Source organism: Rousettus aegyptiacus, unplaced genomic scaffold, assembly GCF_014176215.1.
Source record: "Rousettus aegyptiacus isolate mRouAeg1 unplaced genomic scaffold, mRouAeg1.p scaffold_m13_p_4, whole genome shotgun sequence".
In the NCBI taxonomy this organism is placed as follows: domain Eukaryota; kingdom Metazoa; phylum Chordata; class Mammalia; order Chiroptera; family Pteropodidae; genus Rousettus; species Rousettus aegyptiacus.
The window spans coordinates 41026925-41099013 of NW_023416307.1; the positions used below are offsets into that span (position 1 = coordinate 41026925).

The 72089-nt window shown below is 38.6% G+C and overlaps 2 protein-coding genes across 2 annotated transcripts; both read right to left on the reverse strand.

The window, feature by feature from the left end:
* Positions 1-21385: 21385 nt before the first annotated feature.
* On the reverse strand, positions 21386-33777 carry LOC107518234 (60S ribosomal protein L24-like). The gene is given in 5 exon segments (XM_036219647.1): positions 21386-21642; positions 21645-21866; positions 22021-22037; positions 32541-32713; positions 33772-33777. Coding segments are annotated over 5 exon segments (675 nt in total).
* Positions 33778-41102: 7325 nt separating this feature from the next.
* Positions 41103-41990, reverse strand: LOC107518240 (transmembrane epididymal protein 1A-like). Its single transcript, XM_016159707.2, has one exon. It carries the CDS (start codon positions 41988-41990, stop codon positions 41103-41105), a length of 888 nt encoding a protein of 295 aa, XP_016015193.1.
* Positions 41991-72089: the final 30099 nt, after the last annotated feature.

Here is a 72089-nt window from a genome sequence, read left to right on the forward strand (position 1 = left end):
ATTCCTTGTGCTGCAGATTGCATCCCTGTGACTTATTTATTTTATAACTGGAAGTTTGTACCTTTTATTCCCCTTCACCTTTTCACCCATTCCCCTATACTCCTCCCCTCTGAAAACCATCAGTATTTTGTCTGTAACTTTAAGTTTGTTTCTGTTTTCTTTCATTTGTTCATCTGTTGTTGTTTTTTTAAGATTCCATATACAAGGGAAATCATATGGTATTTGTCTTTCTCTGTTTGACTTATTTCACTTAGTATAATACCCTCCACATTTTTGCAAAAGGCAAGATTTTAATTTTTTTAATGGCTGAGTAATATTCCATTGTGTGTGTGCATGTGTGTGTGTGTGTGTAACATCTTTATTCATTCATCTATTAATGGACGCTTAGAGGGCTTTCATATCTTGGCTATTGTAAATAATGCTGCAATGAACATAGAGGTACATATTATCTTTTCAAATTAGAGCTTTTGTTGTCTCTGGATAAATTCCCAGAAGTTGAACAGTTGGGTCATTGGTGGTTCTATTTGCATTTTTTTTTTTTTTTGAGGAAACTCCATACTGTTTTCCATAATGGCTGCACTAGTTTACGCTCACACTAACAGTGCACGAGGGTTCCCTTTTCTTTACATTCTCACCAATACTCATTGTTTGCTGATTTATTGACGATAGTCATCTGACAGGTGTGAGATAATATCTCATTGTGATTTTTTAATTTGCATTTCCCTGATGATTAGTGTTGTTGAACATCTTTTTGTATGTCTTTTGAGAAATCTCTTTTCAGGTCCATTCTTTAATTAGATTTTTTTTTTAATGTCAAGTTGTATGAGTTATATATATATATCTATATTTATATCTGTATCAACACATAGATATATAGATTTTAACCCCTTATTGACTATGTTATTTGCCAATATAATCTCCCATTCAGCAAGTTGTCTTTTCATTTTGTGGATGGTTTCCTTCACTGTGCAAATGTTTTTTGGTTTGATGTAGTCTCACTTGTTTATTTTTGCTTTTGTTGCCCTTGGCTAAGGAGATATATACAAAAAAATATTGTTAAGACCTATGTCAAAGAGTTTACTGCCTATGTTTTCTTCTAGGAATTTCATGGTTTTAGGTCTCACATTTAAGGCTTTAATCCATTTCGAGTTTGTTTTTGTACATGGTGCAAAAAAGTAGTTTAGATTTATTTTTTGCATATATCTATCCAGTTTTTCCAACACCATTTATTGAAAATACTGTCATTTCCCCCATTGTATGTACTTGCTTCTCTAGTTGTGGATTAACTGACCATATAAACATGGGTTTATTCCTGGACTCTGTATCCCACTCCATTGATTTGTGCGTCTGTTTTTGTGCTAGTATCATATTGTTTTGATTACTATAGCTTTGTAGTATAGTTTGAAATCAGGGAGCATGATACCTCCAACTTTGTTCCTCTTTCTCAAGATTGCTTTAGAAATTTGGGGTCTTTTGTGGTTCCACATATTATTCTAGTTCTCTGTAAATGTCATTGGTATTTTGCTAGAGATTGCATTAGATGCGTAGATTGCTTTAGGTAGTATGGGGATTTGAACAATATTGATCCTTCCAATCCATTTCCTCCCATTTGTTTGTGTAGTCTTTCACTTCTTTCATCAATGTCTTATAGTTTTCAGAGTACAGATCTTTTATCTCATTGGTTAAATTTATTTTAGGTATTTTATTATTATTTTTGATGCAATAGGAAGTATTTGTTTTTTTAATTTCTCTTTCTGATAAATCATATTACTGTACAGAAATGCAATAGATATCTGAATATTAATTTTGTATTCTGAAACTTCACTGAATTCATTTATTAGTTCTAATAGTTTTTTAGTAAAGTCTTTAGGATTTTCTATGTATAGTATGTCATTTGCAAATAGTGACTTCTTCCTTTCCAATTTGGATGCCTTTTATTTCTTTTTCTTGTCTGATTGCTGTGACTAGGACTTCCAATACTGTGTTGAATAGAAGCGATGAGAATGGACAACCTTATCTTAAAGGGAAAGATTTCAGCTTTTCACTGTTGAGTATGATATTAGCTATGGGTTTGTCATATATAGTCTTTATTATGTTGAGGCATGTTCCTTTTATATCCACTTTGTTGAGAGTTTTTATTATAAATTAACATCAAATTCATTTGCCAAATCCTTTTTTCTGCATCTATTGAGATGATCATATGATTTTTATACTTAGTTTTCTTAACGTGGGGTATTACATTGATTGATTTACAGATATTGAACCATCTTCGTATCTGTGGAGTAAATTCCACTTGATCGTGGTATACGATCATTTTAATGTATTGTTAAATTTGGCTTCTTTATATTTTTTTTGAGAATTTTAGCTTTTATATTCATCAAGAACATCGGCCTCTAATTTTCTTTTTCTTTCTTTCTTTCTTTCTTTCTTTCTTTCTTTCTTTCTTTCTTTCTTTCTTTCTTTCTTTCTTCCTTCCTTCCTTCCTTCCTTCCTTCCTTCCTTCCTTCCTTCCTTCCTTCCTTCCTTCCTTCCTTCCTTCCTTCCTTCCTTCCTTCCTTCCTCTTTCGTGTCTTTGTCTTGTTTTAGTATCAGGGTAATGCTGACTTCGTAGAATGAGTTTGGAAGCATTCCTTCCATTTGAATTTTTTTGGAATAGTTCGGGAAGGATCAGAATTAATTCTTTAAATGTTTGATAAAATTCACCTGTGAAGCCATCTAGTCTTGGATTTTTGTTTGTTGGGAGATTTTTTGATTATTGAGTCAATTTCATTACTGAATCAGTCTATTCAGATTTTCTGTTTCTTCCTGGTTCAGTCTTGGAAGGTTGTATGTTTCTAGAAATTTATCCATTTCTTCTAGATTGTCCAATTTGTTAGTGAAAAACCTGTTTGTAATATTTTTTTATGATTCTTTGTATTTCTGAGGCATCAATTGTAATTTCTGCTCTTTCATTTCTGCTTATATTTATTTGGGCTTTCTCTGTTTTTTTTTTTTTTTCTTGATAAATCTGGCTAAAAGTTTATCAATTTTGTTTATCATTTCAAAGAACCAGTTCTTGGTTTTATTGATCTTTTTAACTTGTTTTTTTTTTTTTAAGTCTCTGTTCCTGTTATTTCTGCTCTGATCTTTATTATTTCCTTCCTTCTACTGACTTTGAATTTTGTTTGTCTTTTTTCTAGTTCCTTTAGGTGTAAAGTAGATTATTTATTTGGGATTTTTCTTGTTTTTGAGGTAGACCTATATTGATAAGAACTTCCCTTTCAAAACTGCTTTTGCTGCATCCAACAGATTTTGGAGAGTTGAATTTTTATTTTCATTTATCTTAAGGTAATTTTTGATCTCCTCTTTGTTTTTTTCTTTGACCCATTGGTTGTTTAGTAGTGTATCGTTTAGTCTCCACATGTTTTTGTTTTTTCCAGTTTTCTTCTTGTAATTTATTTCTAATTTCATACTATTGTAGCTGGAAAAGATACTTGATATGATTTCAATCTTCCTGAATTTATTGAGACTTGTTTTTCGGCCTAACATGTGATCTATCTTGGAGAATGTTCCATGTGCACTTGACAAGGATGTGTATTCTGCAGTTTTTGAATGAAAATGTTCTGTAAATATCTTTTAATTCCATTTGGTCTAATGTGTCATTTAAGGCCAATATTCCTTATTAATTTTCTGTCTGGATGATCTGTTCATTGATATAAGCCAATATATTGAAGTGTTGCCGTATTGCTGTATTGGCAGTACTATTATTGTATTGCTGTCAATTTTTTCCTTTATATCTGTCAACATTTGCTTAATGTATTACATGTTCTTATGTTGGGTGTGTAAATATTTATGAAAGTTATATCCACTTCTTGGATAGATGCCTTTATCATTAAGTAATGCCCTTCTTTGTCTTTTTTACAGTCTTTATTTTAAAGTCTATTTTGTCTGCTACAAGTGTTGTTACCACAACTTTTTTGTTTGTTTGTTTCTATTTGCATGAATTATCTCTTTTTAATCTCCTCACTTTCAGTCTGCATATGTGTATTTTGATCTGAAGTAAGTCTCTTGTAGGCAGCATATAGATGAATCTTTTTCTTTTTATCCACTCAACCACATGTGTCTTTTGATTGGAACATTTAGACCATTTATAATTAAAGTAATTATTGATAGGTATGTACTTATTGCCATTTTGTTGTTTTCTGTTTTTGTTTGTTTGTTTGTTTGTTTTTAGTTCTTTTCTGTTCCTTTCCTCTTTTCTTAGTTTCTTTCCTAGTACTTTGCTAATTTTCTTTGGTGCTATGTTTGGGTTCCTTTCTCTTTATTTTTATTTACTATGTATTTTTTCAGGTTTTGGTTACCATATGGTTCATGTATATATGGCATTTAATTTTGAATATATTTTTAAAATGCTATATTTTTATTACCCCCTCCAAACCTTATGTTTTTCATGTCATATTTTAGATCTTTTTGTTTTGCATATCCTCTAACTACTCATTGTATTTATATTTGATTCTACTACTTTTGTATTTTAACCTTCGTATGTGTATTTTGATTAGCTTTTAATTGGCTTATCTACTGCCTTTACTATATATTTGCCTTTACCTGTGAGATTTTTTTCTTTCACATATTTTTCAATTTCTGGTTATTGCGTCTATTTTTTTACTTAAAGAAGGCCTTTAACATTTCTTGTAAAGCTGGTTTACTGGTGATGAACTTCTTTAGTTTTTGCTTATTTGGGAAACTATCTCCCTTTCAATTCTGAATGATGTAGCAGGCAGAGTATTTTAGGTTGTAGCTTTCTTCATTTCTGGCCTGTAAATTTTCTACTGAGAAATCAGCTGACAGCTTTATGGAGTTTCCCTTGTATGTGACTAGGTGTTTTCTTTTACTGCCTTCAAGATTCTTTCTTTGTTTTTAATTTTTGCAATTTTAATTACAATACGTTGTGGTGTGGGTCTCTTTAGATTAATCTTATTTTGAACTTTCTGTGCTTTCTGGACCTGGATATCTGTTTTCATTCCCTAGGTTAGGAAAGTTTTGAGCCATTATTTTGTCAAATAATTTTCCTGCCTCTTTCTCTCTTTCTTCTACTTCTGAGATTTCTGTAATTCAAATGTTAGCATACTTGATGTTGTCCCAGAGGTCCCTTATACTACCCTTGTTTTTTAAAGTATTGTTTTTCCTGTTCTGATTGGGTGATTCTCATTATTTTGCCTTTCAAATCGCTAATCCATTCTTCTGTATTCTCTAATCTGTTGATTTCCTCTAGTGTATTTTTCATATCAATTATTGTATTGTTCAGCTCAGATTGGTTCTTTATTATATATTTTACTCAGATTGGTTCTTTATCATCTATTTTAACTCTGCTGAATTTTTTAATTGAGTTCCTCTATTCTTCTCCCAAGTTCAGGAAGCTCCCTATGACCTTCACTTTGGGTTCTTTATCAGGCAAATTATTCATTTCCATTTCATTAGAGTTGTTTTTCCTCTTTTTTAAAAAAAAAATTATTTAAAGACTTTTTATCTATAACATATTTTTTTGTCTTCTCTTTTTGTCTGACTTTTTATGTTTGTTTTTATAAATTATGTAAAACAGCTATCTCTCTTGATCTTGAAGAAGTAGCCTTGTATAGGAGCGATGTCTGTGTAGACTGTGTATGTTGGGTGATTTTGGCAGGCTGGTTGGAGCCAAAGCTGGCAAGTGTGGCATCTGGGGCAACCAAGTGGCTGGCTGGTCACGGTTGCAGTGAACGCTGGCTGAGGTGGCTGAAGCCTGAGGGACACCCTGGGGGACCAGCTGGCTGGAGCTGCAATGGGCACTGGCTGGAGTGGTCCAGGGAGAGCTGTGGAGGTGGCTAGCGTGCTTAGACTGAGCTCTTGGCCCTGCTATCTAGGTGGAGGGGAGTTGTAAACAATGATGCTCACCTGCACCTCCAATCCCAGAGAGTTCCTGCAGATTCTAGAAAGTTCCCACAGTCCCCTACCTGTTTGGCAGGCTCCTTTGGGTTAGTAAATGGATTTTTTTAATGTATAGTCTAGGTGCCCTTTAAATAGATGTTTTATTGCTATGCCCCAGAGCAAGTGAACTTGCCTGTGTAGACCCCTCAGGGTTATCCGTCTCTAAGGTCACCCCAAAAGGATAGAATTTTCTCAGTTACTGCCTCTCCACCTCTCCTAGCCTTCTGTATGTGGTCTCTCATTTCTTGTGCAGGAGCTGTTCACTCAGCACTCAGTTGTTCCTCAGGAGGAATTACTCTCTATATGGATGTATATTTGGTGTGTCCATGAGAGGAGGTAAGTTTGGGGTCTTTTTATGCTGTCATCTAAGACACACTTCCCACATCCCTTAAAATCATTATTGCATATTTTTTTTCTCTTGTGCTGAATTCCAGAAGAACCTCTCAGCTCGATTTTCCAGTTTAGTAATCTTTATAAACTAATTATTTTGTTATAGCTCATCTGCTTAATTTCTTATTTCTATTATTGCATCTTTTATTTTTAAAAGTTCTTGGTTCTTTTCATCACAGTTTGCCTACTCTTGTTTCTTGGATGCCAGACTCTCATTTATTCCTCTGAGGATTTGGATTATGTTCAAATCTTGCTTAATTATACTTTGCCTCTCTACGTTCTTTTTGATTGTCTGCTCTACTTTGTTCATGGTATTGGCCTTACTCGAAAGTTTGCTGATCGTTGACAGTGCTCATTGTTGTAGTTGAGAGGACTGCCATGTTAGAATCATGTTAGACTCTAGTGTTTATTTGTTCAACTTTCTTAGGGAAAGAGTAAGATGGGAGTGAGAGCGGGGAAGGGGAAATGTGGGCAGTTGGGAATAGGATATGGCAGAGGCTGGTCTTGTGGTATAGGTGCTTCAGTTTATGGTATGCAAGGAACTCCACCTTTTCTCTCTGAGCCAATCCCATATTCACTGTGTTGTCTGGAGGGAGATGTTCCGGTTGCCTCTAACTGGCTGGGTGTTTGTACTATGTGAGTGGGGCTGGTTCATAAAGACCAAATACTGATCCTATTGATGGTTCTCTTTTGAATTTCTCTGGTTCTGTCCATCTCTCAGGTAGTCCTTCCTCTGGGCATGGTGCTCTCCCAGCCACATTTTGGGACTATTTTCTTTCTGTAGTCCAATCTCATCATTTCATCAGCATTTTATCTTTAGGAATTCTCCACAGATTCTTATCCACCAAGATACTCCTTCATAATTTTGAGCTGCAGATTAAAAAAAATCTTTTCTTGTTTGTTAGGATTGTATCTTATTTATAATCTACCATCTGTGAATCTCAAGCTTAGAGAGTGAGCTTACGGGTAGCCTTGTAGATTTGGGAGTTTTTTGAGTAAAATAAAACTTGAAGCATGGAAGCGTAAAAGATATTCAGAGAGAGCTGTGCACAGAGAGGGGAAAAGCCAGCCAGGGATAGAATTTAGAAAATTACTTATACTTCAGGGATTGGAATAAAATGAGGAGCCGATGGAAAGAGTAGCCAGAGAGATAGCAGGAGACTCAGAGAAGGGCAGAGGAGAGAGGAAGGGTAAAGAGTGTGAGAGGTGATAGGATCAGCCCTGAGACAAGGCCATGAGAACAACATTGAGGCTGCTGGTGGCTTCTGAGAGCAGGATTTCTTGCTGCCTCTTTTGTGCTCCCACAGCTCTTTGTTGATGACCCTGAGCTCTGATTTTAGGCAACTTTAGAATTGGTGAATGCTAGGACCAATTTCTACTAGTGCCTGGAAATGGAGACTCAGAAAGGGCAAGTAACTTGCTTACCAATACATAGCTAGAAAGTGGCAGGACTTTGTAAGAGCATGAGTAAAGTTGCATGAAGCACTGGACCATTTAGATTGTGGTAAAATAGGCAGGATGTGAGCATAGATCCTGAGATGGTTCCTTATGCCTTTGACTAGCCACATTCACCCTTCACAGATAACCAAACCCTTCATAGGGTTTAGTAGATATACTGGAAGATTTTTGAAGAGCAACACTTTGCTTATACAACTCTCTAATGACATGATTGGGTAGGGTTGGGAGTGGACGTGAGTGGTCACAGGTCCAGAATGATGCTCTTCTAAGACAAAGAAGCAAGAGGGAAGGAGCCAGATCCAGACCCAGAGCGAAATAGTAGGACAGTGATGCTGCAGGAGAGGGGGAGAATAGCAACAGCCCATAACTTCTGAGGTTCTTCCTATGAGAGGCTGGTTAAGGTCTTTGGGGCTTTCTGAGACAATGACATCTCTAGGAGGAGCTTTAGGAGGAAGTCTGGGGCTGCTCCAATCTCTGGGATCGACAGGCTGTCAACTCTGGCTCTAGGGACAGACATTCCTCCTACAACTGTCTCCTTTCTCTGATTTCTGCCTGACATCCCTGGGGTTTGTACTGCCCTCACCTCACTTCTGAAACAAATACTTCCTTAACCCTGCCAGCGACTCCAGATTTCTATGAGTCTGATGCAAGGTGGCTCATTTGCCTGAGACTTGACTTGTGGGTGTCTGGGATGCATTGTGTGGGTCCTGTTCTCTCAATAACATGTTGGATGGAGGGCCCAGGGCCATCCTAGACATGGCGGCATCTAGGCAGCCAGCCAGGGGAGCACGGCACCTGGGTTTCGCTGAAGGCCTTTTCCCACATAGAAGGGAAATGTGGCTTCTGTTATTTTTTCTCTCAAAACTCTGATCATCATGAGGTAATGTTTGTGAGAATTAAGAGAAGAAAAGCAGGATTCAATAGTGTAAATACTACGAGAGTTTAGTGATCAACAAAGAAAGAGGGAAATGTACTAATACACTTAGAAGGGTTATCCCATGGTACTGCGATTGTGGGAGATTTGTCTTCTCTCTACTTTTTCATATGTTCTAGGTTTTCTACAATATTACTTTTAAAAGAAAATAGGTTTATTTATTAAATTTATGGGTAGTTGACATGCAATATTATAGTAGTTTCATGTGTATAGCATAGTGATTCAACATTTAACTACCTTACAATGTGATCACTACACTAAGTCTGGTAACCATACATAGTTTCACAATATTGTTGACTATATTCCCTGTCACCTTTTTCGCCCATCTACTCACCCTCTTTCTTACTAGCAGCCATTAGTGCGATCTGTTTCTATGAGTCTGTTTTTTTTTTTTATCTTACACATAAGTGAAATCATATAATATTTGTCATGTCCATTGATAGATGATTGGATAAAGAAGAAGAGTTATTTATATATACGATGGAATATTACTAAGCCATAAAAAACCTTGCCATTTGTGCTAATATGGATGGATCTAGAGGGTATAAGTCAGACAAAGAAAATGTTTATTTTTAAAAAATTTTTATCTGAAACTTGAAACTGATAATAAAAATGTTAATATATAATTAAAAATTGGAAGGAAAAAACTCAGAAGTTCACTATACTTCTTTTTGGGCAGAATGCCATCTGACTCCAAATATGAAATTGCCCCCCATCAGTCTCCCTTGCCCTATTTATTCTTATTCATGCTACTTATGACGACCTGATATTTTATGCTTATTGAATTATCTCTTGTCTGCTTACCCACTAGCATGTAAGCAGCACAAGGACAAGTGCTCTTCCAGTTCTGTTCATCTCCGAGCCCAGAGCAGAACAGGCATTGAAAAGGTATGAGCACAGTATGTGTTTGTTGAATGAATAAATACTCAGCTTGTGAGGGATTTTAGTTTTCTTGTTCATACATTTCTGAGTTTCTGGCTGTCTTCCAATGAACTTTTATTACTTTTATGATGAGTAAAAAAAATAATGAATATTATTTTTTTCTCCCATGGAAATAGCACAATGAAATGACATCTCGATTATAATATTTGAGAGTGACGTTCCTTTACAATGAAGTTGACATTCTTTTAAGTCTGAAATATACATGAGAAATCCGCTGGTGTGAGTCATATGTCTGTGTGGCCAGATTTCTGCTGAGCTGGGCAAGAACACACATGTGTAAAGACAACCGCACATTGTCCACTGGGCCGCCAAAGGTAAGGTAAACAGGACGACCTGTGTAAATTCGCTTCCCAGAAGGCTAGCTGGAAGCCTGTCCTCTCTGCATCTCACCTTCTCTTCTCACCTGTTCACCTTTGTGTCTTTGGTCAGTAGGTGCAGAGGTGTGCTTGCCAACAGGATCCCTGAAAGTCTGCCTGAATTAGATCTCCACGTTGGGCTTCTCCCCTGCCAAGATAAGCTGGGGCTGGTCTGGTTTCAGCTGTTGAAGAATGAGGCATCTTTTGTCTTCCAACATCTGGAGTCCTTGGCTCCAGAATGTGTCTGCCAGGCCCTTCCCGCTTTCCGTTCCTTCCCTCGCTCTCTTTCTCTAGCTTAACCACTTACCCTCCAGTCCCCAGGGCCTATTTTCTATGCTTAAGAACACTGCTTCTCTAATAGATGTTGTTTAGTGACATCTTTAAACTACAGCTCAACTTGTATGCAATACTGGAAAAACGTTCTATGCTTTTTGAAGCATTTCAATCCCTGATAACAGCATTTCTGACCATATAATCCATTGTGGAATTGCAGCAGCTTCACTAGTGAGGATTTCAATTTGGGATCCTTTCTTCATATTTATGACAGGCTTCTCCTCCCTTCTTTTTGCCTCTCCAGACTTCTAAATATATTTATTCATCTTACAGAGCAGGTTCTTGCCAGTAGAATCGGCGGCTCCCCAATTGTACCACGGAATATGTATTTCTACAGAGCTTGCTTTAGCTGTCTTTCATTTCATCTACGTAATGGCTCAGTTGACAATTTATTTGCACCTTCTCTCCTCATTCTGGAAGAAGTCTGTAGGCTTTCTGAAAATTTCGGTGAACTCCAGGGGCTGAAATTCCCAGGTTCCCTCTCAGCTCCAAGTCCCTGCATCTTTGGTAATGCTGAGATGATTTGCACCCCACTTTTTACGGTGACTCCCTTCTGCTCCCACCATCCCAGACACAGTCCTTTTTTTTTGTTTTCCCTAGAATCAATCACACAAAACATTTATTTGAGAAGCAGACTTTTTTGAAAAGGCTGGGTGTTTTTATATCACAGCAAGACAAACAAATTTAGTATTAGTTATTAAATATCCCTGCCTGCCACTAGTTCTCAGAGCTAAAACATTATCAGTAACCCACATCTACCTCTGTGTTCCCACTATATTCCATATCTCTTTAGCTGCTCGACTGCTGGAAATTCTGCTCAGATTCTTTCTCTCCCCAGGCTCAGGCTTCTGCTAGGAAGTTTGGTACCCATCTCTTTCTCCGGAGTCTGCTGCTAGTTATGCCATCCTTGCCCCCTTTCTCCACAGGGTGGAAGTAGATAGAGACAATTTTGTTTTTAAAGAAGTTCTTCACCCTTTTACAATTAACCTAGAAAACAAAAACAATACGCAAAAGGACAGAGAAAAGCAAAGACATCGGCAATCCTCACAATCATACAATCGTGGATGAGAGCTACTATTACGAACTCTCTGTTTGTCTCAAGTTTAATACTCCAGCCTCAGCTACAGGTGCACACAGCCTTTTCCACCCAAGGGATCCAATTCTGTGTCTGCTCCCATCTGCAGCTTTAAATGGATCTCCAGTTTGCAGATTGGATTAATTATGACCTTGGTTTATGATATTTTCATCATTGATCCATGATTGTTTCTTTATTTCATTTACCTATTGATATATCTATGAACCTGCTACTAGTTTTAATAACTAGAGCATTATCAATAACTTACATCGACCTCTGTGTTCCCACCATATTTTATTCTGCTGCCTTCTTTACTCCACCCCTGAGGAGTTCATTTTCTTGAATTTTGTGTTTATTATTGCCTTACTTTTAAAAGTAGCTTTATCCCAAATTTTGAGAAAGGTCAAGAATAGACAATCTACTTTTTAAGAATAAGAAAGGGAGGCTTTCCCTTTCTTACCAGTGTGTAATGAAGCTGGGAAAATTTGGTTAACCATCCAATCCATGTTCATCTCCTCCCACTCCCCCATCCATTCAAGGTCAGCTTAAGCTTTTGAACCGAGGTCATGTTCTTCTTGGAGTGGCCCCCAACGATGACTGAGGGTGATAATGGTGTGTATAGGGCCTGTTTGTTTCTGCCCAGTGAGGACTCTTATAAAAGAAAACCTTGGACATTTTTGTTCTAGAGACCCTGTGGGGCTGGCAGAAACTGCTATGTCTGCATTGTGATGGCTGTCCATCCTCAACCCATTCCCTGCCCTTTCTTTCATAACACTACTTGCTGATGAATCTTGTGCACTCCCAACTGTGTGTCAGCTTCTGCTTCTCAGAGAACTTCATCCACAGTCTGCATGGCATACTCCCTCTGCTCTCTGAGGGCACCTGTCTATATAGCAGGTACTTCATAGGTGATTGTAGTCTTACTAACTAGCTGAATGCCTAGCTCAGCTGTCAGGACTGTGCTCTGTGCCTTGGGCAGGGGCTCTTGTATTCTGCGTGTGTCCTCTGAGAGTATGGTTTGCAGGCCACTGGGTGGGAAACCGTTAAACAAGAGAAGCCCAGGAATCACAGCCAGAGGTTATGTTTGCAGTTTGCATTTCTTAGAGACAGCTTTAGGCTGTGGACTTTGGCCACCAGGTGGGGCCTCTGCAGTGTGGACTCCATCCGGGCCTGGCTCCTACCCTACCAGATGCTTCTCTGCTTCTCTGAGGGGTAGATGAAGAAAGAGAAACTTCTGGATTAAGTGCCAAGGGCTGGGAGGAAGAGGTCACGAAAAAGAGCCCCAGCACCTCCAAAACAGGAGCAGCGTTCCAGGGAGCAGCTGATGCTACAGAGAGACTTATAGCAGGAGACGCACTTCAGAGGCAGAGGGACTCTGTGGTCTGGCTGATGAGTATAGGGGAAGGGGCTGCAGTTGCTGAAATTGTTGCTGCGCACTCATGAGGTCATTAAGATTAAAAGCGTTAGGGCGAGGAGGGGTCATTTTATCGGAGGTCTTAATTTTTTTTTTTTAAACTGGAGTATAATTAACATATAACATTATATTAGATTCAGGTGTACAACATAATGATTCGACATTTGTATATATTGTGAAATGATCACCACAATAAGTCTAGTTAACATCTGTCACCATACATAGCCACAAAAGTTTTTTCTTGTGATGAGAACTTTTAAGATCTACTCTCTTAGTAATCTTCAAATATGCAATACAATATTAACTGGAGTTGCCATGCTGTATGTTATATCCCCATGATTTATTTATTTTATAACATAAGGAGAAGAGGCAAGGAATCAAACTACCTTCCTCAGCCTCTCTGAGCAAAGCATAGCTATACCATGAGAAGGACTGAGGGTCTCTACCAATAACCCTTACCCCTATTTACAGCTATCTACGCAATTATTGTTATTTGTTCTGTTTGGGATCATGTGAAACTGCTATTTTTGCAGGTCAAAAAACAACAACAACAGTGAAATATCGGCAAGTGTATTTGGTTCCATTTAATATATAGAGTTGAATTTAAGTTAGAAGTATTTATATTCCCAGGCTGGGTTATCTATTTATAAACCTTCCCCTAGCCTTTATTCCTGGAGCACCTCCTACAGGACAGACATAAAATGGAGGTCTTACCATACATTGATTCTATTCTCACAGCAACCCAAAGTGTCTATACAATTATAATACATATTTTTCAGATGAAGAAAGGGAGGCACAGTCAAGTAGCATGCCTAGGAGAAGACGTAGGATGTAGACCTCCATATGTCTGACCTACAAACCCATGTTCTTGACCCCTGCACAGATCACCCTCCTAAAGTCCTCTGGGAAGCCTCCAAGGGTTGAAGTGGGGTTGGAGACGGATATTTGAGTTTAAAGAACAATTCAGAACGCTGGAGTGTCCCCTATGTGAACATCAAGCTCAGATACAGGCTTTATGTGGTCTAAAGCTTACAGTTTGTGAGACCCTCTTTAGGAAAAATAATTTTTAAAAATCTTAATTTTTGCAGATTTTGCATAAACATAGGTTCATGTGAACATTCTGCTAAGGCCTCTTCCCTGGCCTTAGAGGGACTTGCACAAGGGAAGGGTGTTAAAGCTTAAGCTTCATTATTTGATGCCCAGGGTGCTGGGCAGGTGGCTGCCTTCATAGAACAGACATGAGTGAAGAAGGCTCTGGTTTGGCACAGACAAAGTTAGTTCAAGACGTCGCAAGTTCTACCCAGGACCCAGGGAGATTGTATAAATAAAGACTCTAGGTGGCCAGCACCTTTTCCACAGAGCAGATTCTGAAAAGGTGGTCCAGGGTCTGCAGGGTGTGCGCGGTGTGAGGTGTGTGTGTGTGTGTGTGTGTGTGTGTGTGTGTGTGTGTGTGTGTGTGAGAAAAGCCTTACACTCCTCCGTTCGGCCTATCTTTGGCTGTGAGCCCCGAAACTTCCACTTACAGCCACTAGGGAGAGTTGTTCCTTTGGGAACTCTTAGTGAAGAGCCTCGCCCTTCTGGTCTTCCTTGTGTGGCACCCAAGGTCCCTGGGCTACTCCCCGCTGTTATCCTCAGGCCCGGGTCTGCTGATGAGACATCATCTGCATCCTGTGGACTTCCCTTTCAAGGAACAACTCACAGGAGTATGGGGTCCAGCAGTTGGAGGGTACATATGGATTCTACCAGGGTTATACTGTCAAAGATTCAGAAACAGCCGAAGTAAAACCAATCAATCACTGAAGCAGTAATTACTTTTTTCACAATTTTTTGTATAAATCACTTTTTTAGGTTTTTTTTTAAAGTAGTAATTAGTGAAAAAATATTGTGTACACACCAAAAAAATTGTGAACTGTGAGCACTCATACCAAAACATAAAATGAGGCTCGGAGGAGCACTTTTGTAAAGCAGCTTCTGAGAAGGCAGTGCTTCAGTAATTAAGCTAAATTAATGACTAAGCTGGTTTTGTCTGCTCAAGAAGCCATCGAGGTTGGTCTCCATTCGCTTTTGATTCTAATAATACTAAGGAGAAAAGTTTTCTTCCCTCAGGAGCCACTGATTGACCCTTTAGAAAATGCTGTAAGTAAAAACCAGTTAAATTCTTAAACCAGGAAAACAGAATATTTAATTCACATTTAACTCAAGTTTAAGAACAGGGAGCATTAAACTGTTGTGTAGATACGTCTGGATTCTCTGCTGTAATTTGGAGAGGAAGACTGCCAGGCTCCCAGGAGGGCCGGGCCCTGTGAGTGATCACTCTCCGCACAGCTGTGAACTCCTGGGAACCAGCACTGGTCTTTGTTCGTTTGATAACCTCTGACCTAGCACATCGAGGTCTTGATCAGTGTTTCCAGGATGAACACATGAACAGAGAAAGCAGGAGACTGAAACGGGAAGGAAGGAAATAATGAGATAAAGACAGACTGACGAGAGCTTACTCAAAAGAACTTTGCCTATCCTTTGTAGGACTTTAGAAATAGAGAAGGGGGGTGGAATATAAAGATGAAAGTTGGCATTCTTGTTCTCAGGTAACTACTACTCACTTTCTTGTGACAAAGAAAGATATGCGAGTACCTATGGTATTGGGCAAAGTATAATGGTTTTGCTGGAGTAGGGGCCTAGCCTCCAGCTGCCAAGGCCTCAGGCTATGAGGCATACTCCTTCAGAGGCTCCAAGTATCAAGGTGTATGTTAAAAATGTTCAGAACCCTACTTGACCCTTGGTCCTTTGTAGGTGACAGGTTAGAGTGCTTGTTTATATCTCTTGTTGACATTAAAAACCTAAAGAGTCTTTTATTTTACCAGCAAAATGGGTTTATTTGGAAATAGTAGAGGAATTGCAGTTTAGGACAAGCAAACTATGGCAAACCACAGGCAAGTCTGAAGAACAAAGGAGAGGGCCTTGCTTTTGTACATGAAAAAGAGTCAGTTGGGAAGGGCTGCCTGAAGAGATCAAGGTGGTTGGTAATGGCTTCTCATCAGCTGAGTGTGGCAATCTCTCATCCACTGGACTGCAACCAGGAGCCCAACCAGAAGGCAACCAGTTAAAGAGGTTCAGGAGACCATTTAGGTATTTTGCCGGACAAGGTGAGATTCTTCCTTCCTCTTGCTGTGGTATGTCCTCCTGTTTGGAGTCTGGGTGACAGTGCGTAAAAGCTCCCCCTTTGGGGCTTCCTGACTCCATTTTAAATGAGGTTTCCTTTATTTATTTTTTAACAATCTCTGTATCCCTAGCATCTTGAACTTCCACGATGATGATGTAAGTATGCCTTGATGGAATTATTTTTAATTCACTGTTCTAGGATCTTGGGTGAAAAGTAAATGTTCTTTAGCTCTGGGAAATTTCCTCCAGTATGTTTCTGTTCCCCGTTCTTAAGACTACTACTCAGATGTCAGAGTCTTGGATTGATTCTCTACAGCTCTTATCTTTCCTCTTACATTGTCTATTTTGCCTTTTAAATCTATTTTCTCACCACTGATCCTTCTATTAAATTTTTTTCAGTGATCATATTTTTAATTTCTAAGAGTGCTATCTTGTTTGCTAAATTTTCTGATTTTAGAGTATTCTGTTCTTTTCTATACTTGTAATAGCGTCTCAAATTTCTCTGAAGATATTATATGTTTATTTTTAAATTTTCTCTTATTCCCGGAGTTATCCTTGTTTTCTCTAAGGTCATTGTTCCTATTGTATTTTTTCTCTCAACTTTTAATTAAAAAATATTCAAACACATATAAATTAAAAGGATAGTGCATCAACTACTCAGATACCCTTTTACTAATCATCAATCCTTATCATTTTGCACATTAACTTTTTGTCTTTCTAGTTTATTGTTTTTCCTGAGTCCATTGAAAGTAATTGCAGATGCGACATTTCACTACGTTTCACTTCAGGATATATTTTCTTTAAGAATAAGAACATCCCCCTATATGCTACAAGACCATTATCATATTCCAAACACTTAGTATTAATTCAATAATAGTTTCTAATATTTAGTTCATATTTAAATTCTCCCATTTGTGTTCAAACGTACTTTAATAGCATTTTGAGGCGGTTTAGGATAGTAGGGGGATTCAAGAGGCACATATTACAGTTATTATGTTTCCTTATTCTCTTTTAACCGAGAACGGTTCCCCCTTACTCCTTTTTTTGGTAGTTTCTCATTGTGCTGACTTTTTGAAGAGCTCGGTCTAGCTATCTAATAGAATGTTCTACACTCTGGATTTATCTGATTATATTGTAAATAGGTTAAATGTTTTTGGCAAGTACACCCCCTAGGTAATTTTATGCCCTTAAGACTGCATCTCATTAGGAGGAGATACTTCTTTCCTTATGATTAGATTCAGCTTATACATCCTGGGCAGTAATATTATAAAAGGGACATTGTCTGCCTTTCAGGGCATCACATTCAGAGGTACACAATGCTCACCTGCCCATCATAGGTGATAGTGATTTGGATTACCCAGTCAAGGTGTTGTCTTCTTTATCACCTCATTTTCCCCTTGTAATTAGTAAGCCATCTTTGTGGACAAATTTTAAGACCGTGTAAATATCCTGGTCCTTATACAATTTTCCTCCATTTAGATTTAGAACCCATTTTCCTGAACCATCATTACTATAATGGTTGTAAAATAATGATTTTCAAAATTAACCACTCCCTCTACATTTGTCAGAACTTTCTGGCTCTATGAGATGTCCTAGGTTCATCTTATACTTTTCATGTCTTTGTCCTGGAATCAGCTCTTTCTCTAAGGAGCTCTGGTTCCTTTTAGTGGTTGCTTTTACTGTTGGAGGATACTTTCATTGGGTGAACTGTAGTTGTAGGTTAGCAGTTTTCCCCCCTTTAGTATTTTAAAGATGTTCTATTGCATTCTGGTTTGCATTATATCTGATAAGAAGTTAATGTTTTATCATTGTTTAATTTTTTTTTTATTCAGAGTTTTATTTTTTCTCTGCTTTTAATATTTTTCTATTTACCTTTGGTTTTTAGCACTTGAGCTTTTTTAATGTATGGTGTTATTTTTTCATTATATCTAAAGCGTTTGAAATGTTTCAGCCATTATTTCTTCAAATATATTTTTTCATGCTATAACATCTCACCTCTCCTTTTGGGACTTCAATTATGTAAATATTAGACTGCTTAATATTGTCCTACAGGTCACCAAGGCTCTGTTCATTTTTTTGCCATCTTTTTTATTTTCTCTTTGTAATTCACTTTGGATAGTTCTATTGACCTGCTTTTGAGTTCACCAATCTTTTTTTCCTGTAGTGTCTAATCTGCCCTTAAACCATTCAGTAAAACTTTAATTTCTGATACTGTATTTTTCAATTCTAAAATTTTCATTTGATCCTTTTTATTAGTTTCCATTTATCTACTGAATTTCCCCATTCATTAACTCACTCCGTTCAGTTTTTTCCCTTTCGATCCTTAAACATTTTCATAATGGCTGTTTTAAAGTCTGTGTCTGTTAATTCCAACATCGCTATCATGTCTGGGTTTGTTTCCCTTAACTGTATTTCCCCCCACTGATTTCGAATCGCATTTTACTACTACTTCACCAGTCAGTTGAGTTTTGATTGTAGGCTATACATAATACACGCTATGTTGTTGGAATTAGATAGTTTCCTTTAAAGGTTGTTGAGGTTTGTTTTAATGAGCAAGCTATTTACTGGTGAATCGCTTTGATTTGTTTTCTTCAAGGATTGTTTTAAGCTTTGTTAGGACTGGTCTAGAATATTTCTTACTTTTGGGCTAGAATAGCTCTATTCCTAAGATGTGACCTTTCTGAGGCTTCAAATGAATTTCAAATTGTTCAGCCACAATGGTTGATTCGAACTGCTATGTCTCTAAGTACTGTGAGACCTCTGGAATCTGTGCAGCTCCCAGCTCCTCAATAGCTGTCCTCCGCTAGGTTTTGCTTATCTGTCCATGCTCAGTTGAGTATTCAGTCAAAGACTCAAGGGGACCCCCTATCCAGGTTTGAAGCCCTTTTTCTGTGTAGCTCTCATTATCAGTACCCTGCCTCACAAATTTCAGCTGCCACAGCAGGCCTAAAATCCAATTTCTGCCTTCTCAGCTCAATAAAGTCACTGTTCTCTGCTTGGGCTCTACCTCTGTGTACTGTGGTCTATAAAGAGTCTTCAGGAGGAAAGCCAAATAATCACGGAGCTCACATTGGTACTTCTTTTCTTAGGAATCACAGTTCTGAAACTATCTGTTGTCCCAATATCTTAAAAAAGTTTTCTTATACATTTTGTCTAGTTTTATGATTATTTATAGCAGGAGAGCTAGTCCAGTTCTAGTTACTCTATCATGGCCCAAATGGTTGGAAAATTTAAATGCCAAATACAATTTCTTAAAAAGCTACCACATTCTTCGATTTTTAAAAAATTCTTCTTTGAAGTTGTCCAATTTATCCAAATTGCAAACTATATTGATATAACGTTGTTTACAATATTCTCTTATTATCTCTTAAAGTTTGTAGGATCTGTAGTGATTTCCCCCTTCTTATTTCGGACATGGGTATTTTGTGTGTTTGTGTTCTTTCTCTTTTTTCTTGATCAGTCTTACCAGGGGTTTACTAATCTCTTCGTTGAACCAATCTTTCCTTGGCTTTGTTAATTTTCTCTTTTACTGTTTTATTGATTTCTGTTCTTATTTTCTATTTTCTCTCTTATTTAGCTGTCTTTTTATTAGTTTTTTGAGATAAAAACTTAGATTATTAGGTTTTTTAGCCCTAGCTCTTCATGGCAACCAGAATCAATTATCATCCTCTGCTAGTAATCTTTGCTTACTGGTCCACTGGCATAGGATTTCTAAGAGTCCAGGTAGTAAGTGTAGCTTGAAGTTCAGTAGACCCCTTATGTCAGATGTTTCCTCCTTCTTCCACCGCTACAGAAGCCAGGTCTTCTAATACATCCCAGCGCAAGACTGTAGGTACAGGAAACACAAAGTCTGAAAGTGGGACACCAGGAGCAATGGCGAAAGGGGTCAATTCTATTTCCAACTCTTGGTTCCTGGACCCATGTCAAACATCTACTGAGGAAACAACACTATCTATCACTCATTGGTCAGTGCTTAAACCTCATCTTAGAGGATGCACCTTAAGTCCACAGGGTGTTGTCCTTATGCTGGTGCCTTAAATGAGAGTTTAACAGTCTATTCTAATGTTCTCTTAGCCTATTTGCTTTCGGGTGCTGAAGAACACAGTGAGATCAGTAGATCCCGTGATCACATGTCTTTCACGCTTCCTTTGCCATAAGATGGGTTTCTTGTTCTGAAGTAATGACATGTGATACATCGTGATAGTAGGTAAGGAATTTTGTGAGCTTGAAGACTGTGGTACTGGTGGAAGAACTATGAGCACGGAAGGAAATCAGAGAAAGCATGTTTCCTTTTGGAAGCAAACGACAGTAAGATAGAAACCAGTGTGACTGTTCTGTGGCTCCTGGGGCCTTGTCTCAAGTTCTCTGTGTCATTCATTTGCTTGGAGGACCTTCTCTTCAGGACCTTGGAGAAGAGGGCCTGCTGGGGCCTTATGGCTAGGCCCTCAGGCTCACTCAGTTGGGCAGGGCTGCTGCATATGGCTGCATAGGTTATATACTGCACATCACCAGCGAGTGCCATTTGCAAAACTATGACACGCGTGGTGCCACCTGGAGTTGTGCAGTGCAGAGATCCTGTACAAGAGCATCACACTTCAGCACTGGTCACTGTCAAACATGTGCTGGGAAACAGTGTCACAATTTGATGCTAAGTGAACCCCTACTGTTAGCTTAATCTGAATGTAGATCTTAAAATCTGCTCTTCCCTTGAATTTTCCAGAGGTCCAGCTTCCACTGCTCACTGCCAAAAGCCTCTAGGCCTTCTTGCAATCCTCCACCTATTTTCTTCCTCCTTGCAGTGGGCGAAGTGGCGATTAATGCTGAGGCCTCAATTTACCTAACAGTCAAATTTATGAGCAAGTGATACTGGGCTGGCGGATGTTTAAGGCACAGCTGTCGTTGTGGTTGTAGTGACAACAAAGAGCTCCAGGAATGTTCACAGCACCTTTCCATGAAGGCACTCACAGTGGTTTTGCTTTATTCTCCACAACATCCCTGGGAAGTTAGAAGAGGATAATGGGACACATTCCTCCATTTTACCTCAGGAGAAACTGAGGCCAGAGGGGAAAAGTGGCTTTCCCAATATATGGACTGAAGGTTTGTGTCCGCTCCAAAATTCACACATTGAAATCCTAACCCCTAATGTGACGGTATTAGGTTGTGAAGGTGGAGCTCTCCTGCCCTCTTTCTGCCACGTGAGGACACAAAGAGAAGACAGCAGGAATAGGGCCTTCACCTAGAACCCAGCCATACTGGCACCCTGGTCTCAGGCTCTTCCAGACTCCATAGGTGTGAGGAATAAAAGCTGGGGCTGTTTTGTTTTGTTTTGTTTTGTTTTGTTTTGTTATAGCAAGATTTTTATTTAAACTTTCTCATCAGCCAACTTAGCGTTTTCTACCAACTCGGGGAGCAGAAACCTTCACAGGCTTCGCAATTGTTTGTTCAGGTGCTGCCTCTGTGAAAATCTTGGCAGCAGCCATTGCTGTCTTCTTAGATGCTTGCTTAGCCTTTTTAGCTTCTTTGGCAGCCCTGATAGCTTGTTCTCGTTGAGCCTTCCCAACTTCGGGCTTCTGATTCCTCTTGGCCATTATATCAGCAAGAGATGCATCAGCGACAGCCCTCTGAAATTTGACTGCATGGCAGGTTTTTTCTTTTGAATTTCTTCTGACTGTTCCTTTTTGTACTTACTTCTATAAAGGACAGTCCAGTTTATCTGTGGAGGATTCCTCTTGGAAAGGAATGCTGACTTGCTTTTTGTCTTAAGAAATTGGAAAACCTTCCTGCTGGTGCTGGTGTGGCACCTCCCATATCTGGGGTAGATCCTGTACCCACTGAAAGTACACAGCTTGACCTTTGTGGCTGCAGCTGCCGAGAAAAGAACGAATGCTGCTCAAGTCACCTAGTCTATGATGTTTTGTTATAGCAACCAGAATGGACTGAGATGCCAGGATCACACAGCGACTTGGCAGCAGAGCCACTGCCTCAGTGCATCACTTACTCAGACAGTTACTACTTCTACCTGCAGGCCCCACACACCTAGATCCCACGAGGGGAATTATCAGTTAGGGTCCAATCAGGAGACAGAAACCACACAGTGACTTGAACAGGGAATGTTTAATATAAAGAATTGGGGTAAAGGAAGGTTGACGAGTGACTGGTGGAGTAGACTTGAACACAGATAGGAGCAGCGGACAGAGGGAGCAGCTCCAACCCCTAGAGCACCCAAAGAAGGAACAAATCTGTGAAAGAGTCTTCCTTCACAGAGCTGCGATCCAGACCTCACTGAAGAAGGTGTGGCCGAGGATCCCTGGATGGTGAGGTCTACTGAGGTGCGGTGCCAGCAGGACTCATTGAGAGACAGTTTCCTCGGGTGCAAGAATTGGGCAGAGGAACTACTTACTCATGGAGAGTTACCGGTGCTGCTGGCTGCTGTGTGCTACAAAAACTGTATGCAGCTGGTCCGGGTGCTGCAGAAGTCTCATGCTGCAGGAGGCTGTCCAGGGAAGCATCCGGAACCTGAAAGTTGAGCCCCTTCCTTTTCCAGCCTCCTTCCAGTACCCACCACTGAGAGACTTAACATTCAGCCCCCTGGCAAAGGAGAAATATTTTAGGGTCCAACTCAATTATCATAGAGCAATAGACTTGGAATTGAGAGGCAATAACTTGATAAGTGGCACTTGGAACACAGAACTTGGAGTCCCTCAATCAAAAGTATTTTAATTTCATTTGGTAGCTCTCAGCACCAAAGCAGGTTTCCAGAATGGAAAATCTCCAGGCACAGGAAAGAAGAAAAGAGACCAAGGAATTCAGGAAGACGGATCAGCAGGGTAAAAATATATCCACCTCCCCCACACCACCTCATTTCCCAGGGAGTACTCTTGGAGAAGGGAGGAACCCATAATAATTTTTGTACTTTTTAATTGAAGGACAATTTACAAGCAATTAAGTGCACTTATCCTAAGGGTACTGCTTGACAAAGTTTTGCATATGTATAAATCCATATGCTCATCCCCCAGATAAAGAGAGAACATTACCAGCACCCTAGAAGGGTCCCTAATTCCTTTCCCAGTCAACACAGAAATTTCCACTATTCTAACTTCAGTCATCATAGATTGGTTTCCCTGTGTTTGAATTTCATATATATGGAGTTATATAGTATCTACTCATTGGTGATTTTTTTAAAAAAGAAAAATAATTATCTCTGTGAGATTCATTTATGTTGTAGTGAGTGATAAAACCAGAACAATGTTTAAGCAAAACAAACAAACAACTCCCTCCCCCCACCAAAACAAAACAAAACAAAACACAGAAACAGAAATAAATATCGGCCATGATATCTACTGGACTGTTTCCTATGAAGACACGTCTGGTTACCGAGCATATCTACATACCTAGTCTTCATAATGCAGATTTATGAATATATCCTCAGATCATCAGGCCACCACTACTTTACTGGCTGTGTGTGATGCTCCATTGTGTGGGCCCAACAAGCTCAGATAAGTAGTAGATAAACCTCTGAACTGAGAGGTACCACCCAGTGGGTGGACCAGGGCAGGATTTGAGTCATTTGAGTAACTGCTGAGTTTCAGAGTCTTCACAGCATGGAAAGGAGGACCTGAGGGAGCAGATCCAGCCTCTCAATGGACAGGGCTGAGCTGGAGCAGAGGGGGCTCCAGCTATATCACTTGTAAATATATTCTCCCATTCAAAGGGTCACCTTTTTGTTTTGTTGATGGTTTCCTTCACTGTGCAGAAACTTTCGGTTTGTTGTGATTTCATATGTTTGTTTTTGTTTTTGTTTCCCATGCTTGAAGGGATGTGTCCAAAAAGATATTACTTAGACTAATGTCAAATAGTTTACTTTCTATGTTTTCTTCAAGGACTTTTATGGTTCTATGCCTCACATTTAAGTCTTTAACCCATTTTGAGTTTATTTTTGTATATGGTGTAAGAGACTTAGCACATACTTGTGAGTCTATGATTCCAGTATCCTAGGTAAGAGCCTGAGGATAAGTAGTTGTGACTCAGAGATGAACAGGTGACAGGCCCTCATTTTAGTACCACGCCCTGCCAGATCGCGGGTGTGTAGAGGTGGGTGAGTGAGGTGGGGCTGGGATTAATCAGCTGGTCCTTTCTGCTCTGTCCAGGGATTCAGCACCTAGAGATGCAGAGAGACTCAGCAGGTGATGCAGGGAATTTTGGTTTTAAGCAAGGGATTTATTCATTCATCTATTGATGAACACCTAGGTTGTTTCCATATCTTTTATATCTTAGCTATTATAAATAATGCTTCAATGAACATAAGAGATGCACATACTTGTTCAAATTAGTGTTTTCATTTTCTTTGCATAAATACCCAGAAGTGGAATCGTTGGGCTATATGGTACATCCATTTTAAGTTTTGTGAAGAGTCTCCATACTATTTTCCACAGGGGTTGCACCAGTTTGCAGTCCTACCAATGATGCACAAGTGTTCCCTTTTCCCCACATCCTCTCCAACACATGTTGTTTGTTAATAGCCATGATTTTTTGATAATAGCCATTCTGACTGGGGTGAGGTGGTATCTCATTGTGGTTTTGATTTGCATTTCCCTGATGATTAGTGATGTTGAACATCGTTTCATATGTCTGTTGACCATATGTTTGTCTTTTTTGGACAAATGCCTTTTCATGCCTCAGCCCATTTTTCAATCAGACTGTTTATTTATTTTTTTGTTATTGAGCTGTATGAGTTTCTTTGGCTATCAACTTCTTATCAGCTATATCACTTGTAAATATATTCTCCCATTTAGAGGGTCACCTTTTTGTTTTGCTGATGGTTTCCTTCACTGTGCAGAAACTTTCGGTTTGTTGTGATTTCATATGTTTGTTTTTGTTTTTGTTTCCCATGCTTGAAGGGATGTGTCCAAAAAGATATTACTTAGACTTATGTCAAATAGTTTACTTCCTATGTTTTCTTCAAGGACTTTTATGGTTCTATGCCTCACATTTAAGTCTTTAACCCATTTTGAGTTTATTTTTGTATATGGTGTAAGAGAGTGGTCCAATTTCATTTTTTTTCTTGCATGTATCTATCCAGCTTTCCAAGCACCATTTGTTGAAGAGACTGTCATTACTCCATTGTATATTTTTTACCTCCTTTGTCATAGATTAGTTAATCATATAAATGAGGGTTTATTATATATATGTGTGTTGTATATATTATAGATAATTAAATGAGGATTTATTATATTTATATACATACAATGGACTATTATGCAGCAATAAAAAAAGAATGAAAATTTGCCATTTACGATAATCTGGATGGATTTATAGGGTATTATACTAAGTGAAGTAAGTCAGGGAGAGAAAGACAAATACTGTATAGTTTCACTTACATGTGGAATCTAAAAAGCAAAGCAAAACAAAACAAAAACAGATTCATAGAAACAGACCAAAGGCTGGTTACCAGAAAGGATGGGGTGGGGGGAGGGGTGAAATGGGGAAGGGGAATATAGTCAATAATATTATAAGTTTGCAGTGGCAGATGTTACTAGAATTAGTGGGGTGATCACATCATAAGGTATAAAAATGTAGAATCACTATATTGTACACCTGAGATTAATATAACCAATATAAGATTGTATACCAACTATATTTATATACTTAAAAAAAAAAAAGGAAAGACTTTATTGGAAGGAGACTGGCAGATTTCACAAAGCCTTCAGGATAGGAAGAGTAGGAGACCTCAGGAGGATTTTAGGACTAGAAAGGCAATGACCAAGTTTCTTTCTCTTGTTTGGTGTACGTGCACGCTCCTTCTCTCTGGCTCTGCAAGGTCTCTCTTGTTTGCTTCTCTGTGCCTGTGTCTTCACTTTCTTCCTTCTCTCAGCTTTCTCTACTTTACCATGTACCAAATAAAATTTGTTTTTTTTCAGCTTTATTCTCTGAGACTTCCAGGTGAAGGGCCAGTGGAGTCTGCTCAGTCTCAAGAGAGGGGAACCAGCTGATAAACATCTGTCCCCATGCTTTGGGTCCTCTGGGGTCCAGACAGTGAGGATGCTGGCAACTTGGTGCATCATGGCCTCCAAGGTTGTGGGGGTGGGGTCTCTAAGAGGAGAGCATGGTCAGGAGAAGTGATGGGCGACTTTAGTGCCCAGGTAAAGAAGAGCAGGAGGGTCTGACACCGAGAAAATCATCCTCTGGAGTTCCCCATTCATAAAAACATCTGTCATTGGCTGTGCTCTAATAAGAGCCTGATGGCTTAATCTGGCTTTAAAATGGGATGCTAGTCACTGTAGGGAAAGAATCAGTAGCTGCGATATCTTGCTGATGGTATCTGGGTGGCAGGACAATTGGAAACCTGCTGAGGTTCCACTACTGGGGAAGGAGTGTTAGGCAATGAGACAGGAAAGCCTCAAGGGGTCAATACTGAGTCCCCCAAGGTAGGAGAGGGGCAGAGGCTTTGGAGTCATAAGGACCAGGAATGAATTAGCTCTGTCTTTTCTCAGGCTATGTGTAACATTGGGCAAGTCACTTAATCCTTCTGATGCCAGTTTCCTCATCCATAAATTGAGATAATTACACTTATCCTGCTATTAGAAATAAATGATTGCATGGTTCACAGTGCTTTAGAAGCTAGCCATTGTCATTGCTTATACACACCACACACACACCTGCGTGCGAACATGCATGCACTCGCATGCACTGAAAAACAGGAGAGAGAAGGCGTGAGTCTCCCTGATTGCCTGGAAGGTGCTGTTTTAGGCTTTAGACAGTTCAGGCTTGGTATTGGGGGACCCGGGGGCCTTTCAAGGGCCTTACAATAATGTTTAAGATCTCAAGTTAAATGATTGGCTCAAATTGCAAAACGTAAACTCCACAACCGAAATTGACAAAGGTTAAGTCCTCTGCAACTCAACTAACTCAAAAATGATATCTTAAATTGTCTTGAAATATAAACTCTATAAGAGTTGTACAAGTCATAGTATGTTGGTATCAGAATGCCTAGCTTTGTATTTTGGCTCCACCACTTACTAGCTGTGTGGGTTGGGCAAGTCACTGAACCTCTCTGTATCTGTTCCTGATCTGTAAAATAGGGCTAATAATAGCACTTACTTCAGAGGATCTTGTAAAATACAACACCTGGTGAATTGTGTTGTATGGTGCCTGGCACGTAGCAGGTTTGGCTATTAGTTTATTTACCGTAGTATGAGAGTGCATTTTAATATGCTTGATATAATTAAGGTAGGGCCTCTAAAGTAAAGGCCTGAGCCACACAAAGTTTTTAAAACAGCCCTGATTATGTTTGCGTAATTATATTTTTATTTAATCAGGTGTAACTTAGATTGTAAAGCACAGATGTGTGACTGTAACTTTATAAAAATTAATGATTCTCTGCATGGCAATACTACTCCCAAGGGTACCAGGGGTATTTTGGAAATTCGTTTTGTTTTTGTTTTTATGTCACAGTGAATAGGGGTTATTGCTGGCATTTAGTGGGGCGAGACTAGAGTGACAAAGATTTCTCTTCTGTCCCTCAGGGCTTTCAAATACAAGTGAAAAAGCTGTTTATAATGATCCAATTCTAGAATCTAACGGAATCTAGAATTATGTAGGTAAAAAATCTGCTTGTAATTATTTGAGCTCAGAACTACAGTAGTATCCCATTATCTGTGGGGGTATGTTTCAAGACCTCCAGTGGATGCTTGAGACCACAGATAGAACTGAACCCTAATATGCTACATTTTTTGCTATATATACATAAATTTAACTTATAAATCAGGCACACTAAGAGATTACCATTAATAACTAAAAGTAAAATAAAATAGAACAATTATAACAATATCCTGGAATAAAAGTGTGTAAACGTGGTCTATCTCTCTCTGATAGTCAATCTGATAACCGAGACTAATGAGCTGGTTTGAGAACCTTTCAAGGGCCTTACAGTAATATTTGAGGCCTCAAATGTAACTCAAGATAACTAAGGGACTAGAGGTGGGTAGCATATACATTATAGATATTCTGGACAAAGGTTTGATTCATGTCCCTGGTGGGTTGGAGTAGGATGGCAAAGAGATTTCATCACACTGCTCAGAATGACATGTAATTTATAACATATAAATTGTTTATTTCTGGAATTTTCCATTTAATATTTTTGAACTGAGGGCGACTGTAAGTAACTGAAACCACAGAAAGCAAAACCAAGGATAAGAGGGAGAGACTACTGTAATTCCATTTTACGAATGAATGCAAAGTTGTTATTTTTTGGCAAAGATAGTAAGCACCAAATTTCCTAGGTGCTTACTAACTGTGTACATCAAGGAAAGATTGTACTGTTTTATTTAAAACTTTACCAAGAGTTCACCATTTTGAAAAAGTCACTATGGCAATCCTCTTGTATTATTGGGGTCACTAAATTCCTCTGCATTTTAACTGTCCTCTTCATGGTGATTCTACATTTGCTTACATAGAAATATACTGATTTAGCCTATATGACAAAATGTGAAATGCAAAGGGTCAACAATATTCAGCTGAACATTGAAAATTTGGATCTATAACTGCCCACATGTGAACATGCCAACTCTGCAGTTCTTTTTTTTAATAAACACTGACTCCATCAAGATAAAGTGAAAATTTTACAATGAAATACATTTATAAAGTTGACAGCATATTATATTTCTGAGATTTAAAGGAAAAGTTTGAAAACTACAATTTTCACTGAATGTTAAAAAACGTCTTTGAGTAGAAGGTAAAGTTGTTGGTGTTTTCTTTTAAAATAATATAAATGCTTGCAAAATAGGGTAAACAACACATTGTAGTAAAAACTCAAATTACTGGTGAACAATAGGTTATTAGAATGATGACAGGAAAAAAGCCCACTGAAATTATTTTTTTATTCTGAATTCTGATGTTACTGTTCTGAGAAAAATCGATGAGATGGTGAGAGCTGTGGAGTATTGGCTGTGTCGTGAGATCGAGCAAGCAAATTGTCACTACTAGAACCCCTGTGGGCCAAGGAAGCTTTCTGCTTACCATGGTAAGGTTCAGGAACAAACAGAACTGCGATGGGCATTTATTTTCAAAATCTTTGACAATGGGTACAACGATGTTGACAGTGTTTGAAGCCCTTGAACACGATTTCATAGAAAAAAAGAATACCCTTCCCCAATGTCATCGTATGCACCATAGATTGAGCCTCGGCTATAATTTGCTGGCTATTTAAAAGGTTTGTAGGCCATTAAAAAAAATTAGCACCAGATGTTTAGAATAATGTGGAGAAAAACATTTTGTGACAATTGTGTGTTATTTTATTCATTTTGGATTCCTTGCTGTTTTACGAGATTTTACTGCTACTCTGATACGATCCCATGAGGTCTACCTTTGAAGGCCTAACTTCTCTAGGACTTCTTATATTTTCTTCCAATCCAGCCTCTGTTCACCATTTGATGAAACAAAGTGACCTCAGGCCACAATAAAATAAATGGGGTCCAAAACTCAACCATGTAAAATGTAGGGTTGTATGTTTGCGATGTTAATAAAACAAAACAAAACAAAACAAAACAAAACAAAAACACTTTTTCAGGAGGATTGTACTATTGAAAAAGGCACAAAGGTAAATATATTGAAGCATGTCATACTCAACTGTCCATATATCAAACTGAGCAAGTCCCAATTCAGTTATGTCCAAGCCCCATTTTCCCCTCAATATCAGCCTGCTCTGTCTAAAGCCTGCAACAGTATTGCCTGGGGCTCTCCTACAAACATGACCACACACATCATTTGGATGCCTTTCATGCAATTATGGAGGCCCAAGCAACAAACATCCTGTGTGTGTGTGTGTGTGTGTGTGTGTGTGTGAGAGAGATTGTGTGTGTTTAAGCGTGTGCGTGTGTGCGCATACGCGCACACACACACGTTTGGGTACATACACAGACCAAAGTGATGACAATGGCTAGCTTTTAAAGCACCATGAACCATATATGTCCCAGATATTCTCTCTAGTCATAACACTTATCCTGTAGAGTAAGTCTTATTATCCTTTTAGTCTACCTCAGTTTGACTCAGGTTTGGGAGCCAGGGCTGGTCAGGGGCCTGGAGCAAATCCCATTATATTAAATATGCATTATCTTGCACTTTATTATATATGGTCTTTAAGGTCTTTTTGAGTACTAGTATGCATGCCTTGAATAGGTATTGAAATTTCAGGACAGGAAATATGATTTCATCAGTACCTTGTTCCATGTCATGTAAAAGGAATTCTTTCATCATTACTCTTAAAATTAAGGCCAATGCTGTTCTGAGAATATTGTTCTTCCTTATATTTTCTCTCTTGATAGCCTATAATTTGCTTAACATGTTATTCATATTTCCATTAAGGTTATCTCTTCTTTCTCTTATTATATAACAAATGAGCCCGATGTGTTATCTCTTAAAATGGATTTCAATTCTGATATTAATTGGAACCTTTCTCATTGTTGTGGATTTATTGTAAGGAAACACTTTCAATACTCTTACTTTTATTTTTTATTTTTTATTTTTTTCGCCTACAGCACCTGGTCTTCCTAGGTGGTCTCCCATCCAAGTACTAATCAGGCCTGACCTTGTTTAGTGTCTGAGATCAGTCAAGATTGGGCATGTTCTGGGTGGCATGGCTATACACCCAATATTCTCACTTTTAAATCCAAACTGACTCATATAAAAAGGTGGAATTATCGGACTCTATTATGTATTCTAGTATAATTATGCTGGAGCATTTACACATGGAAATGTATATCATTTTATTATTGATCATTTTTATCTCCCTTTTTTATTTGTGCTAGGATATGAGAAAGAGAAAAGCAATCCTTGACCCCCGAGAGCCAGACTGGCACTCACTGGCTCGGCGTTGTGTTCTCCTGTTGCACAGAAACAGTTTCACAGAATAGCAGTATCAGGCACAGCCACTCTGCGCCCTTGATGGATCTAGATAAAAACAAGAGTGCTCTGTAATCATGTTTGAACACAGACAAAATGTGAACATGCTCCAAACCCCAGAAATGACGAAACATCTCCCTGTCTTGGCTAATACAGATGACTACTGCTTCTTTGTGATAGCTTTAGCCTTGATCTTCTTCCTGGGTAACATTTATTAAAATACCTAAGAACAGAACAATTCTCACTTCTTGACAGCATCCGATCCAAAGCAAAGCGCTGCTTCCACGAATCCCCCCGAAAGTCACCTGACACGAACCTAAATCCTCTAAGTTCTTTCCACCCCTGTGGCATGTGTTCTCTCTTCTTGCAATGAGCAATAAATTTAACTTGTTCAACTGCAAGTGTGTTCCTGACATCTTTGAATGAAAGACATCAACAGGTATTATAGTGATGTCTATATCTGTACCTACATATAGCTTACACAGTTATGTGTGTAGGTAGATTATATTATCTGTGAGCTCCATTTCAAGATAGTAAAAGGGCTTTACAAAGTATTTGTTATAAAAAGAGAGTACTGAGTTTGGTAGGACCACGGATAGAAATTTTCTGAACTCAACCCTGTGCACAGGTAAATCATGGTATTTTCTTTTGTCTGCATACAAATCCTGTGTGTGAATGCACAGGATGCCACATAAATGAGAAGGTAGTGCCAATTTACAAGAAAAAAAAAAGTCCTCAATCTAAATACAGAGCAAACTATTCTGCTTTGCAGCCTAAGGAAAATTACTGGCGAGGGCCTGCTTGATTTTATCCTCTTGTCCTCTGGTTCTGATCTCTTTTGTCATTGATTCACGCTTCCCCCTCACTTAGACACACTGGGCACTATAGTCTGGGCACTAAGCCTTGTTATTCCCATTTAGGACATTCGTGTATCTCTAGCATTTGCCTCAGATGTGTGCTTTTACTTTTGACTGATGTCACCACATCTGGCATCTCAACCATCCTGCCAGGAACTGACAAACAAAAGGGCAAAAGCGTTTTTATGGTCTCCTGGAATGAAACTGCCCTTCTCTCTTACTTTTCAAAAATGAGCTGCTAAAAAGGGGGTGGGGCACTTAAAAAATTCTGAGAAGCCCTAATAATTAATATAAATGATGTTTCATGAGTGAAAAAAAAATGTTGCTGCTTTCATAACATAAACATTGTGTTTCCCAGCGGCACAGCTCTTCCTGCCAGTACCTTTCCTGGATCAGCATACTTTTGCCACTTGCTGGTTCCCTTGGAGCATACTGAAAAGCAATTTGTCAAAGAAATTTTGCTTTTAGTGGTGTGTGGGAGGAGGTGGTTTAGGTTACTCAGGGCTAAACATCAACATATAATCTTAAAATTTCATTGTTTATTTTCCTTTCCAACCACCTTCCACCCCAGGTCTGCGAACATGGAAAAATTACTTTGTTCATGGATTCCTCCCCAGTGCTCAGAAGGCGCTGGAGAAATTCTTATTGCATGCATGAATGACTGCATGAATCAATCAATACATCAATGAATGATTCATCCATCTCCGTCCTCATTTCAGCCGTGTGAACCTTTGAATAGCAAGAGCCTGTCAGCCCTGGAACCCCCAGTTGTGGGAGAAGGACGCACAGAGGCACAGGGGCCTCGCCCTGGACATCCACGCAAAACGCGGGACACTTCTTCCGAGGGTCAGGTTCCACCTCCCGAATCTGGCGTCGCGCCAGGCCCTGAGGGCAGAGGCGACTTAGGAGGGGCGGGTCCACCGCATGCTCCAGGTCCTCTCCCAGGATGTGAGACAGGGCCTGCGGGCGAGGGCAAGAAAAAAAGGTGCGGTGAAGTTAGACGTCGCGGGAGGCGCGCGCTCCTCCTCTGGGCGCAGGCTTGGGGAAATCACGAGCTAGCTTCTTGAACGAGTGTCGATTGTCTTGCGCGGCTGCGCCCCTGCAGCCCCGCCCCCCCACACCCCATTACGGCAGATATGGGATCTGGGCTGAGTTCACGACCTCCGCCCCAGCCCTCAGGAATATGGGGGCCATGGCACCCCGGCCATTCTCAGGCCAGGGCTCCTGTAATAAGATAGTGGCTGTGGAGTGTGTTGGGCACAGCTGCGGAAAGCTTGGCAATACTGAGCTTTCATTCCTCACAGTTTTCCAGCTAGTTCTGTGCCCTTGACAAACTTTCTACTTAGAATTCACTTAAAAACAAACAAAAAAAATCGAACGTATTATCTGTATTCTTTCCTGACATGGTAGCAATCGGTCGTACAACGAGATTGAAAGTCAAGTTTCTGCCATAACCCAGTCTCCCAGTTTCCGCGATTTTAGATTCTGTCCCAGGACACAGAATGGGTCGATTCTCAGGGCTGTGAGGATGCTGCTGTACGGGGACCGTGAACTCTGTCTCTCAGAGAGTGGTTCTTGGGACTGCGTCCTGGCAGAGAGGGGCTGCCAGGGGAAGTTAAGGAACTGTTTTCGCGAGGGCCGAGGTGCATGGACGCACAGGTCAGGGAGAAGAACGTTCTCCAGGTTGAGCCCCTGCTCCTTTCAGTGTTTTCAAAGAATCGTGAAGGGGAGAAGAAAGCGGCCCCCTTATCAACGACACCATAGGCAGTGAGAAAGCAGGGCAGGTTATCTCTGGATTCACCTGGAAGCCAGAAGGTGGCCTGGGCTGTAGGTAGTAGGTGGGGGGGTGGGGTGAAAGAGAAGAAGGAGGAGGAAGAAAGAGAAAAGGGGGAAGATGAGAAGGAGAGGAGAGAGAAGAGAGAGAGGAGGAGGAGGAGAAAGGGAGAGGAAAGAGAGATACTGAGAGAGGGAAAGAAAGAAAAGGATAGAGAGAGACCTATGAGGGCCTGGGGCGATACCTGCATGAGGCTTTACGAGGTTGGAGGATCTCGAAATGTGGTTAATTATCCTTCCTATAGTCCCTTTTGTACTCACAGGCTAGTGAAGAGATGGGAAATTTGATTTCAGTTTCCACCTGTTGTATAGTAGACAGTCAATAACCAGGGCTGATGAACTGAATAGCTAACTACGCAATGTACACACACATTAAACTAGAATAATGGTCACCGTGGTCTTCGAATGAACTTCCAGTCCCACTTTACTAAGATACTGGTAAAACTCTTAGCTGATTTAGGGGGACTATGCCGTAAACATATTTTTTTCTTCCTCTTCTTTCATCATCTAGTTTTACTTAATGACCAGTAGTAACACCAGCAAGCACTTCGTTGAGGCAGCTTGGGCAATATATGGGGTAATGCAGGACCAGTTCCACTAGTCGTGGGAGAATACGTCCCCTCCCAGTGTCCTGGAGGTTGTTCTTCAGTGGGAGGGGAAGGAAAAGAAAGAGGAATCAGGAATAAGAAACAGGGCTTTCTTCGTTGCCTACTCCCTTTATCGGAACAATAGCAATACTTGGTTTCTGTGTTACAAGAACTTCCTGGTTTTCCTCCTACCTCCCTGAATGCCCTTTGGTTGTCTGCCTACAAGCACTTCTCTCCCTTTTCCCAGTTAGATGTGGTGCCTCTCAGAGTTCTGTTCCAAGGCCTCTTCCCCATACCCTCTCCCTGGGTGAGCTCATCTATCCTTGGGTGACCAGAAATGGCTTCGATGACCACTTATGACTCCCAGATCAGCCTCTCTACCCACCTCTTTCCTTGAGCTCCAGGCTGGTACTGCCAACCTGCTTCCATGACAACACCTCAGATGTCCTATCTCTATCCAAAATTCATATCTTCACCTCCAGCCCTCTGTCTTTGTTTTCTCAGTGATCGCATTTATTTTCCTTTTCAGCTGTGCAAGCATTGGCTTCTTCACCCTTTGCTTCACTCTGCTAACCTCTATCCATGCTGTTCTGGTCAGGAATTGTTAAATCAACTCTTCAATCCATGCACTTTTTTTAAAAAATTAATTTTTCAATAATTAAAATTTTTTTCAATTACAGTCGGCATACAATATATTAGTTTCAGATGTACAACATGGTGATTAGACATTTATATAACTTAGAAAGTGATTACCCCGATAAATCTGGTACCTACCTGACAACATACATAGTTATTATTACAATATTATTGACTACATTCCTTATGCTATACTTTACATCCCCATGACTATTTTGTAACTACCAATTTGTACTTCTTAATCTCTTCCCCTTTTCCACCTACCCCTTAAAGCCCTCCCATCTGGCAACCATCAAAATGTTCTCTGTATGAGTTTGTTTCCGTTTTATTTATTTTGTTCTTTAGATTCCACATGTAAGTGCAATCATATGGCATTTGTCTTTCTCTGACTTTTTTTCACTTAGCATAATACTTTCCAGGTCCATCCATGTTGTCGAATGGTTTCATTCTTTTTTTATGGCTGAGTAATATTCCATTGTATATATGTACCACCTCTTCTTTATCCATTCATCTATTGATGGACACCCAGGTTGCCTCCAAGCCTTGGCTATTGTAAATAATGCTGCGACGAACATATGGATGTACATGTACCTTTGGCATAGTGTTTTGCATTTGTTCAGAAAAATACTCACAAGTGGGATAATCGAGTCCTTCTTTGTCTCTTGTTATTGTCTTTATTTTAAAGTGTATTTTGTCTGGTATAAGTATTGCTACTCCAGCTGTTTTTTTTTTTTTTTTGATTTCCATTTTCACAAAATACCTTTTCCATCCCTTTACTATCAGTCTGTATGTGTTTTTCTACCTGAAGTGAGACTCTTATAGGTAGCACATGTGAAGGTCTTGTTTCTTATTGTTCAGCCACCCTATCTTTTGATTTGAGAATTTAATTCACTTACAGTTAAAGTAGTTGCTGATAGATATGTTATTATTTTATTATTCATATTTTTTAAAATCTTTTTTCCCCTTCTTCTCCTTGTTCTTAGAGAAGTCCTTCCAACATTTCCTGTAATACTGGCTTGGTGGTGATGAACTCCTTTAGCTTTTTCTTATCTGGGAAGCTCTTTATCCGTCCCTCAATTCCAAATGATAGCTTTGCTAGGTAGAGTAGTCTTGGTTGTAGATCCTTCCTTTTCATCATTTTGACTATTTTGTGCCAATCCCTTTGGCCTGCAAAGTTTCTGTTGAGAAATCAGCTGTCAGTCTTATGGGACTTCCCTTGTAGGTAACTAGATGCTTTTCTCTTGCTACTTTAAAGATTCTTTCATTGTCTTTAACCTTGGCATTTTAATTATGATGTGTCTTGGTGTGAGCCTCTTTGGGTTCACCTTGTTTGGGATTTTTTATGCTTCCTGGGCTTCTATGTCTATTTTCTTCTTTTTTTCCATCATTATTTCTTGAAGTAGGTTTTCAGTTCCTTGCTCTTCCTCCTCTCCTTTTGGTTTCCCTATGATGTGGATGTTGATATGCTTGATTTTGTCCCAGAGGCCCCTTAAACTGTCCTCATTTTTTTTTTTGGTCCCATCTATGCACTTTTTTTCTCATCCAGCCACCATTGCCTATTATTCTCCTAACTGGTCTCCTTGCTTCCAAGTTTGCCCTTCTCCAGTCCTCACTCCACGTTGAGCCTGAGTGATGCTTCCAAAATGGAAATTTAATCATTACCATTGATTTCAGGTTAAAGGCCAAATTCTTTGATTTGGCCTAGAACGAATCTGACCCTTGTATGCCTTTCTACCTTCCTGGGTCACAACTCCAGTCTTAAACACCAAGGTCCAACTGTCCTGTTTTGTTTACATCCTTCTGTGCTTATGCTATGACCTAGGGACTTTTCCTTCGCCCTTTCTTCTCTCTCGAATATTTCCTCCGCCCCTCTTCCTTTGGCCATACTCATCTTTTAGGTTCCCATGGAGATGTCAGATAGGACAAGGGTCTCAGGGTCTGGGTAGTTCTTACTAAATGCTATTCTAGCTAAGTCTTAAAATGTAGCATAGTATTTTGCAGAAGTAGCTGTACCCTGATGAACCTGAGGAGCCAATAGGATAAGTTTAGCCAATCACTAAGAAAACAACATGTAATTAACAAAATAGTGTATATAAGCAATGGCTAAACCTTCCTTTAGAGATACAGAACATTAGGTGTGAATCTCATGTCTCCTTTACTTCCTGCAAGTAAACGAAACTACTTAACGACAACCATGTCTCCTTCTTGAATGGAATACCCCAAGCAGCGAACTCCTTGAGTTCGGTAACAGAAACATCACTTTTCTAGGAAATGTTTTTTGATCTCAAGTCAGACATAGCTATCCCTAATCACAGCCCTTTTCAGATGGCGCTTGGCTTGCTGTTTACCTTTCTTTTCCCCTTGAACCACAATCAGCTTGAAGGCAGGATCACTTCATTATTTCCAGGGCCTAGCATTGAGTCTGGCATATAGTAAATGCTCAGTAAATATTGACTAACTATTTGAATGGATAAATGAAAGAACTGAACATATAGAAATAAATGAAGACCAACCGAAGGAGAACAAACAAAGGCTATCTATTCAGAGCTTGCTATATAGCAAGGGAGTCAGTCGCTATGACTTGCTTTTTGGCAAAGACTCAAAGTGGGAAAGTTTCATGGAGGAAAAAAGGGAAGTTTTCAGGTGTACCCGGATTGGAGATTATTGGCATAGGGAAGCTATAGGCTGGCTAGCTAGAAGCAGAGTGTTCCATGTGATTGGTTAGGGATGCAGAGTTGTCTTTCTCTGTTTGGTTCTAAGTTGGAAGCACAGACAAAAATGAGGGAAACTATTAGTTACTAATCAAGTCCAGCCCAATTGTCAATTGTTACAGGGGTTCTTGTTTGGCTTGCTGGACTGGTTGCTAGAGATTGCTAACTGAATCTCTGCAAGTCTGACTTGCAGACAGCAGGCTTCCTGGCTTCCTAGGTGGGTGACTATAGATAATGAATTGATTTCCTAGACTGGTTGCTACAGATTGTGGGTCAGAGTTTTCTTTTTACACATGGTCTGGCCATTGCCCATTTGTATATTCAGTCTCCCAAACTAATATTTATTAGTATCCACTGTATACCATACTTTGTATTAAGTGTCATATATGCAGTAACTCATTTATTTTTCACTATACCTCTGTGGGGTAGGTATTACCATTTCTGCTTAACCTTGATCACTTCTTCCATCAAAGCTCTGTCTTCTGGCCTTCCTTGATGCCTTAGTTTGTCTCCCCAACTCTCTGCCCAAATTCAGCAAAGACAGAGGTTCTGGAGTCCTTTTCCAGACTAGGTTGCCATCTTTCCAGGCATGTCATTATCCTTGCTCAGTCCCTTCTCACAATGCTAGATGCCCAGTTCTGAATTTCTTCATCTCCATCTCCAAACCTCTTTAGTCATCCATACCTGATTAATCATCAGGTACATCAGTCATCATCACCAGAAAAAGTCTCGACTCTGACAGATAAACACTATCATGCACTCTGTGATTTAGATAACATCTTATCCTTTTAGTCCTTCCTGGAAGTTCTGGGCAAGGACTATTATGGTAGATTTCAAAATACTTTAAAATACTTTTTGGTATTTTCTAAGATGTCTAAAATGTGTAACATGAATAATACTCCCAAACCATGAAAACATTATTTTTTAATCTTTAAAAATAACTGTCACCCACCTGCACTCCCATCACTCCATCTCTCTATCTCTAGAGGGAACAGGGAAGGGAAGAAGTCCACATACCATTATATAGTCATAGTCACAATGTAATTGGAACCTAGAATAATAAAATTTCTTTAAATAGAGTTAGTATAATTATTTTGGAAGGTCTCCAAAACTCACAACAAACACAGTTGACATAAATTATATTTGGGTGGCCATGTTCCAGTATGCTGAATACGATGATTAATTTTATGTGTCAACTTGGCTAGGCCATGGTATCCAGTTGTTTGGTCAAATACCAGACTAGATGTTGCTGTGAAGGTATTTTTTAGATGAGATTAACATTTAAATCAGTAAATCAGATTACACTGCATATTTTGGGGGATCCTCATCTAATCACTTGAAGGCCTAAAGAGAAAAGACTTAAGTGCCTTGAGGAAGAAGGAAATCTGCCTCCAGACTACCTTCAGACTCAAGATGGCAACATCAACTCCTCCCTGGGTCTCTAGCCTACTGGCCTGCCCTGCAGATTTTGGACTTGCCAGCCCTCACAATCTCATGAGCCAATTCCTTAAAATTTCTATCTGTCCACATCCTATTGGTTCTGTTTCTTTGGAGAACCCTGACTAATACACTGGGCAAGATGTGCAAGACAAAAATTTCTCCTCACAGCACAAATGAAGATAAACAGGACCCACCTCTGTAAATTAGTTCCCACTACTCCACCTAGCCATCAGTCTTCTGTACCTTTAATTCCTCCTTATTAAATTAGGTCAAGATCTGATAACACTTATTTACAGTTGTTGACTAGGTGGTTTTCAGCCGGTGTGTGATGTCATTAACATTTTAAACTTTTTGATTCTCAGTTGAAGAAGAAAGAGCCTTAACATTATCCTTGAGTAAAGAATGTTCCACTAACAGGCTGAGATGAGTTTATCATAAGGCATTCTGAAAGTAAATCTGTCTTAAGCCTTCGGGGTGAGGCACAGCCAGATTTTGTGGAAACTTAAGTTTATAATATTTGGAGATGTCTATTTAGAAAAAATAATGCAGAAATAACATCCTTTTACAATTTTTCAGTAATGTACTATGAAACCTTTCTATGGCCCCTCCCAGACCTTTGGAAGGGTGTTGTAAAATGAGGGGCTCTTATAAGCTTTGGGGTAAATCTGGATCTTCTGGTCATTTCAAGGTGGGGACAGAAAAGGTGCTGTCCTCTCCTTAGCATGGTTCCTGCTTTGCTTGAGAGGAAGGCTGGGGCTGGCTTGATTCCAGCTGCTGGAGGGAGACACCTCCTCTTCCTCTAGGTCTAGAGTGTCCCTCCCCTCTAAGTGCTGCCAATGGGAGTTGCTAGACCCTTGCTCCACTTCCATCCCTTGGCTTGCCCCTTTCTCTGCCTTAACCCTTGTCCCAGAGTTTTCAGGGCTTATTTTCCATGCTCATGCACACTGTTTCTTTAGGGAGTGTCCAGTGATGTTTCAGATGACAACATGCAGCCCATAGTCCACCTTGCAAATGCAAATGCCTCTCTATGCTTCCTGTAGCTTTTCAGTCGTTGAGGACAGCATTTCTGACTGTAGGGGAGGTAGTGTGATTGCAGCTGCTTCATTAGTCTATGAATTTACTATCACCTCTTCTCCTCATTTGGGGAGAAGCTCAATGACTAGATGAAAATTTCTGTGAATTCCAGAAGGCTGACACTCTCATTGTCCCTTTGAGCTCTGAATTTCTGTATCTTCAGAACCACTTGGCTCATTTGCACTCCACATCTCATGGAAGTTCCTTCCCCTCTGCTCCTATCAACTGAAATTAGGGCCTCCTCTTTGATCTTGCCCCACAATCACTCACACAAGACATGTCTTTATTATAGACTTTACTGAAAGAGTTGGAACAATAGCATTGTTTTATATCATGGTAAAACCAAACAACTTAAAACTACATAAATATAATTCTTTTTTCTTACAACTACTGGTGAGAATTCCTCCCTTGCCTCCTTTTTCCCCAGACTTGAGCCTCTGCTTATTTGATTGCCATCTCTTTCCCCTAATTCTTTACTACCTCAGAAAGGAGAAGTAGCCTCATTCAGTTTAAATTTAAATAAAATAAAATAAAACAAGTTCCTCAAGCCACTACACTTAGTATGAAAAAAAAAAAACAGAGAGAAATGAAGAAAATAGAAGCCCTTACCATTATGCAAAAATGGATCTCCCCTCTTTTTTTTCCCCACACACTTAAGCATGTCAGCTGCAGGCACACACATGTACACACTAAGCCAACCTTGCCTCAGATGGATAGAATCCTCCCTGAGTTCCCAGTGACACTCCATCTCCTATTTCTTCATTTCATTTTTCTCCTCTTGGATCCCAAAAGCCATCAGAGAAAAGCACTACTCTTTGTTCTCATTTCATGTAAGTTCATGGCCAGGAACTATCCTAAATAGTGAGACAGGAAAGAGACAGACCTGGGGAGAACAGAGTGATAGATAGGAGTAATCCTAGGAGCTGGAAGGTTTATTTAAGAACAAGGAAAATGACTCCTGTGATAGAAAGACATACTGTAGACCCTAGGACATTTCCATGCTATGTACACAGTGAGCATCCTCAAAAGTTTCATTATAAAAGTCTAACACAAAGATAGATTCTAAACCTAGACACCCCCATCCTGCAGCTCTGCCCCTGCCCCGAGTTTCTCGAGCTCTTCGCTGCTGTACCCTGTGGGGCACAGCTGGTAATTGGCATTTGAGGACTCTTTCCAGGAAGAGTAGTGATGATGCCATAGACTGCACATTCCATAGATGGCGGCCAGCATGGCAGCCCCTAAGCCCAGGTGCCAGCAGAAGAAGATGGAGAGGAAGGCGAGGTCCACGGGGTTTTCTGCTTTCCAGGGCTGCCCAGAGGGAGGAACATACATCACCACACAGAGCTGCAGCATCCAATTGCTGAGTACCAGCCCCATCCAAGACTTGAGCACCCAGAGTTGGGGCTGATCAGGGACCCAGACCTCAATTGTGAGCACCAGGCTGACCAGGAAGGTGGGAATTATGAACAAGATGTGCACACGAATCTCCAGGGTGCTCTTGTTCTCAATGTGGGATGCCATCAGCAGTACCAGCACACAGAAGGCCAGGGCCTCAGCTGCTCGCTCCAGCTTTACATTCTGCCGTGCCTGGCATGACTGGCTCACGATGTCCACCACACCGCTGAGCAGAAAGAACCAGTACATGGTGACATGCTGCCAGTTGTTCTGGAACAGAAATGGCCGTCGAGGGTCCTCCCAGTCTATCATCTTCAGCCGGTTGACTCCTAGGGGGTAGAAGAACTCGGGAATGATGCCAATCAGGGTGATGACAACTTTCATCGCCCCTTCCACAGGTACCAGCTGCCACCACCTGTGTCCTCGCTTCTCCCTTGGGGACAAAGGGGGCTTGAGGAACCTCTGTCCTCGTAGCAGGGCCAAGGACATCAGCACCGAGTAGTAGAGTGAGAAGGAGAGGAAGAACATCCCTGGCAGCAGGTGTCCCTCGAGGGTACCCATGGTCTCCGCGTGTGTGTCAGTGTCAACAGGGCAAGAGCTGGCAGATGAGCAGGAGCAACCTCACAGGGCCCTTCTCACAAGCAAGAGTGGCTGCTTTGTAGCTGTAGAGAGATCTCTCTGATCCAGCCCCACCCTGGCCTCCCACACTCAGAAAAGCATACCTCTGTGCTGGAAGTACCTGAGCCACTCCCAGGGTGGATCCCTTTCAGGGTTGTGGCACTTCACCTCACTCTGTTCCTCACTTAGATCAGCTAGGCCTGGGATTGCCACCTCTGCACCTCACGGCAGCCACTGGTTACCCTTTCTCTCACCTCCCTTCCACCCTACCCTTCAACAAAGAGAGGGGAGGGGAAAAGTTAAGAGAGGGGGTAGCTAACTCTATTTTATGACTGTCTCTTGGTGGTAGGCACATCGCATATTTCTTTCTCAATTAAACCCCTCAAGAACTGGATGAAAGAGTTATTACTGAACAAGTTTTACAGGTGACATAAAGGCTCAGAGGAGGAAAGGGATATACACAAGATAATACACCTAGTAGCTAGCACAGCAGAGTCAGGGGTCCCAGATCCATTCATCTGTTTATGAAGTCCAGAGTTCATGCACAGCAAAATTACTGAATCTCAGCTCCAACATTTGCAAGGCACATGACTATGAGCAAGTTACTTTGTCTTCTTGAGCCTCAGTGTCCTGATCTGTAGAATGGGAACAATAATTACTTCATAGGTTTGTTGTTATGATTAAATAGAATAATGTATGTAGTGTCTGATACATAGCAAATACTCAATAATTGGTAGCAATTATCAGTAATTTTACTATTGTTACTAACATTCCTTGCTAAATTCTTGTGATGCTATTGTTCAAATATTTCTAGAAATGACACTAAAGTAAGAATCATAAAAAAATGAAAAACTTATATTTAAAAATTAAGTTTTTTATTAATAAAAATTAAACATCACAACTAATAATTTATTTATATGTTAAATTACTGTTAAAAAACAAATTTCAGAAGAAAAACAAACTATAAAATTTTACTCCGAATGTAACAAAATGTTAGTTTTCTTATAATATAAAGAGCTCTTACAAATCAAAAAGTTAAAAAATGAACACCTCAGTAGGAAAATGAGCAAATGATGTAAAGTAGCTATTCATCTAAAAAAAATGATAAATGCTTAATGAACCTATGAAATTTAAGATAGTAGATCTCACTGGCAAGAAAATGAATAATAATAAAATCTTCATGATATCTGTTTTGTACTAAAAGTTTGTCGCCCCCAATATTCATATGTTGATGCTCTAACCCCAAGGTGATGGTATTTGTAGGTGAGGTCTTTGGGAGGTGATTAGGTTTAGAAGAGGTCATGAGAGTGCGGTCCTCTTGATGGTATTAGTGCTCTTATAAAAGAAGGAGAAGAAAATATACAGAAGAAAGTGTATTTTATTGTTGTTGAGTAAAGCGTTCATATACGTTTGTTTGATGTAGTTGGTTTATTGTGTTGTTTAAGTCCTCTGTTTCCGTATTTATCTTCTGTCTGGCAGAAGAGACAGTTAAAAATGATCCAGATGAGTGCTTACAAAGAAAATAGAGCTATAGAGAAAGCTTCTATCTTCTTAGAGAATACACCAATAATCATAAACAGAATGCTGGTAGAAATATGACTAAAGGTTATTCTGGTGAGGTCTCAGATGGGAATGAGGAAAATGTTATTAGGTGATAAAGAAGAGGTGATTCTTATTATAAGGTGACAGAGAACTTAGCCAAACTATGTTCAGGTTCTAGTGTTTTGTGGAAGATAGAACTTGTGAGAGATGTTGAAGAAGAGGCTTGGTGCCTTCTGATGCTTATAGTAACATGCAAAAAGAGAGAAATGAATTGAAGCCATTGTTAAGCAAAAAAGAACCGGAACTTAAAGATTGGGAAAATTCTCAGTCTGTACATATTGCAAAAACGAGAAAGCATGTTTTAAAGAGAACACTAAGGGTGTGGTCCAACAACTTTTTGATAGGGAGATTAGTGTAGGTAGGAACCACAGATCTAATCAGCCGCCTCATCAAAAACACTGCCAGTTTGTACTGAAGAGGACAGAGCTGAGACCAAATAGAAAAAGGCTGTTGGACTTAGATCCTGCAGGACTAGACCATAGAACTATTTAGCTGTATGTGTGTGCTGTTCTTCAAGACAAGGGAAGATGGTCCTGAAGGCAATTCAGAGATCATCATGACTGGTTTCAAAAGGGGGGACTATTGCCTTGGTTTCAACAGGCTAGACAGTGGCCACCTCGAGATTTAGGGGTGGGCCTACCCAGAACAATGGGGTGGCAACCCACCCAGCAGAGCCACAGATATAGGGTTGTCACCCCAGTGGGTCTTGAAGGCAGGACCACTAGTCTTCAATGGGCCAAAGGGCAGAAGATCAAACCAAAAAAAATTATTCCCCAACATTAAGATCTAATGATACTTGTCTTGCTAGGTTTTGCACTTGCTTGGCACCATCACCCCTTTCTTCCAATTTTTCCCTTTTAGAATGGGAATGTGTACCTAGCCTGTTGCATGACTATATTTTGAAGCACATAACTTTTCTGGTTTCACAGGTTCGCACCCAGAGAGGAGTTTTGCCTCAGGAAGAATCGTACCTTGAGGGAGTCTCACCCATACCTGATAGATATTTAGATGATACTTTAGATTTTAGAGTTGGTGCTGGAATTGGTTGGGACTTTTGGGATGGAATAAATATATTTCGCATATATTCACAATTTTAGGGGGGCCGGGGCAGAATTTTATGAACTGAATGTATCCCCATCACCCCCAAATTCATATGTTGAAGCTCTAACTTCCATTGCAGATGGGGCCTTTGGGAGGCAATTAAGTTTAGATGAGGTCATGAGGTTGGGGTCCCCATGATGAAATTAGTGTCCTATAAGAAGAGAAGGAGAAACCTGAACTCTCTGCCATGTGAGGACTAAGAAGGAAAGTGGTCATCTGCAAGCCAGGAAGTGGGTCTTCATTAGGAATTAAATTGGCACTTTGATTTTGGACGTCCCAGCCTCCAGAACTGGAGACATATCTGTCGCTTAATCCACCATCTATTGTATTTTGTTATGGCAGCCTAAACTAATACATCGACCCATTGGTTGTTTAAGAATGTATTTCCACAAATTTGTGAAATTTCAGTTTTCCTTTTGTTATTGATTTCTATCTTCATCCCATTATGGTTGAAAAAGACATTTTGTATGATACCTTCCTTTTAAAATTATTGAGACTTGACTTGTGGCTTAACATGTGGTCTATCCTGGAGAATGTCCCATGTGTACTTGAAAAAAATGTATATTCTGATGTTTTTGGGTAGAGTGTCCATATATGTTAATTAGATCTAGTTAGTTTATTGAGTTATTCAAGTTCTCTATTTCTTTACTTGTCTTCTGTGTGGCTGTTCTATCCATTACTGAAAGTGGGGTATGGAATTCGCCAACTATTATTGTAAACTGTCTATTTCTCCCTTTAATTCTGTCCACTTTTGCTTTATATATTTTCGAGAGTTTGTTAGGTGAGTAAATGTTTGTAATTGTTATATCTTCTTGCTGTATTGACCATTTTATTAATATATAACATTCTTCTTTGTATCTTGTAAACATTTTAATTTAGTGTTTATTTTGTTTAAGCTACTCCTGCTTTCTTTCAGTTAGTATGTTCATGGAATACCTTTTTTATCTTTTCACTTTTATTCTGTTCATGTCTTTGGACATAAAGTGAGTCTCTCTTGTAGATAGCAAATGACTGGATCATGTTTTTTATTTATTTTTACAAACTATGTTTTTTTTGACTGGAAAGATTAAACCTTTAACATTTAAAGTAATTACTGATAAAAAGAGACTGGCATTTTGCTATTTGCTATATACCTTATAGCTTTTTTGGTTCCCCATTCCTAGCATTACTGTCTTCTTTTGCATTTAGTTGATTTTTTTGTAGTGAAATATTTAATTCCCTTATTTCCTTTTGCATATAGTCTATAGCTCTTCTCTTTGTGGTTGCTATGGTAATTACACTTAAAATCCTAAAGTTATATCAATCTAATTAATTTACAACAGCTTCAATAACATACTTCCAATAACTTCAATAACATGCAAAAACTCTGCAGCTATACAGCTCTGTCTCTATGGCTTTCAATTATTGCCATCATGAAATTACATCTTTTTGCATTATGCATCTAAAACATAGATTACTAATTGGTTTTAATGCATTAGTTTCTTAAATTGTGTAGAAAATAAAATGTGGAGTTACAAACCAATGTTACAATAATTCTAGCATTTAGATTAATAGTGTTTTTAATTGTATCAGTCTCTTAAGTTATGTAGAAAAAAAAGTAGAATTAAAGCCAAAGTTGCAATAATACTAGCTTTAATAATTGCCCATGTGTTTACTTTTACTGAGATCTTTATTTCTTCATATGGCTTCAAGGAACTGTCTAGTGTCTTTTTATTTCAACCTGTGACTCCCTTTAGAGTTTCTTGAGGGGCAGGTCTAGCAGTAATGAACTCCCTCAGCTTTTGTTTATCTGAGAATGTTTTACATTCTCCCTCACTTTTGAAGGACAGTTTTGCCAGATGTAAAATTGACAGTTTTTTTTATCAGCCCATTATCTTTGTACCCTCAAAGTTTCTAATGAGAAACCTGCTGACTATCTTATTGAAGATCCTTGTATGTGAAGAGTTGCTTCTCTCTTGCTGCTTCCAAGGTTCTCTCTGTTTTTGGCTATCATTAGGTTGATTGTAATGTGTCTTGATGTGAGTCTCTCTGAGTTCATCCTACCGATATTTCATTGAACTTCTTGGATATTTATATTCATGTTTTCCATGAAATTTGGAAAGTTTTCAGCTATTATTTTTCAAATATTCTCTCTGCCCCTTCTCTCTCTCTTTTTCTTCTGAGACACTCACAATACTCTATGGTGGTCTGCTGATACTTTCCCCACGTGTCCCTTGGCTCTGTTCATTTATTTAAAACTTTTTTCTTTCTGTCCCCTTAAACTTGATGATTTAGATTGTCTCATCTTCAAGTTCATGAATTCTTTCTTTTGCCTTTGAATCTTTCTGACAAATTTTTTATTTTAGCTATATTTTTCAGTTCTAGAATATCTCTTTTGGTTTCTATTATTTATTTATTAAAAAACTTTTTGTTGGTATTTTCATATTGTTTATACATCATTCTCTTGACTTTCTTTTTATTTCTCTTATTTTTAAAAATGATATATATATATTTTTTTAACTCCACTCCCACTCCCCCCTCCCCCCACCTCACTTCCACCCCTGACCTATGGATGTTGCCATCTCTCCTTAAGAACTGGATCTCTGAAGGCATGAGTCTCTTCCCATGCACTTGCAGTGCACACCTGGGGCCTGGTGCATCCGAGGGGCCTGGCACACCTGGAGCCTCGCACACCCAGGGTATGGACCGTGGATACACTGAAGCCCGAACCCAGGACCTTCTGTGTGTAAAGCAGACATGCTAACCACTACTCTAAGGAACCACCCCTTGATTTTCTTTTTTTAAAAAAGTTTATATTTATATTTTTTTCAATTATAGTTGGCATATAATATCATATTAGTTTCAGGTGTACAACACAGTGGTTAGATATTTATATAACTTATGAAGTGATCACCCCCAAAAATTCAGTACCCATCTGACAACATACACAATGCTACTGATTATATTCTCCATGCTATACTCTATGTTCTCATGACTATTTTGTAACTACCAATTTGTACTTCTTAATCTCCTCCCTCTTCAACATCTCCCACCCCCAACCTAATAACCATCAAAATGCTTTCTGTATCTATGAGCTTTTTCTGTTGTTTTTTGTTTATCCTGTTCTCTACATTCCACATATAACATTTGTCTTTCTCTGTCTGACCTACTCCACCCAGCATAGTACCTTCTAGGTCCATCAATGCTTCTGCAGATGGCAAAATTCCATTAGTTTTTTATGGATGAGTAATATTCCATTGTGTGTGTGTGTGTGTGTGTGTGTGTGTGTGTGTATCACCACCTACTCACCCATTCATCCACTGAGGAACACTGAGAATGCTTCCATATCCTGGATACTGTAAACAATGCTGCAATGAACATATGGATTCACATGTGCCTTCAAAGTAGTGTTTTAGGTTGCTTCAGATAAATATCCAGAAGTGAGATAACTGGATCTTTCTTTGCTTCGTGTTATAGCCTTTGCTTTAAAGTGTGTTTTGTCTGGTATAAGTATTGCTACCCCCAGCTTTTTTTATATTTGTTTCCATTTTCATGAAACATCTTTCCATCCCTTTCCTTTCAGTCTCCATGTGTGTTTTGATCTGAAGTAATTCTCTTGTACATAGTATATGTGAGAATCTTGTTTTCTTATCCAGTCAGCCACTTTAGCTTTTGATTAGAGCATTTAATTCACTTACAGTTAAAGTAGTTGTTGATAGATATGTAGTTATTACCATTTTATTATTCATATTTTTTACCTTTTTTCCCCTTCTTATTCTTTTACTTAAAGAAGTCCCTCCAACATTTCCTGTAATACTGGCTTGGTGGTGATGAACTCTTTTAGTTTTTTCTTATCTGGGAAGCTCTTTATCTGTTCCTCAATTCCAAATGATAGCTTTGCTGGGTAGAGTAGTCTTGGTTGCAGATCCTTCCTTTTCATCACTTTAACTATTTTGTGCCAATCCCTTTGGCCTGCAAAGTTTCTGTTGAGAAATCAGCTGTCAGTCTTATGGGACTTCCCTTGTAGGTAACTAGATGCTTTTCTCTTGCTACTTTTAAGATTCTCTCTTTGTCTTTAACCTTTGGCATTTTAATTATGACATGTCTTAGTGTGGGCCTCTTAGGATTCATCTTGTTTGGGACTCTGTGCTTCCTGGGATTGTATGTTTACTTTCTTTATTTCTTGAAATCGGTTTTTAATTCCTTGCTCTTTCTCTTCTCCTTTTGGTACCCCTATGATGTGAATGTTGATAAGTTTAATTTTGTCCTGGAGGACCCTTCCCTTATACTATCCTCATTTTTATGGCTTCTTTTTTCTTGTTGCCATTCTTATTGGATGTTTTCTGCTAACTTATCTTCTAAATCACTGATTTGATTATCTGTTTCATCTAATGTGCTGTTAATTTCTCCTAAGGTATTCTTCATTTCTGACTTGTTCTTTTATATGTTCTCTATCTCCACTTTTATTTTTTCTATTTTTTTATTAAAGTTTTCACTGAATTTATCTACTCTTTCCCTAAGTTTATTGAGCATGCCTATAACACTTGTTTTACACTCTGCATTTAATAGATTGCTTGTCTCAATTTTGTTTAGTTCTTTTTCTGGAGCTTTGTTTTGTTATTTCATTTGGGACATGTTTCTTTGTCTTCTCATTTTGGCTGCCTACTTGTGTTTGTTTCTATGTATTAGGTAGGGCTGCTATATCTTCCGGTCTTAGTAGAGTAAGTGTGCTGCGGGTCCCAGTGGCACAGTCTTCCCTGGTCGCCTGAGCTGGGTGCTCCAGATCTGTCCCTTGTATGGGTTGTGTGTGCCCTCCTGTTGTAGTTGAGCCTTGGTTGTTGTTTACTTATCAATGGGAAGGATCGACCCTTGGACTGATTGATTGTGATGACTGGCCATGACCAGTGAAGAAGCTGTTGTGCAGGGGCTGACCCTATAGAGCAGGATTCACTTTAGCAGGGCTCTTGTGCCTACCTTATCTGAACTGTGGGCGTGTTGCCCTCATAAGTGACCCAGGACGGTGCTCTGGCTCAGACCAAACCAGACCACAGGGCATGCATGCAGGCTGGAGTCTCCTGGGAGGGGGACTGCTGCAGGCCAAGTTCAGCTGCAGGCTGTGCCCTACCCGGGACCACTTGGAATGAACCACCAAGCAATCCGCAGGTGGCTGCCACCCATGCTGGGCTTGGAAGTGCCTCAAGAGGCCAAGCTGCAATCTGAAGCCTGCTGCCACTAGTGCCAGGCTTGGGGCTGCTCAGCAAGAGGTACAGGGCACATTAAAGTCAGATACTACTCGTTTAGGTTTTGTGAAACTTTAAGAGATTTTAAGAAAGTTCATAGCATGAGCCAAGATAGGCTGTTTGTATGGAAAATCCACTGGAAGTGGCTTGGGTGGGCCCACACGTCGTGAGAGGTGGAGTCTCAGGGAATCACCAGGGAGGGGTGACCAGTGTTAACTACATTGATGGAGACTCAGATATGGCGCCCACCTGCGTCTGCATGCTTGGCAGGGGAGGGCTCAACGAAGGAGCAATGCCTTCTGCCAGCACTTCCGTCTGAGAGAAAGCTGCCCTGCCAGCCCATGCTCTGAAGCTAGACAAATCGGTTCCTCTCTAAATGTCCCTTGCACCTTTTGGGTTGCTGTACCAGAGCTGGAGCTCAGAGTGAGTGATTCTGCCACTGAGTAAGTCTGTGGGTCTCTTAAGAGAAGAGTCTGAGACTCCCTCAGCTCTCCATCTCACTCTGTTACAATCTCTGCTGGTTTTCACAGCCAGGATTTGTGGGGACTTCTCTTTGCAGCACTGGAACTCAGGTTGGGATCCCAGTGTGGGGCCAGGATCCCTTGCTCCTCTGCAGCAGAAAGATTTCTCCCAATTCTAAACTGCCACACGCAGGTGTGGGACCAGCCTGTTCAGTGTCTTTGCCCCTCCTACTAGTCTCAAGTTGACCTAGTCTATGCATTCCCACTTGTAGGACTTCTGTTTGGTTAGACTTCAGGCTATTCTCAATGATGGCTATTTTGTAGTTCAGTTGTAATTTTGATGTCATTTTTCTTTCTTTCTTTCTTTCTTTCTTTCTTTCTTTCTTTCTTTCTTTCTTTCTTTCTTTCTTTTACTTTCTTCATGTCTTCCTTTAATTCTTTGAGCATCTTCAGAACAGTTTTAAAAAAATCTTTTTCTGGTAGTTTTGTCATCTAGTCTTTCCTAGGGATGGTTTTTATTGATTTACTATTTTTTTTTTGAATGGGCCATACTGTCCTGTTTCTTTGTATGCCTTGTGATATTTTTTGTTGTTGTTGAAAACAACATTTGAATCTAGTAATGTGGTAACTCTGGAATTTAGATTCACCCTTCCTCAGAATTTGTTGTTTTTGTTTCTGTTTTTGATTTTGTAAGCTATCTCTGTACTTGGGTATCCCATCCTAACAACATTAGACCCAGACGGTTCAGAGTTTTAGCACTGAAAGGAAGAATACTCCCACGAAGGGACACATTGATAATTTCGCTAACTGGGAGCTGACGAAGTCACATGGATATTTCAGGCTCCTCAAAGCACAAGACAAACAGGCAAAAAAGAGGGATATGGTATTGGCTGTGGCTAGTGGTTCTAATTAATAAAAAGACATGGAATTGCTGCTACATAAGGAGATGGAGAAGAAAGGCTGTGGATGAAACAAAGGTGCTTTACCATGTTCCTTTCTTAGGCCATGCATCCAGTGGTAGTCAAAGGAAGAAACTTCCAAATCTTATGTAGGCAGGACCACCAAAGCCTCTTTGATTCATTTACTCATTCAACAATAAATAGTACTAATGTCAGACACTGTTCTAGGCCCTGAGAATACAGCAATGAAGAAGAGAGACAAGAAACAATTTAATATACAAGTAAATAAGAAAAATAGTAAGGAATGATAAATGGTACCCCCTCCACCAAAAAATATAAAGCTATTACAACAGTAAGTGACTCCTTCAGACTGAGCCATCAAAGAAGACTCCCAAAAAAGTGACATTTAAACTGAGATCAAATCAGCATAAAGGTCCAACAATATGTGATTGAATGTTCAGGTCATCCTATCACATAAAGATCAGAGGAGGAGATGTATGAAATAAAGACCCTAGTAAACCCATTTCCCATTGATGATGTATGCTACTTTCAGTCTTTCCAGTAATATCCTTCTCTTCCTAACCAGAATCAGATTTTGTTTTTCACCATTAAGAACCTTAATGGGGGGTAGCTCAGCTAGTAAGACCATGAGCAATTTGTCTTTCCTTATCTATTTTTTCTGCATTTTACAATGAGCAAGTATTTTTTTTTGTAATTAGATACTATCTGAAAAATTGAAATCAGTGATGTAATTTTTAATGCATAGGGAAAAATCTTTGCTATGAAAACATCAAAATATGACAATTTCTGGGTGGTAGTTTTATAGAAAATATTAATTGTGTCTCTATTTTCTTATATTTTTCAAATGTTCTAGGAGGCTTTATTAATTTAATATTCTGGTAATTTTTTAACATGAAAAGCTTTTTGTAAGAGCTCTCCTGTCATCAATATATTTTTATACATATTATTTATTTGTACAATTATTTATAAAGATATAAATGTAATATTGACAACTTTTAAAGATACTAAAAAGCCCTAAGAAAAGTAAAAAGTAATATAGCAAATGCTAATGCAGAATGAATAAATGTTAAGCTTTTTTTTTTATGTTTGCTTCCAGAGTTTAAGTAAATAAATAAACATTCACATTCTTCCAATTCCCTTCCTATACCTCCCTCCTTCCACAGTGGGAAACAATTATCGTGAGTTTGGTATCAATCTTTTTTGTCATTCTATTATTTTATATATGTCTGCATATCTCTCTCTCTCTCTCTCTCTCTCTCTCTCTCTCTCTCTCTCTCTCTCTCATCTGTTTTTCTAATTTATTTGATAGTTTTCTATGTATTTCTAGTTCCGGAGAAATAAGCAAGAAGCTCTTCCTTGAACAAGGCACTGGTCATGCCTCAATTAGAACCCATGTAAGTGAAGTTCCTTTGTAATGAAGTCAGTGCAGTTAAACAAAAAAGGAGAGTGACTCAAGAATAATGCAAAAATATAGTTGATGGGAAACATATGTCTGAATGGCCATGTTCCAGTAAACTGGGTGAGTGCACAGATGTGTTTGTCCTGAATTCCTTTACTCCCAACTCCTATTTTGTCCACTGGGTAACTAGGTAAACAGCACTAACCTTTATCACCCCCACACCATTACCGCCAAAGTGACCATGAGTCCCTGGTGTGACTGTTTCTCTGATCTTCCAAGCCAGCAGTTACTCATCATATGCTTCTTTCTGAGTCTTCCTGGCTTTCAAAGAGAGAGAGTGTCTGATAATAATCACTTACACTTGTTGACTGAAAGATTAATCTTTAGCAGATGAGTTTCAGTCACTGATAACTCAATCAGTCATTTTAAGCCCCTCATCTCCAACTGAAGAAGGAAAAGCCTTAGCTTTACCCATGATTAAAGGAATTTTAGGCATTGGCCAGCAGGCACTGAGATGTGCTGTTATGGAGAGGGGTTCCTGCAAGAAAATCTGATTTAGTCTTTGTAACCCAGTGGTTTTCAAAGCTGCTCATTAGAATTATTGAGGAACTTTTCAAATGTTTGCCTCCACCCCTGGAAGTTCTGATGTAATTGGTCAGAGGTTGGGCTTGGACATTTATGTTTTTAAAATTTCCCCTGTAGACAAAGAAGGACAAATACTATATGACTCCACTTATATGAAGTATCTAGAGTAGCCAAACTCACAGAGACAGAAAATGGAATGGTGGCTGCCAGGGGCTGGGAGGAGAGAGATTGAGGAGTTGTTTAATGGGCACAGAGTCTTGTTTGGGAAGATGAAAGAGTTCTGGAGAGGGATAGTGGCAATGGTTCCACAGCAATGTAAATGCACTTAATGCCACTGAACTGTATACCTAAAAATGGTTAACATAGTAAATTTTATGGTATGTGTATTTTACCACAATAAAAAGGTATGTGTTGGTGGGGGTGGGGATAATCTCTCTCCTGGTGATTGTAATTTTCAGTCAGGTTGAGAACCACCTTGTGTTATCTGGAGTGACTGTTGGAAGAGTGGGTCCTGTTCTCTGACCTGAGTTGACTCCTTGCTCCTGTGGGAGGCTCAGCTAGGTGTTATTTTGCTTTCAACTGGGAACAAAGAAGTTTCACACATCATTTTTTCTTTAAGATTTGGTCTGTCCCCTGTCCACGATTGGTCCTGGAAACCATCTTCAAGGCTCCTCTAGCACTTCTGTATCTAGTAGCAACATTTCTGGTAGAGGGCTAAATGGCAACCTTTCTATCCGTATGGGTTTTATTCTCTGGTCTCTTCTGATACTTGAGGCTGGAGCCTTCTCCCTTCTGTCTCTTTTTCAGGCTTAGAAGACATGCTTGGTTTGATTCAGCCCCATAATCTGTTTATGCAGGTATAAACCACACAGGAATAACCAGCCAGTTAACATCAAATAAGGATGATGAGTTCTTTGTATCTTCTCTAATGAAATGTTATGCTTATTTAGTGTGTAACCCAGATGTTAGCTGAGCTCACTCTTATCTTTTGAAATAGATATAAAGTTGACTCAGCACTGTTTCACACCCTGGGGGAAGTCCAATGCTCTGTCCTGAACATGCCAGGACAGGGGGTTCCCTCCTATCTCACTCGAGTATCTGAATCTTCCCTAAACACATTCTGCAGCAGCATCCTTTGTTCTGTTTCACAGAGCCTGACCCAGAGGTAAGACTCAGATCTTTTTCATTGATCCTCACCTTTCCCTTTGGAAAACAAAACAAAAACACTTACAAAAGCCATCTATTTGTGCATCAGGCTTTACTATAAGAAGATGTAAAGATGATGATTGGCTATCATATCATATCATATAATATCATATCATCCCAAAGCAGAGTTCTTAATGTTAGGTATTAGCTACTTGTGTTCTTAAAAGCCCTTCAGTAATATCATATGATTTCATTCATATTAAACCCCCAAACTGGTAAAACTAACCCAAGGTGTTAGAAGTCAGGTTGACAGGATGGGAAGTAAATCAAGAGGAGGCTTCTAGGATTCTGGCACAATTCTATTTCTTGATCAGATGCTGGATACACAGCCGATTTGGAGAAAGCTATTGAGCTCTACACTTTTGATTAGTGCACTTTTCCATATTTATATTATGCTTCAATAAAAAATTTACATTAAAAAATAAAGAACACAGAGGAAGCCTGTCAGCAAGCTCGTATCCAGACACGTTTCTCTGCTCTCTCTCTCTTTATCCAGACTCTCTCCACTGAGAACTTTCTCAGTGTAGAAAGTTTTCTCATCTGCCCAGCATCTGCATCCAGAAGTCAATTTTGGGTTTTGACCTGTTAACTGTTTTTAAAAAGGATGGAAAGCAATGTAAACACACGAGCATGTTGTCAATGATGAGCCTGTGCAGAGACAACCCCTCACATACCCTTCTTCCTAAATAGTTCTTACTGGTGCGTCGCAATCGCACCAGTAAGAACTGGAAAAACTGGTCAGGATGCCCACTCTCCACTCTTTCCACTCTTCCTTATTGGTCCATCCTCTGGAGCCTTCAAACCCCCACATTTTTTTGATTTTTCAATTATAGTTGACGTTCAATATTATTTTATATTAGTTTCAGGTATGGAGCATAGTGGTTAAACATTTGTATAATTTATGAAGTGATCCCCCTGACTTTAGTCTAGTGCCCACCTGGCACTATACATAATTATTACCATATTATTGACTATACTCCCTGTGTTTCACTTTACATCCCCATGACTATTTCATGACTATCAATCTGTACTTAATCTCTTGTTGCCTGCATCTATAAATTTGTTTCTGTTTCATTTATTTTGTTCTTTAGATTTCACATATAAGTGAGATCATATAGTATTTGTCTTTCTCTGTCTGATTTATTTCATTTAACATAATACTTTCCAGGTCCATCCATGTTGTCTCAAATGGTAAGATTTCATTCTGTTTTACAACCGAATTATAGTCCATTTTATATATGTACCACCACTTCTTTATCCAATTGTCTATTGATGGGCATTTAGGTTGCTTCCATATCTTGGCTATTGTAAAGTATGCTTCAATGAACACAGAGGTACAAAAATCTTTATGAATTAGTGTTTGGAATTTCTTTGGGTAAATAACCCAAAGCAGAATTGCTGGTTCATATGGTAGTTGTATTTTTAATTTTTTGAGGAAACTCCATACTGTTGTCATAGTGGCTGCACCAATTTGCAATCCCACCAACAGTGCACAAGGGTTTCCTTGTCTCCACATATTCACCAACATTTGCAGTTTGTTGATTTATTGGTGATGGCCATTCTCACAGGTATGAGGTGATACCTCATTGTGTTTTTAATTTTCATTTCCCTGATAAGTAGTAACATTGAGCATATTTTCATATGTCTATTGACGATATGTATATTATCTTTGGAGAAATGTCTATTCAGGTCCTTTGCCCATTTTTAAATTGGATTGTTAGTTTTTTGGTGTTAAGATGCACGAGTTCTTTATAAATTTTGGATAATAACCCCTTATTAAATGTATCATCGGTGAATATATTTTTCCATTCAGTGGATTGCCTTTTTGTTTTGTTGATGGTTTCCTTTGCTGTGCAAAACCTTTTTAGTTTGATGTAGTCCCATTTGTTTATTTATTTTTGTTTGTTTGGTTCTCTTGCCCAAAGTGACATATCAGCAAAAATTACTAAGAGCAACGTCAGAGAGTTTACTGCCTATGTTTTCTTCTAGGAGTTTTATGTTTTGAGGTCTTACATTTAAGTCTTTAATCCATTTTGAGTTTCTTTTTTTATATATGGTATAAGAAGGTGGTCTAGTTTTATTTATTTATTTTTGCATGTTCTATCCAGTTGTCCCAACATCATTTAGTGAATAAGCTATCTTTATCCCATTGTATATTCTTTCCTCCATTGTCACAGAGTAATTGACCATATAGGTATGGGTTTATTTCTGGGCTTTCTATTCTGTTCCATTGATATGTATCTGTCTTTATGCCAGTACCATGCTGTTTTGATTACTATAGCCTTGTAATATAGTTTGATGTCAGGTATTGTGATCCCCCCAACTTCGTTCTTCTTTTTCAAGATTGCTGTGGCTGCTCAGGGTCTTTTGTAGTTCCCTATAAATTTTAGGATTATTTGTTCAAATTCTGTGAAAAATGTCATTAGTATTTTGATAGAGATTGCATTGAATCTATAGATTGCTTTGGGTAGTATGGACATTTTAACGATGTTAGCTCTTCCTATCCATGAGCATGGTATATGCTTCCAGTTATGGTTATCCTCAATTTTTTTTTCAGTGACATAATTTTCCGAGAAAAAGTCTTTTACCTCCTTGACTAATTTGATTCCTAGGTATTTTGTTGTTTTTGATGCAATCGTAAATGGAATTGTTTTCTTAATTTCTCTTTCTGAAAGTTCATCATTGGTGTACAGAAACGCGACCAACTTCTGAATGTTAATTTTGTATCCTGCTACTTCACTGAATTCATTTATCAGTTCTAAAAGATTTTTTTTTTGGTGGACTCTTTAGGGTTGTCTCTTTATAGTATCACACCATTTGCAAATAATGACAGTTTTACTTCTTTTTTTTCTAATTTAGGTGCCTTTTATTTCTTTTTCTTTTCTGATTGTTGTGGCTAGAACTTCCAATACTATTTTGAAAAGAAGTGATGAAAGTGAACATCTTTGTCTTATTTCTGATCATAAGGACAATGCTTTTCACTTTTCCCTGTAGAGTTTGGTGTTAGCTGTGGGTTTGTCATATATGGCTCTTACTATGTTGAGGTATGTTCCTTCTCGTCTCATTTTGTTGAGAGTTTTTATCATAAATGAATACTGGATTTTGTCAAATGTTTTTTCTGCTATTGATATGACCATATGACTTTTATCCTTCATTTTGCTTATGTGGTATAATATATGAATTGATTTGTGGATATTAAATCAATCTTGCATCCCAGGAATAAATCCCACTTGATCATAGTATATGATCTTTTTAATGTCTTGCTGAATTTAATTTACTAATATTTTGTTGAAGATTTTTGCATCTATGTTCATCAGGAATATCGGCTTATAATATGTTTTTGTAATGTCTTTGTCTGGCTTTTGAATCAGGGTAATGTTGGCCTCATAAAATGAGGTCGGGAGACTTTGCATCTTTTTGAATTTTTTGGAATAGTTTGAGAAGTATTCTTATTTGAATGTTTGGTAAACCTCGCCCGTGAAGCCTTCTGGTCCAGGACTTTTGTTTGTGGTGAGTTTTTTGATTACTAATTTGATTTCATCAGTAATTACTTTCTCCAGATTTTCTGTTCTTCTTGATTCAGTCTTAGAACGTTGTGTGTTTCCAGGAATTTATCCGTTTCTCCCAGATTGTCGAATTTGTTGCCATATAGTTGTTCATAGTAGTTGTTAACGATCTTTTGTATTTCCGTGGTGTTGGTTGTTACTTCCTCCTCTTTCATTTCTGATTTTGTGTATTTGGGTCTGCTTTCTTTTTTTTCCTCTTTTCAGAGAACCAGCTCTTGATTTCCTTGATCTTTATATATTTTTTTGACTCTTTCTTTTCTTTTCTTTTCTTTTCTTTTCTTTTCTTTTCTTTTTGATCTTTATTGTTTCCTTTCTTCTACTAACTTTGCACTTTGTCTGTTGTCCTTTGTCTAGTTCTTTTAAGTGTAAGGGCATACTGTTTATTTGAGATTATTCATGTTTCTTGAGGTAGGCTTGTATTGCTATGAATTTCCCTCTTAGAACTGCTTTTGCTGTGTCCCATAGTTCTTCTATTTTCATTTTTATTTGTTTAAAGGTACATTTTGATTTCTTCCTTGATCTCATTGTTAATCCATGCATTGTAGTAGTATATTATTTAGCCTCCATGTGCTTGTGTGTTTTAAAATTTTTTTTCTTGTAATTGGCTTCTAGTTTCATACTATTATGGTCAAAAAACAAATGTTTGGTATGATTTCAGTCTTCTTAAATTTATTGAGACTTTTTTTGTAGCCTAACATATGTTCTATCTTGGAAAATGTTCCATGTGCACTTGAAAAGGATATATATTCTGCTGCTGTGGAGTGAGATGCTCTAAAAATATCAATTAAACTCATCTGATCTAATATGTCATTTAAGGCTACTGTTTCCTTATTGATTTTCTGTCTGGAACATCTATCTTTAACATCAATGGGGTGTTAAAGGCCCCTATTATTGTATTGCTGTCAATCTCTCCCTTTATGTCGGTTAACATTTGCTTTAGGTATCTAAGTGCTCCTATGTTGGGGGCATAAATGTTTACAAAGGTTATATCTTCTTGTTGGATTGATCTCTTTTTCATTATGTAATGTCCCTCTTTGTTTCTTATTATAGCCTTTGTTTTAAAGTCTATTTTGTCTTATATAACTATTGCTACTCCAGCTTGTTTTTTTGTTTCCATTTGCATGAAAAGCTTTTCTATCTTTTTACTTTCAGTCTCTGTGTTTCTTAATCTGAAGTGGGTCTCTTGTAGACAGTATATGTATATGTATTGTTTTCTTATCCTTTCAGCTACCCTATGTCTTTTGATTGGAGCATTTAATCCATTTACATTTAAAGTGATTATTGCTAGGTACATAGTTATCGCTATTTTATTATTCATATTTTTGTCCTTCCCCTGTTTCTTCTTAAAGCAGTCTCTTTAACATTTCTTGTAATACTGGCTTGGTGGTGATGAATTTCTTTAACTTTTTCTTGTCTGGAAAGATTTTTTTATATCTCCTTCATTTTTAAATAATACTTTTGTTAAGTAGAGTAGTCTTGGTTGTAGGTCCTTACTTTTCTTCTCTTTGAATATTTCATGCCAATCCCTTCTGCCCTGCAAAGTTTCTGTTTAGAAGTCATCTGTGAGTCTTATGGGAGCCCCCTTGTAGGTAACTAACTGCCTTTCCCTTGCTGCTTTTAAGATTCTTCCATTGTCTTTAGCCTTTGGCATTTTAATTATGATGCATCTTGGTATGAGCCTCTTAGGATTCATCTTGTTTGGGACTTTTTGTGCTTCCTGGGTTTATATGTCTATTTCCTTCACCAGCTTAGGAAAGTTTTCAGTCATTATTTCCTCAAATAAGTTCTCAACCTCCTGCTTTCTCTCCTCTCCTTCTGGTACCGCTATGATGAAAATACTGTTGCTTTTGATGTTGCCCAAGATGCCCCTTAAACTAGCCCCATTTTTTTGTTGTTGTTCTCTTTTATGTTCCAGTTGGGTGTTTTCTGCTTCCTTGTCTACTAAATCACTGATTTGATCCTCTGCTTCATTCATCTTCTGCTGATTCCTTCTAGTGTATTCTTCATTTCAGATATTATAGTCTTCATTTCTGTTTTTTTTTTAACGGTTTCTATGTCTTTTTTTTATACTTGCTATCTCTTTGTTAAGTTCTCACTAGTTCCTTAAGCATCTTTGTAACCAGTGTTTTGAGCTCTGTATCTGGTAGATTGCTTGCTACATTTCATTTAGTTCTTTTTTTGGAGTTTTCTCCTGTTCTTTCATTTGGGACTTTTTTGTTTGTTCGTTTCCTCATTTTGGATGTCTCTTTGTTCCTGTGTGTTATGTAGACCTGCTATATCTCCCAGTCTTTACCAGGTGGCCTCATGTAGCAGACGTGCTGTGAGGCCCAGAGGCACAGTCTCCCTGGTCGCCTGAGCCAGCTGATCCAGAAAAGCCCTTTATGTAGGTTGTGTGTGTCTTCCTGTTGTAGTTGAGCCTTGATTTCTGTTGGTACATCAGTGGGTGAGATCGACCCTCAGGCTGACTGGCTGCAAGAATTGACCATGACCATAGAATACGAGATACTGTGTGGGGGTTGATCCCATGGAGTGGAATTTGCCTCGGTGGACTTTGGTGCCTGCCGAGACCACCCTTTGGGTATGCCACTTGTGGGGCTAATTGGATGGTGTCTGTTCTGTTTGAAAATAGCCACCAGGTGTGCTGGTTCTGGGGCCTCTTGGAAGAGACTCCTATGCAGGCCGAGGTCAATCACTGTCTGTGACTGGTCTGGGGCTATCTGGTAGGTGCTACAAAGCAATCTGCAGCTGGTTGCTGCCTGTGCTGGACCTAGAGGTGCGTGGGAGAGGCCATGCTGTGAATCGAGGCCACCCATCACTAGTACCGGGCCTGGGGCAGCTCAACAAAAGGCCCAGGGAACCCTTAGCCTGAGGTCACATGCAAGCTGTCCATAATCTCAGTCACTGAAAGAGCCTCAGGTGGTAATGAGAGTTGGGTGAAGTGTGGTCTCAGGGAGTTGCCAGCACGGGGTGAGTAGTGTTCAATAGGTTAATGCAGATTCAGATTTGACACCAGTTCTGAGGCTGGGCTACTCCACAAAAGTTTCAGAGCCTGCCAAGGCCAGCTGCTGTCCTCCTGGGGCCTACATACCCCTGAGAGTTGACCATGAAAAACTGCAGTGTGGGTCACCTGTGGCTGCCTGCGAGACTCAAAAAGCCTCTAGTATTGCATAAGCTGGGTGGGGTGGAGTCCCACGGTGTCACCAGGGTGGAGTGAGTGGAGTTCACTAGGTCAATGAAGGTTCAGATTTGGCCATATAGGGGAGTGGGCTCAACACAGGAAAGATGGCACCTGCCCACCAGCTACATGGGAGGAGGGCTCAACATAAGGACCATGGCAACCTTCTCTCCAGACCTCTTTCTGAAGGCACACAACTTAGTCTCTCTCTGTATGTCTCTGGCATCTCCCTAGCCACTGTCCCCCTGCCAGAGCCCAGGATAGGTGCCCGGGAGTGAGAGAGAGTTTGTGCATGGGCCCTTTAAGAGAATGCCTGGGTTTCCAATTATCTTCTATCTTATCCAAAGGGACAGAATCCCAGCTAGATGTTGTGAGGTCCCCTCTTCCTGGCCCTAGTGCTCCAGGTTGGGGAGCCCGATATGGGGCTGCGGCCCCTTACTTCTCAGGACCGACCTCTGCAGCCAAGATATTCCTCCTGATTCTTCACCACCACACATGGGTGCAGGGCCAGCCCGTTTGTGCCTCTGCACCTCCTACCAGTATGAAGGTAGCTTCTTCTTTATATCCTTAGTTATAGGACTTCTGTTCCTCTAGTCTTCAGATGGTTCTCCAGGTTGACTGTTATATATTTTAGTTGCAGTTATAATGCCCTCATGGGGGGAGGCAAGCACAAGTCCTCCTACTCTACCATCGTGACTGGAACTCGATATTAATTCTGAAAATCTTTAACAATGAGTATTTATATTCAAATATATGTTAATTGATGCTCAGAAAGCTTAACCAAAACAACAACAAACAGACAAAAAACCCCAAAACAACAACAAACTTGGTAGTATAGTGATAAGTGGTGGCGCTAGGATTCCAATCAGGTCTAACTTACTCCATAGCCTGTGTTCTTTCTATTTTACCAGGCTGCTTTCAGAGCCATAGCTGGCCTCAGAAAGGCCAGCTTTCCTCTGTCTGAAATCGGTGGGGAGGAGAGGATGATGGTGGAGGTGGAGATGTTCGTAGAATACAGAGAAAGGAAGTTGAAGTAGTTCAGGCTCAAGGCTTAGTTATTTCCAAGAAAATGGTAAAGGGTATTATTTGCAGAGTTCGGAGAATGTGGGAATTGAACAAGGAAGTGGGTACCAAAGATGAGTGGAAGGAAGAGGATAGGGGAAGAGGAAGAGATGCCCAGATGGCTCCAGTAGACTCAAGCGGAGGTCAATGCTAGGTGCAGGGTGAGACAGTAAGTAGAGAACTGGAGTTGAGGGAGAGGGAGATGCTAATACAGTTACTTACTTACCCAGGCAGACGGAGAATTGAGATGAAAGAAAGACTGTGAATCAAGTGCCAAAACTGTCGATGCCAGCATGTACAGGTGTCCTGGTGGCCGACCAAGGACATTGGGAATTTAAGGAAATTTGAGGAGAAACAGAATATTTCATAGTCTCAAAGTATCTTCCTCCAAATAATTATTAATCACAAAGGGGAAGGGGATTGTAACTTTATAGTGGAGAAACCCAGAAGACCTCACTTTCACTAAGCGATCTCAAAATGCTGTTTTATTATGGAGATAGTCAGACAAAGCTCCCAGTGCCTGGCAAGGAAAAATATTATGATTATTATTGTAATCCTTGAGGTAATAATAACAATATATTAAATGAGCTCTCCACCCCAATCCCATCTCAGTGCAAAATTAATCCATTCTAACGTGTCACTCCATCCCAGAAGTTAACCAGTGGTCCTTGGATAACATGTGGTTAACACGTGCATTTGCCAGGGTCTTATGCAATGGAATAATTTTAACAGTGGAGTTTCAAGCATGGTGGCATCATTGGGAGACTAGGGTGAGAGGAGTTTGGGGTCTCAAACTGTACTGAATACCCCTGTGCTGCTCCACCTTACAAATTCCTGTGTGCTCTTCACTGGATCCCTAAACCACGAACTCACCTCCTCCAGATGCTCAGGTCTCTAGGTGCTGTGTGTATGCCAGGGAGTGTGTGTGGGCTTCACTTCTTCCCTCACACTGGCTGGGCCGTGGACTCCTTTGCCTGCATGTGTCGCATCTAGCGCAGAACCTAAGCGCATGGACATGGAACACAGGAGCGCAGATGGAGTGGCGAGCCCAGTGGTGGTGGCGGGGTGGGGGGCGGGGGGGAGGCGCGGAGGGGGGGGGCGGAGTTGACTTCTGGGAAGTGCGTCAGTGTCCTCTAGTGGAAGAGTCTGGAACTTCCTGAGGTCCGGCTACTCTGACTGGAGTAGCGTTATGACCACATTGAACCATTCTTGAGTGTTCTGCCAATACTTGAGTGTTTTGCCAGCCCTCAGCCCACAGAGAGCGGGGAGAAGTGTATTCCTGGGACTCTGGAGACCTGGGGCCTGGGCTGGGGGCAGTGAGGGTGGTGCGGTCCTCAAATGAGCCCTGTCTGAGTCAGCCCCAACCCAGGCCTGTGAGGAGGCCTCCTCGTGTTTCCTTGTCTCCTTTGCTGGCCTCCACTCCTTTCAGGTCTTTATTCTCCTTCAGGGAAAAGAAGGAAGAAATGATATATACGTGCCAGACAGCTTCACATATTCATGTGGAAATTCACTACTTCTAAAAAGGATTCGAAGTGATCACAAAGGTTTATGAGGATATTAAAGAAAGGGAAAAAGATGAGAGGGGAAAGATCAACAGAGGGATAAGGTTAATACTTAAAAAGAGCCTTGAGACCCTGAATGGTTACTAGATCAGAAGACTAGAAATCATTAGAACTTTGAAAAGAAGGAACTCGAGCAATCCTTCAAGACTCAGGAACAGAAGACCAAAGAGAAGGATAATCATGGAACTAAGAACATAAAAGAAAAAAGTAGAAAACATATATCAGAGATTATAATTATTTCAAATGGATTAAATTCTCCTATTAAAAAAAAATCCCTTAGTAAAAAGCCTAGGACAACCTACCTACCTATTTCCTGTTCATAAAACACATAGCTGAAACAATGACCCATAGAATTTGAAAACAAAGAGGCCAGTAAAGATGTACCAGGAGAAGCTAACAGCCCCACATCCATTCATTTTGAGTTCTAGCTCCAAAATACATCTCATATCTACCCATTTCTTTCACCCCACTGCCATTCCCAAAGCTAAACCATGGTGACTTCCCACCTGGATAACAGCAATAGCTTTCTAATTGGTCTCTTTGTTCCTCTTGCCTTCTTCCCCGCAAAGCAGACAAAATATTCTTTTAAAAACGTAAATTAGATCTTAAAAACTTAAATCTCTTCCCTCCTTAGAGTCCTTCAATATCTTCTTCTGGCACTTGGAGTCAAATCCAACCTCCTTAGGGGTGTGAGCTAGACTGGAATGGCCTCACAACCATTCCAGCCCAGCTCACACCACCCCTCTCTCCAGCTGCTGCCACAGTGGCCTTCTGCTGTTCTTCAAACACACTGTCCCTGCTGGCTGGAATGGCATCCTGAGCTCTTCCTTCTCATTGCTTGGGCTTAGCGTCTAGACCTCACCGGCAAAAAAGCTTTTCCTGGTCAGACTACATACGTAGAGTCAGGCCCTTCATCTAGCTACTCTTTATCATTTCCCCAATTATTTCCTGCAGAATACTTACTACATTGTGTAAATATCTTGTTTATTTATTTGCTTCTTCAGTAGAGAAGGGAAGAAGGAAGAGTTATTGTTTAACGGGCACAGAATTTTTACTACAGCTTTTTGGGTTCCTCTCAGTATACAATCATAGCATCTGTATGTAGGGATTATTTTTTTCTGCTATAAGAATTTGTTCTTATAATTTTATTTTGTTTTAATAATGTAATAAAATAATGTTTAGTAATAGTGATCATGGTGAGCATTCCTCCTTTGTGCTTAATTTTAATGGAATATTTTGAGGGTTTCATTGTTTCAGTAAGATATTTACTATTGCTTTTTGGTAAATATACTTTATCATATTTAAGAATACTTCTGTGCTTTATTACTTTTACTTTTCCAGTTTCTTCTGTGGTAACCAGTCTATTTAAAATTTGTTTCTTTGGTGTAAATTTGTATTTTCCTAAGAATTTGACAAATTTCTCTAGAGTTGGTTGCCATAGTGTTGTATGTAATACTGTCTTTTAAATATTTTTCTTCCTTTTGTATCTGGTGTTATATGGCCTTTCTAATTTCTAATAGTTTGTATGTGATCTCCCTTCTTTGTCCCTAATGGTGGCCATGAGATATTCATTGATCTAACAAAAAATTAGATTTGGTATTGAACTACCATATGATCCAGCGATTCCACTCCTATGTATACATTCGAAAGAATTGAGAGCAGGGACTCAAACAGATACTTGTATACCGATATTCATAGCAGAATTATTCACAACAGCCAAAAGGTGGAAACAACCTAAGTGTCCATCAACAGATGAATGGATGAACAAAATATGTAATATGTATATGACGGAATATTATTTAGTGATAAAAAGAAATAAAATTTTAATACATGTTAAAACATGAATATACCGTGAAAATATTATGCTTAGTAAAATTAGCCAGACACAAAAGGACAAATATTGTATGATTCCATTTATATTCCTAGAATGAGCAAATTTATAGAGACAGAAAGTAGAATAGAAGTTACCAAGGGTTGGGAGAAGGCAAGAAGGGAGAGTTATTGTTTAATGGATACAGCGTTTTTGTTGGGGATGATAAAAAAGTTTTGGGTATAGATAATGGTAATGGTTACACAACAATATGAATGTAGTTAATGCCGCTGAATTGTACACTTGTACATGGTTAAATGATAAATATTATGTAATGTATATTTTATCAAAATAAGAAAATTAGATCTGGGATTTAAATTTTTTTATTGTATATTTCACTATTTTACTAATTTTGCCTTTTACTTTTATTAATGCCTGTGGCTGGATTGTTTGTTTTTCATTTTTAATTCTCTGAAATGAGTTCTTTATTCCTTAATTTTAGTCTTCTTTAACAATAAATGCATTTAAGACTGATTTTTCCCTTGAATATGGATTTTAAATGCCAAAACATATGATTCGTTACTTTCTAGATAGCTTTTTATTCCGAATTTGATTTTTGAATTGATCTAGAAGTTACTTTTATTCTAAGTAATTAATAGTTTAGAGATCATCTATTCATTATTTATTTGTATTCTATAATATTGATCAGAAAACATGTTCTATGAAATCTTCACTTTTTAAAATTTGTTAAGTTTTGTTTGTGGCCAAGTACATGATGATTGGAACACATATATATATATGTATATGTATGTGTAAATATATATATACATCTATTAAATTGAGTTAACTGATTGTGATACTCAGATCTTCTATGTCCTGGCAAAATTTTTGTCTTCTAGATCTGTCAGATTTTATTTTATTAAAATAAACATTTATTAGGGTAACATTGGTTAATACAATTATATAATTTTCAGGTGTATATTATAATTTGACATCTATATATTCTATTGTGTGATTACCACCCAAAGTCCAGTTTCCTTCAGTTACCCCTTTACTCACTTCACTCTCCCCCTAACCCCCTGTATTTGACCCCCTTTTCCTCTTCTACCTCTCTCCTCCCCCTGCCCTCTGGTGATCACTAGTCCATTGTCCATGTCCCTGAGTCTCTGTTTGTTTCTCTTGTTCATTTGTTGCTTTTAGGTATATATCCCACATATAAATGATATCATGTGATTTTCAACTTTTTCAGTCTGGCTTATTTCACTTAGCATGATTATCTCGAGGTCCATCCAGGTTATTGCAAATGGCAGTATTTCATCTCTTTTTATGGCTGAGTAATATTCCATTGTATATATGTACCACAGCTTCTTTAGCCAATCATCTATTGTAGGACATTTTGATTGCTTCCATGTCCTGGCCACTGTAAATAATGCTGCTATGAACATCAGTGTGCAAATATCTTTTTAGATATGGGTTTTCAAGCCTTGGGGAAAATACCCAGTAGAGGGATTATTGCTGGATCACACGGTAGTTGATCTGGCAGATTTTAAAAGATATATGTTAGACTCTTCAACTGTAATTGTTTGTGCATGTTTAAAATCAGATTCTCCTTGTAATTCTTATAGTTTCTGCTTTACAAGTTTGTTTGCTATGATGTTTAATGTTTAGATGTTCATGATTAATATCTTCTTTAAAACATGTAGTTTATCATCACTCATTGTCTCTGACTTATTTAATACTTTTTACCTTAAATTTTACATTATCTGTGTTGTCATTTCTGATTTCTCTTTGTTTGCATTTGTCTGCTATTTCATTACTCATCCTTTCTATATCACTTCGTTTTAAGTATACTTCCTAGAAACATTATATATTTGGTTTGGATTTTTCAATCTAATCTGACAGTCTCTATCTTTTTTAAGGAAATCTAGTTCATCTACATTTAATGTAACAGCTGATATATTTGATTTTATTCTTTTCATCTTATTTTGTTTTTAATAGTTGTTTTAATTTTCATCTTTTTCTTTTTTTCTGGCTTATTGTCATTATTAATTTCTTACTTCCTCTTTGTTAATTTGAAAGTACTACTGGGTTTTTCTAGTCAAAAGTATATTTATTTACAATTATATCAAAACATGCTAACAACTCTTCTTTTATGCTACGCAGGCTTATGTGCCCTCCTTCCCATGAGCTAGAACCTTTAAAACATTTTTGCCTTCTCCCTCTTCTCACCTTTTCCATTCTTTGTTTTTTTCTAAGACGGTTTGGTGTTCTTAGTTTATAAGTAATATAAATTTTTTTCCCGTATGATTTCAGAGTTCTTACTTAGAACATATTACAAATTGTAAACCATATTATTGTTATTCACTTAAATTTAACTGTATGTAATGCAGAGGTCATCACATACAAACTGTCTCCCTTCCTTTTCTATTTTTTACTATGTTGAAGTCTATTCAGATTCACTTTTTATTTGATTAGAGTATATCCTCGGCACCTTTCGTTTACCTAGCAGGTGAATGCTTTCTTTCCTGGGCATAAGTATCTTAGATCACTGTTCTTTCTCTCAATATCTGTAACTGTTTCTTTTGTCCCTTTAATTTTAAGGTGGTGATTAAAAAAAAAATCTCAGCAAATTAACAATAGAAGGAAATTTTCTTAAATAATAAAGATACCTACAAATAAAATTTACAGCAAACCACACAATTAATGTTGGAAGTTTTCACATGAGGTAGGGAATGAGGTAAGGATATCTCGTTTCACCATTTCTATTTAACATATTATTCGAGATCCTAGCCAGTATTAGGGAAAAACAAACAAACAAAATTATACAAATTTAAAAGGAAAAAATAAAACTGCCATTAACTACAAACAATGTGACTGTGTATGTAGAAAATCTAAAATAATCTACAGACAATATATTTTATTTAATAAGTGGATTTAGCAAGGATGTTGGGATGCAAAGTTAATACACAAAATGTAGTCTGATTTGCTCATTATTATTGCTATGTGTAATGAAAGGAAATAATCTCACAAAATATAATGCAGAGTAAAAGAAGCAAAGGATAAAAAACCACACAGTATCATAACATTCCATTTGAATAGTGTTTACGGAAATTAAAAATTTTTCCCTTTGATAGAAAGGGAGAAGGTCGTTGCCTACAAAGGCACAGTGGAACAGAGGAAGGTCTCCTAGGGTATTAGGGTCTTGACAATATTCTCTTTCTATATATATAATACATATATACTATATATTATACACACATGCATGCACATATAAATACACATGCATATATATGTATGTATATAAATATAATGCAGTTTATTGTGTATATATAGAGTATAGAACTCCTGTTTTCTGTTTGGAGATATATACTATATATTTAATAATAGGAAGACTTAATATCATAAAAATATCAACTTCCCAAAATTAATCTATGAGTTTATGTGTTAATCAGAATCCCAACAAAGATTTTTATAAAATTGACAAGCTGATTTAAAAATATATGTATTTCACTATATTATGCATGTTAAATACTAGAATGAAAAACCGAAAGATTTAAAAATAAGAAGCTTGGAGTGGAGAAGTCTAAGTAAGATAAAAAACTTAGAAACTAAAAAAATGTACATGTGTGAACACATTAAAACAAAATTTTGCATGGAGAAATATCAAAAACAAAATAAAAAATAAATGCAAAATTAGAAAAATGGTAGCAAACTCATATGTAAGATAAATGGCTAATTTTCTTTATATATAGTAAACTCTATATATTAGAATGAACTCACCTATAATTAAAGAAATATAAATTAAAGCAAGAATGAGATAAATTTTTTATTAAGTAGTGTGATAATCAAGTGTTGACATGAATGAGGGTAATGGAAATAGGCACTCTCCTGCACTTGGTGGAATTGTAAGTTGTTGTAATCTTTTTAGAGAGCAATTTGGCAAAGTTTATCAGAATTACACACACTACTCTGCTCATGCTATAGGTATACTCCTATTGTGTGTAAAGCTGTACTTGAAATAACGTTGACTGCAGTGTTGTTTGTTATTATAAAAGCCTACAAACAACTTAATGTCCATCAATAGGGAACTAGAAGATAAACTGTGCAGTTATTTTAAAAATGAGCAAGGTCTTATATACTTACAAAGAGAGATTACAGATACATTGTCCAATTTAAAAAAAGTGCCGAACTGTGTGTATTTTCTGTTTTCTGCTTGTGTTAAAATGGATGAAACAGATTTGAGGAAAGCATAAATTATATATGTTATTGTAGGAGACTAAAATATTATAAGAATTTATCACCAATAGATGTTTTGGAGAAGGCTACGTGGAACCTGAGAACCTGAAGTGGGCAGGTGGGCAGTTGAGCTTCGTTGCATTGTTTTACCCTTTTTACTTTTTGATTTATATTTATAAATTTCTTCTCCATCTCTCTCTCTCTTATACACACTCACACACTTAAAAGAATTCTTAAGTGCATTTAAAAGAAAATTCTCCTGCCTCTTTCTTCCTCCAAAGGTTCTAATATTTTTTTTAAATCAAATCTCAGAAAACTGGCTATAGAATAAAACATCTTCCCATGATCCCAATCTGCATTTCATTTAAATTCTTAAAAACTAGAAAATATCCACAATTCAAACAATAAATAAGGATTTTTTTCAATAATAAAAGTGAATCCCAGAGACTGCTGAAATTTTGTAGAAATATTGAAATAGAGCATCTAGGAATAAATTTAACAAAAGATGTTAGATGTCTGCGAAAAACATGTGAAACTTATTGCAGGATTTTGAAGAAGACCTAAATAAATGAAGCTAAATGTCATGCTTATCAACAGAAAGACTCAATATCATAATGATGTCAATTTCCCAAAATTAATCTATGAAGTTATTGTTTAAATAGGGATCCTATAAAAGATTTTGTAAATCAAAAACTAATTCTAAAATGTGTATAAAAATGTAAAGGACCCTAAACCATTGTAATAGCCTCGAAAAATGTAGGAATATATGCTCATCCAGAAATCAAGATTTATTATCAAGGTACAGTAATTAAGAGAATGTGGTATTGCTCAAAGGCAGACAAATAGACCAATGAAACAAAACAGTGAGCCCAGAAACAAACCAACACATTTCGGGAAATTTGATTTATGGCAAAACCGGCATTGCAGATGATTGGAAAAAGATAGGCTGTCTAATAAATGATTCTAGGACAATTGTTTTCCATATGAAAAAGATCTTCCCACAACTACCTTCACAAACAGTTAAACATGGGTGGATGTAAGATCAAATATAAAAAAAAAAATTTAAAACTTCTGGAAGAAAATATAGGGAGACTTATAACCTTGGAATAAGAAAAAAATATTTTAACCAAGTCACTCAAAGTACAAACTATAAATAGGTAAGTTAGAATACATTAACATTTAAATGTTATGGTGCCTTAAAACCATAAAAAGTTATGACAAGCCACGGCATGAATTATAATATTTGTAATGCATCCATCTGAAAAAGGATTAATACCCTAAATATATAACTATTCTCAAAAATTAACAAGAAAATTACAACAACCAATAGAAAAATAGAAAAAGGTTACAGACAGGAGTATACAGAATAAAAACTACAATGACCAGTAAATGTATGAACAGATACTCAACCTTAACCTCATAGTAATCAGGGAAATGCAAATTAAAACCACAAAGAAATAAAACTATGAACCCATTAAATTGGGAAAACAACAGCAAATCTGACAATAACAAATGTTGATGAGGACTGGGAACACAATTCATCTTTTGGTAGTATCACTTTGGAAAGCAAGTTGGCAGTAACTGGAAATGCTGAAGCTAGGCATCTTTCTCAACACTGCAGTCCCAATCCTAGGTGTAGAAACTATAGAAACTCTCACACCACATGCACAGAAGACATGAGCTAGAATGTCCATAACAGCATTGTTTGTACTCAGGACAAAATGCAGTCTGAATTTTCATTACTAGGAAATGGATAAATAAATTTAATATAATATTAACACAATAGTATACTATACTGCGGTGGAAATTAGTTTTTGTTCATCAAAAAAGCCCCCAAACTTATGTAGCAACATATGCTAAGTCCTGTTCTAAGTTCTTTATAAATACTAACTCATTTGCTGAATGAACCAGAGCTAGATTTATTGACATGAGTCAACATGATAAATCTCTGAACATCAATTGACTGAATAAAGCAAGCCATGGAAGTATACATGTAGTACTTTGCCATGTATGTAAACTTTGAAATATTTAAAGTAGTATATAATTCTCAGGAATTCATTCATATGTAATAAAAGTATATAGATGAAGATGAGGGGCAAGGTGTGTCTCTGATGGGCTTCATCAGGAAGAATGATGTA

What these genes read in the sequence shown, in the direction of transcription:
- LOC107518240 (XM_016159707.2), bottom strand. Translation starts at nt 41,990, where the DNA reads ATGGGTACCCTCGAGGGACACCTGCTGCCAGGGATGTTCTTCCTCTCC.